The 72089-nt window shown below is 43.5% G+C and overlaps 1 protein-coding gene and 1 long non-coding RNA gene across 2 annotated transcripts; one reads left to right on the forward strand and one right to left on the reverse strand.

The window, feature by feature from the left end:
• Positions 1–3335: 3335 nt before the first annotated feature.
• On the reverse strand, positions 3336–35667 carry LOC138750427 (uncharacterized). Its single transcript, XR_011349333.1, has 3 exons — positions 35234–35667; positions 6931–7071; positions 3336–3843 (listed from the first exon to the last, which is right to left on the reverse strand). It is a non-coding gene; the product is annotated as an uncharacterized lncRNA (long non-coding RNA).
• Positions 35668–39222: 3555 nt separating this feature from the next.
• LOC138750426 (endogenous retrovirus group 3 member 1 Env polyprotein-like) lies at positions 39223–48654 on the forward strand. Its single transcript, XM_069912470.1, has 2 exons — positions 39223–41051; positions 46109–48654. The coding sequence occupies exon 2, from the start codon at positions 46420–46422 to the stop codon at positions 48121–48123; it is 1704 nt and encodes a 567-aa protein (XP_069768571.1). The 5' UTR covers positions 39223–41051; positions 46109–46419; the 3' UTR covers positions 48124–48654.
• Positions 48655–72089: the final 23435 nt, after the last annotated feature.

A 72089-nucleotide genomic window follows, 5' to 3' on the forward strand; every position in this document is an offset into this window, starting at 1 on the left:
GAAACGGAGGCTCTGAAACCACAGGGAGGTTCTGGATGGAAAGAGGCCCAGCTTCTTCTGGACGGAGGAGAGGAGAGGCAGGGGAAATGTGGGGGAAGGGAAGAGGAGGGGAGGGGCGTGGCTAGGGATGCCGTCCACCGTTCACCTCCCCTTTCCTCTACCCCGTTCCCCTCCCCTTTCCACTGCCCGTTCCCCTCCCACATCCCCTCCCCCCTTCCCTTCCCAAGTTCCCGTCCCCCGCTCGCCTCCCCCATTCCCCTCCCCCTTCCCTTCCTCCTACTCCTAACCCTAATCCCTAACAAAATCCTAAACCTAACCTTAACACTACCGATACCCCCTACCACCACTCCACATCCCCTAACTCTACCCCCACCCCGTCCACTTACCCTAACTTTATCCCTACGCCTATGCCGCCCCCTCACCCCAACCCTAATGCTACCCACCATCCCCTAACCCCAAACCTCACTCCTCCTCTACCCCCCTGCTCCTACCCCCTTCCCCCATACCTAACACAAGCCCACTTCCCCGAACTATAAACCTAAACATAAACCAAGATATAGCCCTACCCCATGTCTCCTAACACTAACCCTAACTCTACCCAACTTCCCCAACCCTAAACTAAACCCTACCCCTATCCCTTACAACCTACCCCCTTCCCCTAACCATACCTCCTACCCCTTCCCCATACCCGCACCCCCTACAACTACCCCCTTCTCCTAACCATACCTCCTACCCCTTCCCCATATCCGCACCCCCTACAACTAACCCCTACCCTATCCCTTACAACCTACCCCCTTCCCCTAACCCTACCTACTACCCCTTCCCCATACCCGCACCCCCTACCACTACCCCTACCCTATCCCTTACAACCTACCCACTTCCCCTAACCCTACCTCCTACCCCTTCCCCATCCCCGCACCCCCTACCACTACCCCCTACCCTACCCCTTACCACAACCCCTACCCTTACCCCCTTCCACTACCCCCTTTCTCCTACCCCCTTCCCCTCCCCCTCCTTCCCCTAGGTTAGGGGTAGGAAGGGGAAAGGGAAGGGGGAGGGGAAGGGGAGGAGGAGAAGGGGAGGGGAAGGGGGAGGGTTAGGGCAGGGGATGGGGGAGGGGAAGGGGAGGGGGAAAGGGGAAGGGAAGGGCGGAGGGGAAGGGGGAGGTGAAGAGTGGAGGGCTGGGGTTAGGGCATAGGTGTGAGGGCAGGGGAAGGGGAAGGTGAGCGGGAGGGGGTTGGGATGGAGGAGGGGTAGAGGAGAAGAGGGGAAGTGGGTGAAGGGACATGGAAGAGGCAGGGAATGGGGTTGGCAGGGCCAGAGGGAGAAGGGGAGGGGTTCAGGCCATCATGATGTTGTCCGTCCTCTGTTCAGCTGGGATGCGAGGTTCTTCTGGACTCGTGTCTTGTCTCTAAGATCGCTCCTTCTCCTGGGAAGAGAAATACGAGTGATAGAGATACTATCTCTGAGGCCTGATCACAATGACTTTGGAGGGTCCCAACTCTTGCCCCATCATCCCCCCTACCCCTGAACACTGGAGCCTTTCCCCTTCCTCTGCTTTACCTGAGAAAGTGTGTTTTGGCTAAAACCACGATCTCTCTCTGCAGAGCTCAGAGCAACGTGTGTCCATCAGGCAACACCCTGGTTCTCCACGATATGGCAGCAAGATGCTAGACAATCATGGATGGATTAGTCGAGACCGTTCAGCTGATCCAGCTGAACCTACCCCACAACAATGTTACCGTCCCCTCCCTCACACCAGTACCCTCCATTTTTCTTTAATTCCTGTCCATATTAAAATCCTTTTCATGCCTTTTTTGGACCAGTCTCCGCTAGTACCCCGACAATGCATTCCAGCCACCCACTACATTCTGTGTGAATAAAATGTACCCATCACGTCTTGCATAAATTTCCCTCAGCTAACCTTATTTAGACGTCCTCTGGTATTCTCGACCCAGAAATGCACACAATATTCCATGTGTGGTCTGACGAGAATTTTATACATCTGCAACGATACCTCTCGGTTTTTGAACTCAATCCCCTGACTCCTGAAGGCCAGCACACAATACACCATCTTAAACTCCCTCTCAATTTGCACAGCAACCTTGAGTGATATATGGAGCAGGATCTAAATATTTCTCTGTCCTGCACACTGTTCATAAACCTGCCATTAACCAAGTGCTCTGCCCACACATTCTTGTAATCCGCATTCAATGAAGATATTGGTCTATATGAAGCTACTTTTAATGGGTCTCCAACCTTCTTTGGAATAACTGTTATTCGTGCCCTTGAAAATTACTCTGGAAATAAACCTGGACCAGTTGCTTATTTAAGTACATCTGATTTACAGGATTGAACTCCATCTGTCACTTCTCTGCAAACTGGATGACCTATGACAACCTTCTACACTGTCTACAACATCTCTACCTCTGTGTCATCCCCTGACGTACCCACCCTTCCACTCCCATCATCATTCATAAAAATCACAAAGAGCAGGGGTCCCAGAGCAGATCCCTTTGGAGCGCCACTAGTCATTGTTCCATCTACTACTACCCTCTGTTTACTGCAGACAAGCCAATTCTGAATCCACACAGCCAAGGCTCCGTGGATCCCATGCCTCCTGACGTTCTAAATGAGGCCACTGTGAGGACCTTGTCAAGCACCTTACTAAAATCCACGTGCAGCGCATACAGACCTTGACCTTCATCTATTTCCTTTGACACCTTCTCAAAATACTCAATTTGACTCGTGAAGCAGGACCTGCTCCTCACAAAACTATCCATGAGTTTCCCCAGCATGTTTGTCCATTTCCCTCGGCCCCAGCATCTGCAGACTTCCTGGCCAGTCCCTCCCTTACCCCTTCCCAGAGCTTCCGCATCCATTACAACATTAGGCATTGCTGCCCAGTACTGCCCAGTACAGACCTTTGTAAACGTTTTCCACAACCAACTGACCCTTACCCGTACCACACCCATAACTATGGGTGGATTAAATATCCAATTAACTTCATTCTGAAATAACGCATCAGGAATTTAATGTTGATTCCAATTTTGAATAACTTTTCATAATTCTCGTTGAGCTCCTGTAAAGTTAGATCCATTATCAGAACATAATTCTTTTACTTGACCACGTCTAGGAATAAAATGCCAAAGAACATTAATAAAAGAGTCTGTATCAAGCAATGACGCTACTTCAATATGAATTGCTCTCATAGTCAAACAAGTGAAAATAACTCCATATTGTTTTTCAACACTTCGTCCTCACTTTACTTGCAAAGGACCAAAATAATCAACTTCCACAGATGTAAATGGGAATTCATCAGGTGAAACTTTGTCCTGTGGTAAATCTGCCATTTGTTGTTGTGTAGGTTTTCATTATTTCTATCAGTCACAAAGAGATGAAACCTCATGATTTCATTATTAATATATTTAAGCACTGATGGGTAGACGTGTGGTTCCACCCTTCCCCAGTTAGACTATTAAATGCTTGATTTTAAAAGTTGTAAAAGTGATTAAAAATACTGTTTATAGACTTTGGAATAGTGGAGGATCGAAATGGCTGCAAATGTGAAAAAATCGAAAACTCAGTTACAGAAGAAATTACCTTACAAAAGTGTTGAAGAAATGAGGCCGAGTTCAAGTTGAAGCAACGGAGTTGTCGACTGGAGTCCCCAAGTCTCAGAGGACTCCTGCCCGGCTAAGTATTACATAGGTACCACTTGCGCTATCGCAAGATGGCTTCAGCTCAGTGATGTGTTCAGCGGTTTCGACTCGTGCACTCGTGAACACAGGCGTGAGGGCGGGCCAGCTGAGCGAGGACAGGCCCGTGAGCCTGCAGCATTGCCTGGTGGTCAGGAGAGATACAGTGTAGCATCAGAAGACGCACCTGCGTAGTCGGTGGCCCTACCGGGTGTGCACAGTTCGTCGAGGGTCCACAAACCTTTGGAGAAGGTGTGGGCTGTGGGGGAGCCTGAGCGACGGTGAACTGATGAGGTCGGCACACTGTGTCGGGTATCCAGACACGCAGCAGCACCGGAAGAGGACCTATTGCTATGGAGGAAGAGGATGCTCAACTTCATTAGAATTTGAAGAACTGGGGACTGTGGCAAAAGAAGGTCGGCCTCAAAGGGAGGTGATGGATCCTGGACTGGATTCTGTGTTTCCAATTCTGGAAGGGATTGCTCAACTCATGGAAGATATGTCAAATATGTCAATGCAGATGACTCATCAGATTTTCGGAAATGAAATCTAAAATGAACACTGTGTGTGAAGAAATAACTTTGATGAAGCAAGATATTAATGTAGTTAAGAGTGATGTTACGAAATGGACACGATCAGAGGATACTGTGCAAAATCATTTTAAAAAGATTGAGGAGGCTTTCTTGAATGCAAGAGTCAAGTGGAGCATAATAGAGAAAAAATGGAAAAGTGGAAGATCCTTTTGTAGATTGGGGGTTTCAGAAGAAGGAATTATTGAAGAAGTTTGACTCATTAGAAAACCAAAGTCGTAGAAATAATGTTAAAATAGTAGGTCTTCCGGAAGATATGGAAGGTTCGGATCCGGTGAAGGTTTTGAAGAAATGGATCCCAAAAGTGTAGGGCAGGTAATTCGTTCCGGATGGACTGGAATTAGATCGAGCAAACAGAGCGTTAAGGAAGAAACCGTTTCCAGGCCAATTACCACGAGCAGTTTTGATTCGCTGTTTTAAATATCAAGACAGAGAGGTGATCCTCCGATTGGTGGTGCAGAAAACACGGAAAAATCAGGCTCCACTGATGGTTCAAAATAATAGGGTTTTTTTAAATGCAGATCTGAGTCAAGAAATTATCAGAAGATGCTGAGAATTTAATTCGGCTTAAGAAGTATTGTGGCGAAAGGGATATAAATTTGCTTTTCGTTATGCAGCAGTATTGAAAGATTTTTATGGGAATTTTTAATCTCAGTTTTTTGAAAATGACCATGATCCTTTAATATTTGCTAATTCATTGCCAGATGTACGAGGAAATGGGCGATCTTCACCATTATCACCGAAAGGAAGGGTCAATGGGAATGGAAATGGGAAGATTGGAAAATATGGAAAGAATGGGAAAAAAGTTGAATTGACGCAAAGTCTTCTCGATATTGATGATCCGGAACAATCATTGGGACTGGAATCACTGGGTTGAATGTTTTTGTTTCAGGACTTTGTGAAAGTCTGACTGGGGGTGGGTGACACTGAGTCCTTTAGTCACCTGCCACTTGTGGACTTTACCACACCCAGATTTTTAGGGGGCTGCTACTTTTGAGTAACTTGTTTTGGGATTGATTTTTCTCTTTTTTTTGGAATTTTTTAAATAGGTGGGATTCAATACAGCGAGACTTAGAAGGGGAGTATTATTTTATAGTGGGATTCACATTTGTGAGAAGGTTTAACAGTAATATACTATGAACTGTGTCAGATACTGTGACACCAGGTTGACAGTGGGGAGAAGGTTTAACAGTAATGTACGATAAACTGTGAGATAGAGTGACACCCATTCACAGATGTGTAAAGGTTTAACGATGATGTATGGTAGACTGATAAGAGATACTGAGACAATGGGTTCACAACATTAACAAGGTTTAACAGTAATGTACGATAAACTGTGTGAGATACTGTGACACCAGGTTCACAATTTGAATAAGATTTAAAGGTGATGTAAAATAAACTGTGACAGATACTATGACACCATGTTCACAATGGGAATAAGGTTTAACGCTGATGTAAAATAAAATGTGGCAGGCAAAGTGACACCAGATTCACAGTGGAGAGAGGTTTAATGCTGATGTGTGGACAACTGAGATCGTTACTGTGACATTGGCTTCACAGCAGTGAGAAGGTTTAACAGTCATGTACGATAAACTGTGTCAGATACAGTGACACCAGGTTCACAGTGGGGAGAATGTTTAACAGTAATGTACGATAAACTGTGTCAGATATTGTGACACCTGGTTCACATGGGGAGAAGGTTTAACGGTGATGTACGGTATGTTGAGGTAGATAATGTGACACCAGGTTCACAGTGGGGAGAAGGTTTAACAGTAATGTACGATAAGCTGTGTCAGATACTGTGACACCAGGTTCACATTGGGGAGAATGTTTAACAGTAATGTACGATAAACTGTGTCAGATATTGTGACACCTGGTTCACATGGTGAGAAGGTTTAACGGTGATGTACGGTATGTTGAGGTAGATAATGTGACACCAGGTTCACAGTGGGGAGAAGGTTTAACAGTAATGTACAATAAACTGTGTCAGATACTGTGACACCAGGTTCACAGTGGGGAGAAGGTTTAACAGTAATATACGATAAACTGTGTCAGATAGTGTGACACCAGGTTCACATGGGGAGAAGGTTTAACGGTGATATACGGTAGACTGAGGCAGATACTGTGACAGCAGGTTAACGTTGTGGAGAAGGTTTAACGGTGATATACTGTAAATTGAGATATATACCATGACACCATGTTCACAGTGGGGAGAAGGTATAACGTTGATGGACGGTAGACTGAGGCAGATTCTATTACACCAGGTTCATAGGGGGAGAAAGTATAACGTTGATCTACGATAGACTGAGGCAGAAACTTTGAGACAGGATTCACATTCTTGAGAAGTTTAACATTGATGTACGATTAACAGTGTCAGATATTTTGACATCAGGTTCATATTGGGGAAAAGGTTTAACGGTGATGTATGGTAGAGGGAGGCAGATACTGTGACACCAAGCTCATTGTATTGTTCATTTATCTTAATTACAACATCTAATTTATATGCTCCATTTTTTTGTGACAACTTCCAAACATTCCATAAACTTCTATTCTAATCATATTTTGTTCATTTAAATAGGTCACCACTAAAATCCCAAATCGTTTGGTCTCTTAATTACACAGCACAAAATTAAATTCTTTACCTGGGTTTGGTTCAACGGCACTTCAGTCTCCTTCATTAATTTTTCAGACCCTCATTTTGTGCTTTATGCTTTGCCCAGCCGATTCACCAAATGGGCATCCAACTCTATCTTCTCAGCTTGACCCAACGTCTCCTCTGTAAACTTAAGCAAACCAAGAAGACTAAAGTTAAAATTTTCACATTGGCATTTTCAAACACAAAAATGACGCTACGATTTGCAATTTCACATCAAAATGGGAAAAAAAAGGGATTAAAAGAATAGAAAATTGTTTTTCAGGAAGTAGATTCTTATCCTTTGAACAAATGAGAGATAAGTATAATATAACTGGAGATACAGCGCTGGAATATTACCAACTGAGATCCTACTTGAACGATAAACTAGGAAGCAATTTGAGTTTACCAGAGGGAAGTAACCTTGAATATGTGATTACAGATACAATGTTAATCAAAAGATTTATAACAAATATGTATATTAAACTGCAAGAAAAGGAGAATGAGGAAACAAATGGTAAAACTAAACAAAAATGGGAACAAGATTTAAATATAAAGATAAAAAAGGAAACATGGGAGAAATTATGTTCTGGAACGATGAGAAATACAATAAATACGAGGCTACGTATGATACAATATAATTGGTTACACAGACTATACATTACACCGCAAAAGTTAAATAAATGGGACCCAACAGTATCTGATAGATGTTTTCGATGTAAAAAAGAAATGGGAACAACAATTCATGCAATCTGGACATGTGAGAGAGTAGAAAAGTTTTGGGATGATCTCAATCAGATATTAAATAAAATAACAGAAAACAATATACCAAAGAATCCAGAGATCTTTCTCCTAAGTAACATAAAAAACAAAGAATTTGGAATTGATTTGGAGGATGCACAAAAAAGATTTGTTAAGATAGCCCTAGCCGTAGCAAAAAAATGTATTATGTCAACCTGGATATTGGAAGATAATTTGAAAATACAACAATGGTATATAGAAATGAATAAATATATTCCATTAGAAAAAATAACATATAGCTTAAGAAATAATATTGAAATATTCGAACAAGTATGGGAGCCTTACATTAAATACAATAGCGAAAACCTACCGGGGACAAACATTACCTAAGATGATGGAAGGAGAAGGAAAGAAAAGAATGGACTCAGTAGAATTTCTGGTGTATTTTTGTTGAATGACAACATTGTCTGACGGGTTTAATGCAACCTAGATTGTATACCTAAAATGGATGAGAGGGGGGATGGGGGGGTGGCTTGGGAGGAGGGAGGGTGGGGGGAGAAAAAGTCACTGTATATGTGTGAAAAAGAAAAAGTGTACATCATGGCTAATGTGATTTATGGTGTGAAAAATAAAAAAAAAAAAATAAATAAATAAATTGAAAATCCCACTTGCTAAACTTGCAAGCAACTGAGTCGCATCCTACAGCTGGAAAATTGCAAGAGAACTACTTGGTTAAAGCAAAGATTCCACCCAGTCACCCCATTAAAGGCCTCCAAGTTAACAACAGATAGCAACCTGAAAGTTAAATTCAAAGATTTGTATCAGGAATATTAACGGGCAGTTAAAAAAAAAAAAATTCTGTTATTGAAAGGAAACTCCTCAGGGAACACCAGGCTCTTGTTGAACAATTCCTGTTGTATTCCTCAAAATGGTTTGAATCTTGATTTCAAGCAGAGTCATTTGGTGAGATTGTTGGTCCAGAACAAACCCTGCCTACACACTCCCTTAAATACCTGCAAAGTCGTGGCTCAGCTCTGCTCCATGCTAAATTTATCAAGCTTTTCTGAAGAGATTACGGACTTCAGATGCTGGTTCGTTGAGTCACAAAAACACTAATGCTTCCCTGAACAACACACCTCTATCTGAAAACCAACAAGAACCTTCCCGAGTGGTAAATATCAACAAGACATAATATCATTTCACTGTTGTGTTTGTGTCGTTGGAGAATTCCCTTTCCATTCAATCAGAATTAGAGTTTTGGGTGCCGTATTTGAGAAAAGATGTGCTGGTGTTGGAGAAGGTCAGAGATGATTTCTTGAAATGATATCAGGAATGAAAGGGTTAATGTATGAGGAACAATTGTCGACTCTTTGACTGTACTAGTTGGAGTATGGAAGGGTAAGGGGGACCTCAGAGGCATTTCAAATGCTGGAAGGCTTGGACAGAGTACATATGGCAAAGATGTTTCCGATGGTAGGGGATTCTAGGACAGGAGAGCATAATTTCAGGATAAAAGGGTGTCAATTTAAAACAAATGTGGAACAAATTGATTTTGTCAGTGGGTCGTGAAACCCACGTGAGGTCATTGGGTGTATTTAAGGCAGAGATTGACAAGTATTTGATTCATCAAGGAATCAAGGGTTATGGGGAGAAAGCTGGGGAGTGGGGGTGAGTGGAAGAATGGTGGAACAGACTCGACAGGCCTACTTCTGCTCCTATATCTTGTGATCTATATCCTGCTGGAGACCTAGTCAACCCTCCTCTTGTATTCCATTCTCAGAAAACAGTCTGCATCATGAGTTTGTGTCATGTGAACCCATTTCCGATTGAATCCCATGTTACAAGTAACCCAATGCAAATTCTGCATTGAGAGGACTGCAGCTTCCTCATTTTAAAAATTGTTATGGAGCAGCTCAAATGAGATTTCTTGCTTCTTTTTTTGAAAGGGTTAAAATAGAATCAAATAAAATAGGAGAGGGAAAAGCAGAAGAATTTATGTACAAATGGGAATCAAAATTAATGGTTGGTGATAAAGATACACAATTGTTGAAACATTTGATTAATATATGGAATAAAATAAATGATGTAATTGGTGTAAGTGGATGTACATCTCCCAGAATGTCTTTGATTCAAAATCTTTGTATCTTTTTCAAAGGATCATCAATTTCTGGACAGCGGGTTTCGTAAGGGGATTATAAATGTTGAAGATTGTTATGAAAGGGGTCAATTAATGCCATTTGACTAACTGAGAAATAAATATCGTATAGCAATCGTTTTTGCTATTTCCAACTTAGAACATATTTGAAGGATAAGTTAGGACCAACCATGTTGGACTGAAATAGAAATTCCTTATAAGAGGAATTGTTAAAAAAGTTATTTGATGATGTTCTCTTCATTACAAGTAGAAACTTTTAAATGAGAAGTTCATAAGTTGAGACAAAGGAGGGAAATGGATCTGAATATTGTAAATGATTGGCAAATATGGGCAGATCCATAAAAGGATTTCAATGCAAGATACAAATTAGTTCAGTATAATTGTTTTTACATCAGTCATGTAGCAGATGTCAGCATGGATTTTATTTGAAAGCTGCACCTTGAGTCAGGTGACTCAGGCTGTTGGATTTGAAAACCTTCTCAGGAAGCTGATTTGGCAATAGAGATCACGTGATCCAGGGAAGTTGTATTAATTCACTTCAACGCAGCATTTTGGATCTATTGACCAGAGTTCCACACTGCAGCAGTAAGGAAGGAATTCACAACTAGTTTTTCTTCTTCAGTTACTTATTACACCAGTGAAATTGAATAGAATAAATTCAGAATTATCAGATCAATATTTTAGGTGTGTTGAAGATGTTGCAACTTTCTTGCATTCAACTTATCTTTGTCCTAATGCAAGATCTCTTTGGGGAGAATTACAATATTAATGGAACAAGTTATAGGAGATGTTTTTCCACAGAATCTGACCTTATTTTTATTAGGAAATATTGAAGGAACAAGGCTAAATTAAATCTATTAATATATCAATTGAAATTTGTTAAATTAACGTTAGCGGTGATGAGGACATGTATTGCATTTACTTGGAAATCAGTTATATATATATATACATACATTTTAGGGATGCCAAGATGACATGCAAATATTCAAAGTTGTATTCCTTTGGAGAAAATTACATATAGCTTGAGAAATATATACTCCATGCTTTTGCAAATTTGGCACCTGAATATTCAAATATCAGGCTTCAATTTGTAATAATGCCCTTTCCATCCCTCTAGATATGTGAGATTCTCCTCTTAGTTAAATTTTTTTATTGAGATTTGTTTGATTTCCTTGCCACCGTGAACTCTGGGTAAGCTGACAACTAGTGCAGAGCACCAGAAAACAGAAAGACCACACCCCACCAACATCTCAGAAGCAGAGGATTCAATCCAAAGGTCAGTGTCCAAGGAAGCAGACCAGTGAGGAGTTCTGCAGCTAAAAGACCCACATAGGTGGCAAGCTGTTGGTGACTTGAGGAGAGGAACCCACGCAGGCTGCGGGCTTCTGGACAAAGCAGTCAAGGAACTCACACCAGGCTGTGGAATGCTAGAGAATGGGTCAAAACTGGCTAAAAGGGTGTCAAGTATCAGACCTGGGATACAAGTGAGTGCTAAATGGTTCCTAATTATGTCAGAGGTTCAAAACTGGAGCTCACATTGCCAATGACTTGGATGGTCTGTGAGCATTGAAAGAGAATCCACAGACCCTCAGTGACTTGGCCCAGGGTTTGGGGTGTTGTGGGGGGGGGGGGAGCACTCAGTCTATCTCTGACTGCAAGAGGCATTACAGGCAATTTCTGCCAGAGGTGAGTCTGTCTGTCTGACAGCAGGAAAAAAGCAATTTTGTGTGATATGACACTTTTTAATTACATGACAGTAAATTGTCTCCTGAAATAGAGAGAGGTTCAAGTTTCAAACTATTACAAACTCCACTCACCAGATTATACCTCTTCCCACTTTTTGTTTGCAAGGACATCATTAATTTTATCACAACTCCTCTGCTGCATCTGTCCTGTGACAGATTATATATTTTACATTTTATATAGAGATGTTTTTGAAAGAGATGGATTGGAGGAGTCGTTTAGGTCACAAACAAACACAAACACTTCACAAAACAACCTTTAGTTAAAATGTAAGAGCTTTGCTGAGAGTGAGTCATTCAGGCGCCAAGAGCCTTTGCAAAGACAATACAAGGATACTGTTTTGCTAAAGAATTTCAAAAGCAGGTGTAAATGGATTATTGTTTTTAAACAACAAATGTTTGGACTCAGAAGTTTGGGTCTGGTGTAGTCATCTGGCTGGTTCTAGTTTGCTGTTCTAAGAAGGTCATGTGGTTTTGCAAGCAGAGAGGAGAGACCAATTAGGCTTTTTCTAAAAAGAGAGAGAGAGAGAGAGGGGTGGGGGAGAGAGAGATGGCAAGCTGGCATTTTGTTTTGAAGACAGTTTGTGAGTTTTCAGTTCAGGCTGTTGAAAAACTTTGTTGTCCATACAAGAGGAAATGTCTGGCTAGAAATGATGTTTCACCTGAAATAAGGGAAACAAAAGGAACTCAATGGTGACCTGCAGAAGAGGTTATCATTTGGAAAACCCTAATGGGTCAAGTTTCTTTGGCAAGACACCAAAGTGGCTGATCAGAGGGAATCAGTTAATGTGTGTACAATGAGCAGGAAATCCCTCTCTGAAACCAACAAGAGCCTTCCTGGAGGGTAAACATTTACTTTTAAGCACAAGAGCTTGATGAAAATTCATAAATGTTGAATTCTGTGCACAGTATAAGAATTGATAGACACCGGTGAACTTGGAGTTGTGTCAAAGAACTTTATGCACATTAAATACACCTGCGCTTAAAATTAGAACGTGGTAATGAAAGGCTGTTAATAGTGATAAGTTAAAGTTTGATCCTGTTTGTGTTTCTGTTTAAAGAAAATTAAAAACAATGTTTGTTTAAGTATGAATGGTATTATTGTTCAAAATCTGCCTGTGATTGAAAGTATTCTTGGATTGAATAGACACCTGGGCCAAATGGCGATTGAAGGACAATCTGTACATGATTTTACATCCTAAAGTACAATGACTACTTCTATCCACTAAAGATTGTTAAAAAGCAAGAATAGACAATACAATCACATAAAATTCTCATCCATACAGCACATGTATTAATACACAAAACAATCACATCTCCTTTTTGTTCAGGAAGGGCCTGCACTTCCCAAGGAAACTGAGGAGGTCAAGGCGAACGGCTCTCATCCTGAGATTTTACAGGAGCGCAGTTGAGCCTCCTGTCTGGCTGCACCATTGGATGGTCTAGTTGCTGTAAAGCATCAGACAGGAATGATGCAGAGTTGTGAGGATCACTGGGGTCTCTCTTTTTCTGTAGATGACATTTACTGGGAGTGTAGTTCAAATCGGGTTCAAGGAATAGTACAAAGACCATTTTGATCTAGTGAACAGCATCTTTAACCATGTCCATCATCAAAATGAGGACTTACAGGCTGGGGAATAGCTTCTTCCCACAGGCTGTGAGATGGATGAAAAGTATCCTGTAAGTGCGATAAACCTCCCAAATATTTATATATGTAGCGGATACTTCGATAGAGCTACTAAAGCAACACACACACACACATACCAGGTTAGTCAACACAAGACTGCTTTATTCAGTCTTTACAGGCTTCTTCTATTTACAGCATGTCGTGGGTTCCATGGGCCAAGGTGGGACATCATTATGAGTTTGTTGCAGATCCACGGGACCACAGGTTTAAATTAATCCCTGAGTGTCCCGCACCTTCCGGCAGGAGAATTCACAGATCAACGTGCTGTTCCTCAGCACTCAACACCACGTAGATGCGGTCAATTAAATGTATGAGTTCCCAGCTGTCTGCCTTATGATTTCATGCGCCCACCAAAGAACCATGCCCACTCGGCCCGCTTCACAGCTGCTACACCCCCCCAGAACCATCGCCAGAAAGTAAAACACCAGCTGCATTCACCTTAGGTGGACACCCTCATCATCTGGGATGGGGGCACTGAAAGGTTGAAGCGGGATCCACATGGGCAGGCTTATGTCTTTTCAAACTAAACAGCTGCGAATGTCCCCCAATATCCAAAGTATACTCAAATCCATCCTTCTTCACCACGTGGAAAAGGCTGTCATACGGTCGTTGTAACAGCACTCCTGGGTACTGTCTGCGCACAAAAGCAAAATCAGCGTCCAGGAGTGGTGGGGCACATTCTGTTAAGGGGATCCAAGCCAATGGGTAGGAAAAGCTTTGCTGATCGCGATAACATGTTGAAGCTGCCAAAGGATATTCAGATCAGAGTTGGTTGTGAAATGATTGTCCCATGAAACTGTAAGGACCGTACAATAAACCATCTCTGCGGACAATGCAGACGTATTTATTTTGGAGCTGTGTGCACTCCCAAAAGAACGCATGGCAACTCATTAACCTAATTGGGACCAGTGAGTCGGGCCTTAAAAGTGGACTTTGGGAATGTGAGCGCATTGCCAGTGGGAATGTGAGTGAATTGTGTTCCACGGACTGAATTATTGTGTCGGAAAACCAAATCTAGCCATCCAGTTGACGATGAATGCTCTGGCCCTTGTCTCAGTGTCACTGGATGGCAACGGGATGGCCTCTGGCCAGCACGTGAAATGTTCTACAACTGTGAGAATGTATCTCATGTTTTGAGATTCTGGCAATGGTCCAAGCAGGTCCACATGCACGTGTTCCAACTCCCTGCATACTGGCGGGAAATGTTGAAGAGGTGCTTTAGTGTGGCACTGAATCTTGGCAGCCTGGCAGGAGGTACATGTGCAAACACATTGCACGATGCCTTTTCGCAGTCCATGCTATACATATTTATTTAACATGAGGTTGACAGATGTTCTGATGGATGGATGAGATAAGCTGTGTCTCTGATCAATAAGGTGTTTCCTCCAAGATGCAGGAAACATTGGTCTAATGTAGCCCAAAGACATGTCACAAAGTAAGGTTGGCCACCAATTTGTGCTGCCCCCTGCTGTATGTCAGGTTAGTAATGGCCATACTGTATGCCTGAACATCGGGGCCCATTGCCTGGACACTGGGTAATTCAGGAATATTAATGTCACCCTGAATATTATATATAGTCAGTCTGGACAGCATATTCGTGATGGCATTGTTTTTACAAGATGTTATCCAAGTAGATGTAAGGGAACCCTAAATCTCTGCCCAAAGTACCTATAACCCGCTGGCAGGTGTGAGCACCATTCTTCAACTCAAGTGGCATCCTAAGACATTCAAAAAGCCCAGAAGGGGTAATAATCACCGTTTTAGGAATGTCTTCCTTATGGATGGGATCTGATGGTATCTTATGACAAGATCAACCTTGGAGAAAGCACAGAAATTGTGAAGATGGGAGGAAAAATCTTGCATATGAGGGACGTTAAGACAGTGGGTCTTATCCTGAGATATGGTCTGCTGGCCTTCATAAATCATAGCATAGACTAGAGTATAGCTGGAAAGTGATGCTGCAACTGTTTAAGGCATTGGTGAGGCCAGGTTTGGAGAATTGTTTTCAGTTCTGGTCTCCAAATAGAGGAAGGAAATAGATAAGGTGGAGAGGGTGCAGAAAAGATTTACAAAAATGTTACGTGGCTTACAACATCTAGAGGACAGAGAAAGATTAAGGAGACAGTGACTTTATTCATTGGAATGTAGACGGTTGAAGGGGGTTATGATAGAGGTATTCAAAATTATGAAAGGAATAGATAGACAAGACGTGAGTAGACTCTCTCCCCTGAGGGCAGGGGAGGTTGGAACCAGAGGGCATGAGTTCAAGGTAAGGGTGCAAAACTTTAGGAATGTTAGAGGATGCTTCTTCACTCAGAGCGTGGTGGCAGAATGGAATGATCTTCCAGAAGAGAGAACTGCGGCAGGGTCCTTTCTGTCATTTAAGAGAAGGTTGGATGTGTACATGGATATGACGGTGTTGGAGGGATATGGCCAGAGTGTTGGAGGGGAAAACTAGTGGAATTGTTCATGTGAACTGGCACAGACTCAAAGGATCGATATGGCCTGTTTCCATGCTGCAAACTGTCCTATGATTATATGTGCTGGGCTCCACGGGACAAAGTGGGACATCATTAAGAGTTTTCTGCCGGCAGGTTTGAATTAAACCCCGTGAGTATTCCACGCTTTCCGGCAGACTTCAAAATTCGAAAAGATTACTAAACTATTTCCATGAACCCTCCACATTTACATCTATTTTTCTAAATCCACTCCATAATCTAGACATCTTTACTTAACACAGCCCACATTTCTTCTCCCATTCAAAGCACTCAGTAATACACCAAGGCAGTAAAATAAAAACTCAATGCTGGAAATACTCAGCAGGTCATCTACTGGAAAAATAATCGGAGTTGAAACTTTCAGGTCGATAACCTTTCACTGGGATTCAGAAAGATGATCAAACAAACCGGATTCTCTTTGCTGAGAAAAAGAAGAAGGGAAATAACAAAATGAATACGTGAGGTGAAAAGCCCGAGCAGCAGAAATGGCAGTGGTGCTGGATGAGTGGAGTCGACTCATTGATCAACACATCTGTCTGGATGGAGGAGAAAAGGATAAACAAGACAAACATGATGCCGTCACTGTGAGGTACAATACCACAGCTGCAGAGAATCTGAAATGAAGGAATGGTGAAAATACTTGTTTTTGGATCAATGTGACAAAATTTGAGCTGAAAAAAGAAAACAAAATTGCTTGGCTCTGCCAGAACTCTCTAGATCAAGGGGCACAATAAAATAGTCCAGAAGCCAACATTATGAAATTGAACAGAGAAGTTATACAAATCTGCAGCAAGAGATAAAACACAGTTACATAATTCCATGAAAGTGGTGTCACAGGACGACAGGGTTCTAAAGACAGCTTTTGTCATCTTGGCCTTCATTAATTAACAAAAAGAAAATAGGAGTTGGGAAGTTATGGTGAGGTTTTATAAGATGTTGGTGAGGCCACATTTGGAGTATTGTGTGCAGTTCTGGTCACCTAGCTACAGGAAGGGTATTAGTAAGATTGAAAGAGTGCAGAGAAGATTTACTTGGAAGGTGCCAGGTCTTCAGGAGTTGAGCTACAGGGAAAGGTTGAACAGGTTGGGACTTTATTCCTTGGAGTGTCAAAAAATGAGTAAGAGATTGTTTAAAGTGGCATATGAATGAGAAAAAAGGCTGAGAAAGACTGCAATGGACCTAATTGTGAAGGAAATATTTTGCTTGAGGAAAACTCTCATTGGCCGATTTCCTCTGGAGTTATGAAACCACACACAGAACAAGTCAATGACGTACAATTAAAAGAGTGGTTTTCAAACTTTTTCTTTCCAATCACATTCCACCTTAAGTAATCCCTTACTAACAGAGCACTTCTGGCACAAGGATTAAGTGGAATATTATCCGGGGGGTGGGGCTGGGGGTGTGGAGGAGGAGTTTGAAAATCACTGCTCTAGATGAAAATGTTTCTCCATCTCCGTTTTAAGCAGACATCCTTTTATTCTGAGGTTGTGCCCATTGATCCTAAACTCTCGCAGGACTGGCAAAATCCTCTCTCTCCAGCTCTTTCACTATTCATCAGATTTCAATGAGGTCCTGCCTCATCTTTCTAAACACTGGCGAGTCCAGGCCCAGAACCATCAAATGCTCCTCCAACATTATTCCTCTCATCCCCAGGATCATTCTTGCAAACAACCTCTGGGCCATCACATCCTCTCTTAGAAATGGGGCCTAAAATTGCTCACAACACTTACGACATCAGGACAACCAGAAGGTGGTCACGGGAGGGAAGACAGCTGCAGGGCTGCCTAGAGTCCTTGGATTGGATGGTGTTCAAGGAGTCAGCTGAGGGGAGGGGGGTGCGGGGTCGTGGAAAGATGGCATCGGAAAATGACATGAGAAGACACCTCTCCCTGACTGAACTGTTCAATACTCGAACTGTAGTGACTTTTTTGACTTTATCAGTGTTTTGAAGAGTAATTTTCTACTGTAGGATTCTGGAAATGAAGAAAGGAAAAAAGCAGTGTTGGGCACTGACAGTTGCCCCAATAATCACAGAGACAAAGACTGAGGGGAATGATAGGCTTTATTATACACAAGACTGCAGGCCCGGGTCCAAGTGAGGGAAGTGAAGGGATGGAAGAGGTGGCTCGACCTTTATGGCCTGGATCACAGGGGAGGAGTCCAGGGAGGAGTGTAGGAGAGGATGTCATCAGGAGGGTGGGCCAGCCCATGCCTGTACTAGTCAGTACATTCAATACCATTTCATTACCAGCAACTTAGGAAAAAAACCTAGGTTTTCAACCTTTGAAAAGTGCAGAAGAAGCAAGGCCGACCTTTCAGAAGGAACCTCAGGAGCAGTTAGAGATAGATCCGAATCCTCAACATGGAACTCGGGAGAAGCTGGAAGAAACGTCCGCATCCTCTGCGCATCCAGAGATGCAAGATGTCGCCAAGATCTTTGGCCTGGCGGTGGGCCAGGAGGAGCGCGAGCATGGAATCTGACCCGAGCCTGGCTTGACTAAGGAGAGCGGGGGGGTGGGTGCCCAAATGCAAGCACGAATTAACAGGAAGACGACTGACAGTATGCAGCGCCCCATCTGGAGATGCTCCCCTGCGTGCTACTGAGCTTCTCAGCATGGATGGATGTTATCACATGCAGGAAATTCTGGATCAGATCCACAGTAGGGCTGCCAGGTATGAGGTGGAGGAGGACAACTCAGAAATTCGAGAAGAAGAAGAGCAAGAATGACTACTTGCTGCAGTTGGACTCACTGAAGGAAGGCCTTAGGCTTTAAGAACATCTCCTTCAATTAAAGCTGTTGTTTAACCACAGACACCTTCCCCAATCTTCAAGGCCCCTGCAACAGGGATAGAAGTCAACTTCATGTCTACAGAACTGATCCAACCAAATGAAAAGATGATGTCTTCTATGACCTAAAATTTTGAAACTTTAAATGATCAATTTGCTGGTATAAAGGAAATAATGGCTGGTATGTGTGAAGAAATTACATTTATTCAAGTTGATATTAATAAGAGTTTAACTGCAGTGGACACTGGACAAGGTCAATTTAAGAAGATAGAAGACATTTCTATTGACTGCAAGGACCGTGTGGACCACCATTATGTGGAGAGAATGGATCATATTGAGGATTTGTTTACAGGCTGGGATGTCCAGAAGAGAGATTTGTTAAAAAACATTGATTTGTTGGAAAATCAAAGTTGTTGTAATAATATTAAGATAGTTGGTTTACCGGAAGATATTGAAGGTTCAGATCCTGTAAAATTATTTTTGGAAATGGATTCCAGAGATGTTGGGAGTCGAGTCTTTTTAGATCGGGCTCATAGGGTGTGAAGGAGAAAACCTTTTCTGGGTCAAATGTGAAGAGCAGTTCTTTTAAGATGTTTGTGATATCAGGAAAGAGAAATTATATTGTGGCTTGCGGATCAGAAAGTTGCCTTGATCAGCTTTTATGCTGATTTAAGTCGGGAGATTATTAAGTGATGGAAAGAGTTTAATCTGGTCAAAGCAGTGCTGTGAAAGAAAGGGTACAAGTTTACTTTTTGGTATCTGATGATATTTAAGGTGACTTATGGGCGAGATCAGTCTCAATGTTTTGAGAGTTCTTATGGTGCATTATCTTTTGCAAATTCCTTCCCAGATTTGAAGGAATCGATGGGGAAAATGTCCGAGGATAACATTGAGAATGGGAACGGGAAAAAGAAGTTGGAATCAGAATTGGTGAGTGATGTTGAAGATGAAGCTCAAGCTCAATGTGGGTGTTATCACTGGGATGACTTATGGGTTTTAATGTTCGGTTGGAGGGGTGATGGTTGACTCTACTACTTCTAAAGTCATCTGCCACTTGTGGGATTGACTGCACCTGGTCCACAGAGGCGGATCCGACTCTTGGGCTCTTAGGTTTTTACATTTTTTACAGGGGTTTCTTATTGTTTGAAAGAGGGTTTTGGGTTTTTTAAAAATTTATACCTAATTGTAATTGCTGTGTGAAGTGTCAATCTCGGGAGGAAATTAAGTTATGGCTCATTTAAATTTTGTGACCTTTAATGCTAAATGACTTAATAATCCGATGAAAAGGAAGGGAATATTGGCATATATAAAGAAAATGAAGGTTGATCTTGCTTTTTTGCAACAAACTCATATGGCTGAGAAAGAACATATGAAATTGAAAAGAGATTGGGTCGGACATGTTTTTCATCTCCATTTAATTCGAAAGCTCGAGGTGAGTTGATACTTTGGTTCATAAGAAGATACCGTTTCAGTTGGAATCATTCTCTGCCACATTGGGTAGAGAGCTGTTGGTGAAATGTAAAATTTTTGCTGAAGCATGGACTTTGATGAATGTTTATCCACCCATTGAAAATGATGAAGACGTTAGTTTTGAAACTTTTTTGAATCTGGGTCAAGCTAATGAAAATATTTTGGTTGGTGGGGATTTTAATTGAGTGTTGGATAAATTTCCAAAAACTATACAAGGAACCAAAATAGCTAAATGGATGTTAGACTCAATGAAAGATTTGAATTTGGTAGAAATGTGGAGGAAGTTAATTCCGACAGAAAAAGACTTTTATTTTTATTCACCCAGACATGATTCTTTTTCGAGAATCGACTTTTGCTTAATGTCAGTATAATTACAGGGTAGATTTATACATGCAGAGTATAAGAGTAGGATTTGTCTGATCATTCTTCATTGTTAAGTAGAAGTACACAATCCTTTATCCAGACATCTAAAATCCAGAAAGTTCCAAACACCAGCAAGTGGGGAGAGAGACAGCAGCACAAGTCAGGTGGGAGAGGGATGGGTGAGGGAAATGGCAGCATGACTGGAAGGGAATGGATACAGCAGCACGATTCGGGTGGGCTTAAATCTAGCTTTCCAAAATCCAGAAAAATCTGAAAGCCGAACCACAGTGACCCCTCCAAGGGTTCTGGATAAAGGATTGTGCACCTGCACATGTTCTGGTTTGCATAATGTAGACACCCCTTATCGGTGAAGGTTTAATGGGATGTTATTGAAGCAACCAAAGTTTCTAAGTTATATCAAAGACCATATTCAGTCTTATTTTCAAATTAATACATATTCAGTACAAAGTAAATTTGTTTTGTGGGATGTTTTAAAAGCTTATTTAAGAGGTCTGATAATCAATTATACTGCAAGAATTAAGACACAGCATTTGGCAGAGAGGCAAAATTTGGAGAAGGAAATAACAATTTGAGAGAAGGAATTCCAATGAAATTCGACTGTGGATAAAAAGACTTTTTTGATTCAGTTGAAACTGTTATAATATAATGCAAACATATAAATATGAAAAATTAATACAATTATCCAAATAGCGATACTATGAGTAAGGAGAAAGAGCGCATAAGGTTTTCGCTCGGCAATTAAAGACTGAACAGGCATCAAGGACAATAAATGCGATGAGATAATACAGGAGTCACTTTTAAACCTCAGAAAATGAATGATGAATTTCACTCATTTTACCAGAATTTATATCCTTTTGAAGTAAGTCAGGATGAGGAACGTGTTGAGTCTTTTTTAGGTAGTTTGGAGATAACAGTTTTGGACGATAAAGATAGGACAGAATTGGAAGTTCCTTTCAATTACTTAGAAATTGAAGAAGCTATATTGAATATCACCTGGAGAAGATTGGTTTTTCAGGAGGGTTTTATAAAGAATTTTTGGTGGATGTTCTTAAACAAGCTACAGAAGAGCAAAAGCATTTCCAGAATCCTTTTCTAGACCTAGACTTAGCTATTGCAAAAAAGAACGAGCCCCAATGAAAGTTGCCTCATATCGACCAATATCTTTATTAAATGTAGATTATAAGATAGTAGTTATTTAAAAAGGGTTCAAGGAGGAAGCCTGGCAACTATCGGCCTGTAAGTTTGACGTCTGTGGTAGGTAAATTAATGGAGAAAATTCTTAGAGATAGTACTTATAAACATCTGGATAGACAGGGTCTGATCAGGAGCACTCAACATGGATTTGTGGGAGGAAGGTCATGTTTGACCAATCTGATTGAATTTTTTGAAGAGGTGACTAGGAATGTGGATGAGGGTAGCGCAGTGGATGTTGTCTATATGGACTTCAGTAAGGCCTTCGATAAGGTACCACATGGAAGGTTAGTTAGGAAGGTGCAGTCTTTAGGTATAAATTTTAAGATAGTCAAATGGATTGAACATTGGCTGAAAGGGAGAGGCCAGAGAGTGGTAGTGGATAATTGTCTGTCAGGTTGGAGGCCGGTGACCAGTGGTGTGCCTCAAGGATCTGTATTGGGCCCATTGTTGTTCGTTATATACATTAATGATCTAGATGATGGGGTGGTGAATTGGATTAGTAAATATGCAGACGATACTAAGATAGGTGGAATAGTGGATAATGAAGAAGGTTTTCAAGGATTGCAGAGGGATTTGGGCTGCTTAGAAAAGTGGGCTGAAAAATGGCAGATGGAATTTAATGCTGATAAGTGTGAGGTGCTTCATTTTGGTAAGAAGAATCAGAATAGGACATATGTGGTAAATGGGAGAGCATTGAGGAATACAGAAGAGCAGAAAGATTTAGGAGTAACGGTACATCGTTCCCTGAAGGTAGAAACTCACGTGAATAGGGTGGTGAAGAAGGCTTTTAGTATGCTGGCCTTTATCAATCATTGAATGGAATTTAGGAGTTGGGAGGTGATGTTGAGATTGTATAAGACGTTGGTGCGGCCTAATTTGGAGTTCTGTGTGCAGTTCTGGTCGCCTAATTACAGGAAGGATATAAACAGAGTGGAGAGAGTGCAGCGAAGGTTTACCAGAATGTTACCTGGGTTTAAGCATCTAGAGTATAGGGAGAGATTGGACAGATTAGGTCTTTATTCTTTGGAGCGTAGAAGGTTGAGAGGGGATTTGATAGAAGTATTTAAAATTATGAAGGGGATAGACAGAGTGGATGTGGATAGACTATTTCCGTTAAGAGGAGGAAAGATTAAAACAAGAGGACATGAGTTAAGAATTAAGGGGCAGAGGTTTAGAGGTAACATGAGGGGGAACTTCTTTACTCAGAGAGTGGTAGCCGTGTGGAATGATCTTCCGGGAGAAATAGTGGCGGCGGAGTCAATTGTATTATTTAAGAAAAGGTTGGACAAGTATATGGATGAGAAGATGGAGGGTTATGGGCATTGTGCAGGGAGGTGGGACTAGAAAGGGGTGTTTGGTTCGGTGCGGACTAGAAGGGCCTAATGGCCTGTTTCCGTGCTGTAATTGTTATGTTATATGTTATGTTATCCAAGCTAATAGACTTGCAAAGTATTTATCACGTTTAATACATGTTGATCAAGCAGGTTTCATTAAGAATAGATTTTCTTCTGAAAATATTGTTAGACTGTTGACGTTGATTAATGTGTCAAGACATTGTTTGAATGAATCAATGAGAGTGGCATTAGATGCGGAAAAAGCCTTTGATCGAGTTGAAAGGTACTTTTTATTTAAAGTACTTGAAGATTTAAGTTTGGACCTTTTTTACCTGGTTGGGTTAAAGACTTGTATAAAAATCCCTTGGTGAGGATGGTGACGAATGGACAAATTTCAGATACGTTTAATTTAACACGCTCCACTAGGCAAGGTTGTCCTTTGTCACCATTGGTGATAGAACCGCTAGCCCAAGCTATAAGACAAAATTATAAAATTAGTGGGATTAAAATAAAGGAAGAGAATATAAGGTTTGGTACAATATGGAGAAATGTCTGGATATAAGGTTAATCAGGATAAGAGGAAGATATTACCAATTACAGAGGAAGATTATCCTGCTTGTAAACAGATTACACAGCTTAAATGAAAAATGAAAATTAAATATTTAGAGGTAATGGTTGATGTGGATTATCAACATTTGTGTAAGTTGAACTATGTTTCTCTATTGATAAAATTAAAGCTGATTTAATCAAATGGAAAAACCTTCCTTTGACATGAATGGCACATGTGAATTGTATTAAAAAGAATAATTTTCCTTATATTTAATAGCTTTTTCAATCAATTCCATGTTCGCTTCCAAACATAGTTTTTAAAGAGTTATGCAGCAATCAGAATATTTTTATAGAAAGGTACATTGGCTAGAGTATTTTTGCAAAATTTAACATGGCAATATGCATTAGGGACGACAATGGCTTCATTTTCAGAATTATTTACTAAATTATTAGTTAATTATCAGTTAAAATTTATTAATAGGATGTTCAATGTTAATCAACCTCCACACTGGGCTAAAATGTTATTATCACAGATTTCACATTTTATTATACATCAGTGTATATTTAGATGGACTCCTCGTCTTTTGCATTATTATAATGTGCCAGTATTATGACATGTATGTGATACTTGGTATAAAAGAAATCTGTCAATAGGAACTGGAGGTAAGGTTTCATTACAAATTCCATCATATCAGGATAACTACATCTCCTTCTCGATAAGTAATCTCAGTATTTAAAGATTTGCCAGATGAAAGGTGTTCAAGTGTTAGCAGATTGTTTTGAAGATGGGATATTTTTTTCTTATGTTAGGCTTCAGGAAAAAATTGAGGTACTGTTAAATTCTTTGCTTGCATATTTTCAAGTACATGCTCCAGTAGTGAAGAGTTTTGGGTGGGAATCGAACATGCCTAAGTTAACTAAATTTAAAAATTTAATTGTAAATGGGGCAGAAAGGGATTTATTTCAGAAATGTATTCTTTGTTGCAAGAAAAAATGGCTAAACTGGATTTAGATAAATCAAAGCCTAAATGGGAGAAAGATTTATCCTTAGAATTATCCCAAGAAGGATGGACTACTATGTGTGAAGATAGTGTGACTAAATTTGGTGAACTACAATTTTCAACATCAGTTGTATTAAATCCCGGAAAAGTTAAAAAGATATGGATTTAGTCATTCGGATTTATGTTTTAATTGTGGGACTCAAATTGGTACTTTTTTTTCAATTCTGTCTGGTTGTGTGATAAAGTAAGTCTTTTAGGATAAAAATTAGAGTTTAAGGCGGAATTATTGGAGACTACTTTAATGTTAGATCCACTGCTTTTTTTAAATGGGGTATATTACAACTTTAACAATGGGTTTAAGAATGGATAAATCTCAAATTGAGTTTATTCAGTAAGTATGAGCAGTGGCGAGGGAATGTATTGGGATTACTTGGAAAAATTATGTGGATTTAAATATGAATCATTGGCAAAATGAAAGCTTGTATTTGTTTGGAAAAGATAACAAATTACGTGATTTTTTAAATGTGAAGATTGGTCTAAAATTTACAGTCTTTTGCCTCTCTTCCTTCTTAAAGAGTGGAGTAACATTTACAATTTTCCAGTGCAGACTTGGCAGACAAGGATAGATGGACTTTAAACATGAACATGGTGAGTAATTAGTGAAGCTATTCATTCAGATATACTGCTCACAACTAAGTAATTCCAAAACACCCAAGTTATAGGGTTCCACATGAGAGGCGAGGCCAATAGCCGCAGAGATCAAGACAAAGCTGAATCATACACACCATTACTACCAAGATTTACATTAGTGACATATCAGAGTCAATGCGATACTTTAAGATTAGTTACAGCACAGTAACAGACCCTTTAGGCCCACAAACCTGTGCCTCCCAATTCACCTTCAACACACTCATACTTTTTGAACAGTGGGAAAAATCTGGACCCCCCTCCCCCACCCCGGGGAAAACCTAAGCACACACAGGGAGAACATAGAAACTCCTCACAGAGAGAGCAGGATTTGAACCCCATCCCTATCACTGGCAGCGCAACAGAGTTGCGATTCTGCCATCCACTGTTGAACCATGTTGGACATGAAGAAACTCAAATCAAGGAAGTCAATAAATGGAGAGCATCAATATTTCATGAGTTGGTACGGATTAGTCCAGATTTTGAGAAAAGATGGATGGACAGTACTTTGCAACAACATAATAACAGTCAGTACAAAAGAAGCCACAGCGAGCTTGCATGGGAGCCAGGAAGGGAAAGTAGCCACTTGATTGAAATAGAAGCAAGAGAATAGGCTCAGGAGCCAGAACCCAAGTGAGAGAAATTCTGGTTCATGAGCAAGTCACGAAAACCCAATGATGCCTTCCAAAGTTCATTCCAAAGGCATTCATCTCAATTTATTTCTCCAGTTTGGGTATTTTAGATCATGACCATTCCGCAGTATTCTTCAACATGTGTTGTTATGAGGTGTAACAATGCAGCTCGTATTTGCACAGCAGATACAATAAGGGATCCACCCTTCCCCCTCTCCTTCATAGTGTCTATTTAAGACAAACATTTTTCTCTCAATTTGCCCATAATCTGCAAAGAAATGATGATGAGATCACAAGATGTTGCAATAGAACTTCATTCATCATTTGATTTGATCGTCTAAACAAGTTTTTTTTTATAAAATACAGACCTGTGAGGATCTCGGATGCATTGCTCGGGTGGAGGTGGGGGCTGGTACAATAAGGACATTCAAAACACTCTAAGATACATGGATGGAAAAATAATAGAGGGTAATGAGTGTGAGGTAGGGAAGGGTTAGATTTGTAACTGCACTGATATACCATCGTTTACAAACAATTAAAGAATACCCTCACACGTTTCCTCCAGAAGACAATGCAGTCGACCTTCTTTATCCTCCTCAGACACAACATTGCATTCTTCAACTCCCCAAACATCACCCAGCCAAACCCCTTTGACCTTCTCCTTAGCTCAGTGCCACACGGTGATCCTGACCCTCTCTGTCAACTCCTCCTGCATCCGAGATCCATCACCCATATACTGACGCTTAACGCACCTGCGCACGTGGGCTATTCCTCCAGTGTGACGATCCAATTACATCATCAGCGGCAACTGGCACCGTTCCCAAAGCAGGCAGATACATCACCATGACAGCCCCCTCCCCCCCACCTCCAGCCTCTGCTCCATGCAAGGAGGCGACTGAATGGAACTGTCCCCAGGGTAACGGTCTGGAGGGTTGACAGTTCAGCCTGAACTTGTATGATACTGCAAGACAGGAAATGCAGGGGTACGTCTGGTCCTCTGGCGCACTGGTCCTCTGGCGCACTGGTCCTCTGGCGCACTGGTCCTCTGGCGCACTGGTCCTCTGGCGCACTGGTCCTCTGGCGCACTGGTCCTCTGGCGCACTGGTCCTCTGGCGCACTGGCCCTCTGGCGCACTGGCCCTCTGGCGCACTGGCCCTCTGGCGCACTGGCCCTCTGGCCCTCTGGCCCACTGGCCCTCTGGCCCACTGGCCCTCTGGCCCACTGGCCCTCTGGCCCACTGGCCCTCTGGCGCACTGGCCCTCTGGCGCACTGGCCCTCTGGCGCACTGGCCCTCTGGCGCACTGGCCCTCTGGCGCACTGGCCCTCTGGCGCACTGGCCCTCTGGCGCACTGGCCCTCTGGCGCACTGGCCCTCTGGCGCACTGGCCCTCTGGCGCACTGGCCCTCTGGCGCACTGGCCCTCTGGCGCACTGGCCCTCTGGCGCACTGGCCCTCTGGCGCACTGGCCCTCTGGCGCACTGGCCCTCTGGCGCACTGGCCCTCTGGCGCACTGGCCCTCTGGCGCACTGGCCCTCTGGCGCACTGGCCCTCTGGCCCTGATGCAGAATGTGGACATTCAAAATACACTGGCTTCAACCTGTTGATGGAAACAGTGTTACATTTTCCATTCCTGTCAATCACAAAACACTATGGATGGTGCCATAAGACCTGGAAAGGACCATCGTAAATGGGCTAAAGTGGTTTACGAACAACATCATGTCAAAGAAACACACGAGTACAGTGTTGTAAATCATTTGGCACATCCACTGCAGATGATGCTGCCACATAGGAGAACATCAGAATAATCTCATTTTTCGAAGAAAATCAAGATAACTGACCTGTTCATGAGCACTGTGTCTGGACTCAGATTCACAAACTCACCTGGCAAGGTCAGCATACAGTCATAGACTAGCTCTTCCACTAAACATCCATGATCTGCCCTAAGAGCTGTAGTCACACAAAGGAGAACCATTGGCAAACTTTCGCTCCATGTCGATGATTTGCCACCTGCTGTCAATGGTGCTTTCGATCGTCAAGGAAAATGCTCAAAGATGCTGTTGGCCCTGAAATGCTTAGCCATAATTCAGGTAGTGCCCAGAGGATCAGTGAGAGCTCGGACTAATGCTGACTCGAACTGAGACCCTCGATCTGTTGTAATAGTGCCCAGAACACCAAAAGATGGAATCCAATGATCCACAAAAGTCCCATCAATTGTCTCTACAGAGATGGCGATGATAGGAATTTCATCCTTCCACCTGGTAGTCCTGTCCTCACACGTGAGCAGAAAAGTACATTGCCGAGATGGCAGAAGTGGACCTTTCAAGCCACAAGGTGCATGTGCTGGAAATGGGAATCCAAAACAACAAAATCCCCCAGCTTGAATTTCATGTGCCTGGAGACTTTAGGGCATTGACCCAGCAAGCAAGTCCTTGCCCATAATCCAATATTCTGTTTTAAACGAACCCAGGTAAGATGTTCCTTAACCAGTTTGATTGATGCTCTTCCACCAGGAGGAGATAGATTGTGAAGGGAAAATCTCCTGCCTCATAGCTGCACACACAAATAGCCTAGTCCTCCCTGTTGGGGGAAAAAAATCAGACCAACATTTCAGCCGATTCATCCAGGGTCACATCTTGAAGATGGAGACCAGAGTTGATCTGGTTACACCGGATGAAATCGGGATCAGTGCATCGTACATGAGCCATGGCATTGAAATTGATGTCAGTAGTTGTATGTAATGTCGCACCTGGATTGGGCACCAATTCGCTTTCTCTCAGATGTCACGTGTGTCTGATGAAAATTGAAGGATGAAGTGCAAGTGCTGAATCTCCCTTGGCAAGTAGAGATACAGTATGCATAAGAGGCTGGTGGTCTGTACAAATGGTCAAAGGATGACCTTCCAATAAAAAAGCTGAAATATTGGATTGGAAATTGGGATTCATGAGGGAATTACAAAGAAACATTTCCAAATTGTATCTTCTACTTCAAGAGGAATCTCCAAATCCAGACTTGAATAAATCAAAAGAAAGATGGGAATTGGATTTGGGAACTGAAATTGACCCTTTTTGCTGGTCTGACACTTGTTGGGACAGCAGTTAATGTTTTTGATAGATTAGTTAATAATAACTTATTCATCAATTATATTTCATGGCACATCAATTAATTTATTCCTAATTTTTCAAATTCATGTTTTAGATCTGAATCCAATCTTAAAATTGATTGTGGGGAAATGCAAAATTGTATTTCCTTAGCAAAGGTGATTTATAATATTAGAACTGGGTATGATACCTACTTCAAAATATGGAAACCATATTTAGATATGGGTTTGGATATCTAATGTATTCACTTCTCCACCCCACCACCACTTTTCTTTAATCTTAATGGTTGAACCTTATCATGTTGGTTTAATTCTACTATTTTATTAATATCCTGCCTTTCCTTTTGGAAGGGAATAGTAATCACAGGAGCTTTGCACCTAGATCTGTATTTTTTTCTTTTATACTTTTTTTCTCTTCTCACTTTTATGTACAGTACAACATTTATTTTTTTATTCTATTTTGATCATTGAACGTATCATTTGGATACGATTCTATTATTATATTGAACTGTATACAAAACTATAAATATATATTTTTTAAAACAGAAATGTTTCACTGCGAGATAGATAGCTAAGAGTTCTTGCCCAAATGTACTATACTTTGCCTGAGCCAGTGACCGCTTGGCTGAAAAAAAACACCAAGGTTCCAATTGCCCACAGACTAGTTGTTCGAACACTGCTCCCACAGCACTGACAGATGCATCTGTTGTAAGAGAGCAAGGCCTTAGGCATTTGATGTACAAGCTTCGTGACATTTGCAAGAAAAGTGTTCACATCATGGAAAGCATACACAAAGTTAAGGTCTTTTTGAAGCAGACATCAGATCCTTTGAGTCGTTCAGCAAGAGGTAATAGAAATGCTGTGGCATTCACCAGGGAACAGCGATAAAAATTCCTCATACCTAAAAACCATCACAATTGGCCAACCTTAATGGGGGGAGGAAATTCTCAAAATTCACGCACTTCTCATTCATCAGCCAAAATACCATGTTGCATAACTCTAGGTCCCATAAATACAAGATCAGAAGCACCAGAAACACTTTCCTGGGATTAATCACGATGCCACATTCCTCAAGCCTCGGAAACAATGAGATAAGGTGGCTCTTGTGCTTCTCTTCATCCACACTTACAACCAGAATCTCCTCGATCAACACAAGCACCAAAAAAAACCCAAGGCCAGTGAGTTCGTGGTCCATGAACCACTGGAATGTCTGAGCTGCATTCCACAGACCGAATGGTATTCTCAGAAACTCAAACATGCCGAACGGGACCATCACTGGTGTCTTCGTGACATCCGAAGACTCAAATGGAATCTAATAGTAAGCATGTACTAGATCTATTTTAGCAAATACATATTTGCCGTGGAGGTTGGCTGAGAAGTCTTGTCAATTTGGAATATTGTATCAGTCAGGCACGGTGGAATTGTTCAGGGGACGATCATCTCTGCAAGGCCGCCAATCCCTAGTATTTTTCAGAACCATATGTAACCGTGAAGCCCAGCAGCTGTCAGATCTGTGGACGACACCCAACTCTTGCCAATCCAATCTTGCGATTTTAAGATAATCTGGGGGCATTACGACCTGCGTCTCAGACCCTGCCTTTATATGGTGGCTTATTGCATGTCTGTACACCATTACGATGGGGTCACGAGGCGAGGAAAACACTTGAGCAAGGCTTGGAAAGGGCAGGAATCAGGTTGAAGGCTTGTCAGGCAGCAGATGGCATTGGAAGGACAACAAATGCAGCTCAGTTGCATTCAAGAGCTGCAGTCCACACAACAACGTTTTTTCAAATACATCACGGAAAAATGTGACAAGAAATCCACTCCCAAAATGGAATTTTCCACATTTACAACTGAAAAACCACCCAAAAAGATTGCAAGACAGAAATGAAGCACGAGTAACCTGTGGCCATGTTTGAAAAAGAGAATCATTTGTAACTGAAAGAACACATGACATATTAGAAAGACTATGTTCCTCAGGGATTGGAGGGACCAGCACTGATCCAAAGTGACAGATAATTTTGGAGTTTTACATAGAGATGGCAAACAAATAACCTACTCCAACAATTGCCTCAAATTGTTTCCATTTTTCTCAGTTGCCTTCGATAATCACTCTCAAATGAGAACAAGATCCCAAGACAAAAGAACAGAACCAGGCCACCAGGCCCATCGGATCTGCTCCGTAAATACACACTGAGCTACTCTGCACTCCTTCCAATTTCCAGCCTTTTCCGCATATCCCTTCATGCCCTCACTAACGAGATACTTGTCTATTTCTTGTTTAAATACTCCCAGTGATCTGGCATCCACTGCTGTATGAGGCAATAAGTTCCACAGCTCCATGACACTCTGGCGAAAGAAGTTCAACCCAATCTCTGTTTTGGATGGATAACCTCTAATTTTCTTGTCCTCGACTCACCCACCAAGGGAAACATCTTACCCGCATCCACCCTATCTAAACCTTTCAAAATACAAAATATCTCCATGAGCTTTCTTTTTTAATTTCCGATACCCCAATGAATACAATCCAAGAGCTGTCAAACTCTCCTCGTACATTATATTTTGTATTCTGGAAATCATCCTCATCATTCTCCTCTGCACCCTCTCCAACAACATCACATCCTTTCTCAGATAGGGGGCCCAAAACTGCACCCAGTACTCAAAATGAGGTCTCACCAGTGCCCCATAGAGCCTCATTAACATGACTTTTCCCTTGTACACTATTCATCTTGAAATGAATGCCAACATAGCATTCGCTTTCTTCATGACCAATTTCACCTGGTCATTAACTTTTAGTTTTCCTTGCACAAGGACACCCAGGTCCCTTTGCACATCCAAGGTCTGAATTTTCATCCCATCCAAATAGTATGCTTCCTGTTTATTTCCACTGCCAAAATGTACAACTGTATATTTCTCGGTGTTAAATCTCATCTGCCATCATTTTGCCCAGTTTCCTAATCTGTCAATATCCTTCTGCAACTTTACGGTTTCTACATTTCCTACTCTGTCCCCTATCTTGGTGACCTCCGCAAATTTGGCCACAAAACCATTTAAACCACAATTCAAATCATTAATTTATTTTTCCTTGGAATATATCTATCCTGCATTCCTTTTATTACTGCCACATGCCAATCCAGAATCGATCATTACTGAACCTGAACATGTTTATTGTGATAAACATCTTCTAATAAATGTTCTGGGTTTAATTTTTAAAAATCTCGTTGTGGCTCCTCTTCATCAACTGTTTGGAAGCTGAATTCACAACATTTTCCAAATATTTTTTCAGCAATAATTCTGTGGTACAGAGGATTATTCATCTTTCCTTGATGATAAAAGTTGCATTTTGATTTTCTTGTCTCAACTGAACATTGTACAAGGTGAAGGCTGATTAAAATGGATTCAGTATTGATGGCCTTTTACTTTGCATTATTGCTGTGGCTCCACAGCTTGAATGATAAACTGGTGTTTCTACAGGGAATTAACTCATGGAAATGTTCTAAATACATTCATTGGAGATAGACCTCTGTGAAAAGTTTACTGCCCATTGGCAACAATCCTTGAAAAGAGATGAATCATCACCCAACAGAGCATAATCCCATCTGTCAGCACATGGTCCATACGCATCACCCATTATTCCCTCTTGTTCATGTGACCAACCAAATGCCTCTTAAATCGTGGTGATTTCACCACTATCCTGGCAGCGTGGGCCAGACCCCCACCGCACTGTGCAAAAACCTGCCTCACTTCTCTCCTTTTCCCCTCTCATGTTCAATATAGGCATCATACTATTTTTACATCTCCCACAGGGGAGGGGGAAGAAGAAATCTACCTTCTCCAGGACTACAATAATTGGATAAATTTCAACCAGGTCATCACTCAGCTTCCAATGTTCCAGAGAAAACTATCCAAATTTGTCCAACCTCTCCCCAGAACCAATGCTCTATCCCAAGCAACCCCCTGAAAAACTCTTTTTGTCATGCAGCAACTAGAAATGCAGAAAACACTTGAAATGTGGTCTAACCACGTTTATACTTCATGCCCTGCTCAATGAAGAATACTTTCTTTAACACCCTACACTTTTGTTGCCACTTTCAAGGAGCTCGCGCTTGCACCCCAAGATCCCTCATTGCAACACTACTACAACTCTTCTCAAAGTGCAAGACACTTGTCCAGATTAAACTCCATCTATAATTTCTCTGCCCACATTTATAAGTCATCTGGTTTGGAAGGGAAAATATGAGGGGAACTGAGTGGATCAACAGGACAGAGAGAAAACCTGGGGGGGTGTGGGCTGGTTACATGAACTTGGACAATTCCATATTCATACCATCGATTCACAAATTCAATAAGAGATGGTTCCTTTGTATTTGACCTCACCCAGACAATGGAGGAGGCAGAAGACAAAGGTCAGTGTGGGAATGGAATGGAACTTAAAACATCTTGTGACCATGAGCCAAGATGGCCATTGTGATCCAAGTGGAGGCGCTCAGCCAATCTGTCATTTACTCTGGATTGGGTTTCTTGCCACAGAGGGCACGGACATGGTTGGAGGAGGTGAATTTGAAACTTACCCTTCATGAGAATCCCTGGATGGTGGTAACTGATGTAGATTGCAGGAGAAAATGCCCGAGGACTGGGAGGAATTAGGAATCTATAATTATTTGAAACATCTTACTGCAAGATTCATCACCAACGAGTTGGAAAGCCGCTTCACACTATTCTCCCTTTCAGAAAGATTTAGTTAATAAACAAAACAATCTTTCAGCACAGCCAGGGGCAAAAGGGCTCTTAATTTAGTCTTGCAATCAACAGACTTTGAAGATACCCACCATAAAAGACTCATAATTCAATTCTAGATTCACTTCTGGTGGATGTATGAGAGCCAGTGGCTTGCTAAATCAGATGAGCCTTATTCTGAGTTTCCATTTTGACTTTCACACCATCAAATGCAAGCCCCAGTTTTTTATCCCCAAGTATTTTCTATCCTTACCCACTTTGCAACCACTCCTACCTGAAATTGGAACAAACAACAGCTAATTTTAACATGTATAAATCATATACAAAATAATTTACCCACATTTTCACATCACTGTCGCCACTGAGTGATAACTTGTGCCCGTCAGGAAACTGCACCAGCCACTAAAGGATGCTATTTACCTTGGTGTTACTGACTCTTTTCCAGTGTTACTTTCAGACATAATGACATATTCAACATGCACAATATTTCTTTTCTTACTGACCAGAACTAGAAAGCATTGTGTGAAAAAGAGAAAAGCTCAAGTCAACCAGGAGATACAAACTCCTGACTGCAATGTTGCTGTGCACATTTGCTACATTACTCAAGTCTCACAGAGCTTACAACAGATATTCAAAGTCAAGCAATAGCAGAATATGACAAAACGGTACAAGCCCTTTGGCCCACGATGTTGTGTTGATCTAGATATTTCTAACAAAAAAAAAACCCTGTATCGGCTACTGTGGTAGATGCTGCTAAATAAAGGCAAACACATACAAAGGTAGTCAACTCAAGACTGGTTTATTGCAGACATACACAGACCTTTTATTCCCTGCCTGTCAATGAGAATATTAGTGAACACCTTCCGGTCCACAGGACCAGCAGGTTAAATCTACGAGCCATTAGTGCCCCATGCCTTTAGGCAGGGGCTTCATTTGATCCACTCACTGTACTTTGGTACCCAGCACTGTTAGCCCGCGACGTGTCAGGTAAGTCTGTGAACTGATGGTGGTGGTTTGTAATACTGTGCTGTGCATCCGCTACAACCCTGTTTTTCATTCACCCATATATGCCTGTCTAAGAATCTCTTAAATGCTCCTTACGTGATATTGTAATGGATAAATATATTTGGAGAATTTGGTAATATTTGGTATTTTGGTAAGATTTAGAGTAGGTTACATACATACACACACATACATTTTAAAACATCTTATTTGAAAGACTGAAGAATTATTGAAGATCTCTGGAGAATGTTATTCACATTCAAAAGTAGGTGTTAATCAAACTGATGTCATAAAATGAATGACCATTGTTTGGAAATGGAGCCAGGATGGCTGCAAGTACCTTTCTGCAGGCTGCTTACAGGAAATTCACTCCTAGGTTTTGTTTATCTAACACTAGGTTAAGCAGAAGAAAGAACTCCTGTTGTTTGGAAAAAGAGGAATGGAACTCTGTAGTAGCTTGCAGAAATAAGTTACCATCTAGAAAACCCTAACGGGGCAAAGTTTATCAGTGAGACATTGAGGTGACTAATGGTGGTACCTAAGTTGTGGAAATCCTGGAACAACACACCTCTCTCTAAAAACCCTACAAGAACTATCCTGAGCGGTAAACATTTACCTTTCGAGCACCAAATCCTGGTGAAATTTATACACATTCCATTCTGTGCACAGCGGAATTGCCTGCATCCAGAGAACTTGGAAGAAAGAGAAGTAAGATTGAACTGTGAACCAAATCACTTTTCTTAAATTTAAACACATTACAAATATGTGCACTTAGAATTAAAAAGGGGTTAATTTGGGTTTGTTAAGTATTCTTTTTGGCTTGGCTTCGCGGACGAAGATTTATGGAGGGGGTAAAAAGTCCACGTCAGCTGCAGGCTCGTTTGTGGCTGACGAGTCCGATGCGGGACAAGCAGACACGATTGCAGCGGTTGCAGGGGAAAATTGGTTGGTTGGGGTTGGATGTTGGGTTTTTCCTCCTTTGCCTTTTGTCAGTGAGGTGGGCTCTGCGGTCTTCTTCAAAGGAGGTTGCTGCCCGCCAAACTGTGAGGCGCCAAGATGCACGGTTTGAGGCGTTATCAGCCCACTGGCGGTGGTCAATGTGGCAGGCACCAAGAGATTTCTTTAGGCAGTCCTTGTACCTTTTCTTTGGTGCACCTCTGTCACGGTGGCCAGTGGAGAGCTCGCCATATAACACGATCTTGGGAAGGCGATGGTCCTCCATTCTGGAGACGTGACCCATCCAGCGCAGCTGGATCTTCAGCAGCGTGGACTCGATGCTGTCGACCTCTGCCATCTCGAGTACTTCGACGTTAGGGATGTAAGCGCTCCAATGGATGTTGAGGATGGAGCGGAGACAACACTGGTGGAAGCGTTCTAGGAGCCGTAGGTGGTGCCGGTAGAGGACCCATGATTCGGAGCCGAACAGGAGTGTGGGTATGACAACGGCTCTGTATACGCTTATCTTTGTGAGGTCTTTCAGTTGGTTGTTTTCCCAGACTCTTTTGTGTAGTCTTCCAAAGGCGCTATTTGCCTTGGCGAGTCTATTGTCTATCTCATTGTCGATCCTTGCATCTGATGAAATGGTGCAGCCGAGATAGGTAAACTGGTTGACCGTTTTGAGTTTTGTGTGCCCGATGGAGATGTGGGGGGGCTGGTAATCATGGTGGGGAGCTGGCTGATGGAGGACCTCAGTTTTCTTCAGGCTGACTTCCAGGCCAAACATTTTGGTAGTTTCCGCAAAGCAGGACGTCAAGCGCTGAAGAGCTGGCTCTGAATAGGCAACTAAAGCGGCATCGTCTGCAAAGAGTAGTTCACGGACAAGTTTCTCTTGTGTCTTGGTGTGAGCTTGCAGGCGCCTCAGATTGAAGAGACTGCCATCCGTGCAGTACCGGATATAAACAGCGTCTTCATTGTTGGGGTCTTTCATGGCTTGGTTCAGCATCATGCTGAAGAAGATTGAAAAGAGGGTTGGTGCGAGAACACAGCCTTGCTTCACGCCATTGTTAATGGAGAAGGGTTCAGAGAGCTCATTGCTGTATCTGACCCGACCTTGTTGGTTTTCGTGCAGTTGGATAATCATGTTGAGGAACTTTGGGGGACATCCGATGCGCTCTAGTATTTGCCAAAGCCCTTTCCTGCTCACGGTGTCGAAGGCTTTGGTGAGGTCAACAAAGGTGATTTAGAGTCCTTTGTTTTGTTCTCTGCACTTTTCTTGGAGCTGTCTGAGGGCAAAGACCATGTCAGTAGTTCCTCTGTTTGCGCGAAAGCCGCACTGTTAAGTATAGAGTTAGGTTAGAGTATAGAGTTAGCCGCACTGTTAAGTATTGTTAAGTATAGAGTTAGGTTAAAGTTTAATTCTATTTTCATGATTAAATTTGATTAAAAATAACTTCTGTTTTAAAAACCACTTGTCTTGGTGAATGTCTCTTGCTGCTGGGTTTTGGGATCCTTTGGGCTCTTAACAATATCTGCTTGGATAATGACATTGGGCCTGTTCAAAGTAGGAAATGGCCTCTACCAGCAGGAATTTCTATTTGATAAAAAAATATTGATAGGTGGCTGGCCACATACTTTTCCTAAAAATTAATACCCTCTCCCTCCCTAAACCACATTCAGCCCCGTGACATCTTTCTACGTTGCATTACTGGGACCACCAAGGACCTGACCCATTTCCCATCTCTCCTTGCAATGCCAATAATGGCAGCTGCCATTAAGAACTGACAAATCACATTTTAATTCAGCAAGCAAGATGAAAATCATCCTGACATCCTGCTTAAAAAGATGGGTCAACAAACCTTCCTAATTTTGTCACTTCATTTTTATTTTGCTTCCCATGGGGCATTAGCAAAAACTGTCCTATCCATTGGCTCACCAAATTATGAGTAAAATCATGATCCCTGTTCATGAAAACCCATAATTTTCAATGTTACACAGATATACTAGGAAGAATTCTGTAATAAAAGTGAATAAAACATTGAAAGAATTTCCCCCTTATCAACGCTGAGATTGTAGCGCACTAGGCAACTGGGCAAGCAAAAAAGGCCAAATAACTGCAACACTTGGACAGTCCAAGATGGCACAGAGTCCCCTTTATCACTGAGAAGGAGCCTGGGCCTTGCACCATGTGCGGGCTGAGATGCCCTTCACTTCCGCGTAGCGGCCAGCCAGCTGGAGAGTGATGCTGGAAGTCAGGGGTACGTTACCAGAAGTGGGTGGGCCAGTGAGCACACGTGGGAAATTTAAACCAGAAAAGCTAGTCTTTGTTTTACACTCACCTTGGTTGGATGTCTCTTTATTTGGTAGCGCTGCCGCAGCGGATGCTACAAATGGATAACTTCTTACTTGCTGCAACCAAACAGGTCTGCAAGATACACCAACCTAAATAGAAAACATGACCAGAAATCCCAGAGATCATAAATTCAAAAGGATTGGTGAAATCTTTACTCTGTATTTTTAACACCAAAGTCCCTATATTTTTAAGGCATTCGATCAAGTAACTGAGAAACATTACATTTTAAACACATGGTACGTCAGGATCAGAAGGATTGGAGCATTATTGTTCAGGTGACACAACTTTAAAAAGTAACATCTAACTTTATGAAGAATGTGATACTACAACAGGAAAAACGGATGGAATCAGACACATTCTATGAGCATTGGGAAGCAAAAAATGGATTGGTTTTCCATCCCTTCCTCAGCGACCCAATGACCCCGACAGGTCCTCCCCGACCTGCGACCATAATGGAGCCCAAAGGATCAATCAGACCCCACAATGGTCGCAAGTCGGCGTTTTGCCCCCGTGCGAGGAGCCCTGAAGTCTTGTAGGAGTTTATAAATAGTTATTATTTTAATTAAAGGAGTTTAGTCCAAAGGTCCCACAAAGGTCGAGTCGGGGGGGGAGGGTGGGTCCACGATGGTCGCAAGTCGGGGTTTTTGCCCCCGAGCGAGGAGACCTGAAGTCTTAGAGCCTATTTTTAAAATCAAATGATTTGACAAACGAGAACAGTCACAGGATTGACTTTGTGACTCAGGGTCCATGAGCTGGGGGCAGCCATCTTAATTTCTGTGCGCATGCGCCAGTCGTCAGTTGCCGCGAGCGCAAAGGGTTCGTTTCGTCTCCCTCAATCGGCACATGCGTATCTGCAACATATGCGCGAACTCACCACGCATGCGCAAACAAGACTTGCCAATCACCTGACCCCGCCCCTTCCCGCTGCAAGTAACCCCGCGGCCTCCAGCCTCGCCCTGTCGGCGGCATCAGGCCTCGCACCGACGCCTCGGCTCCACCCAAACACCCAGCCGGTACCGGCCGCTCCCGGGTGGGGCCCGGTGGGGTGCGGGTCGCCCGCTTTCCCTGGACCGCGCGGCTGTGGAAGGTTCCGGCGCCTCCGCCAACTTACTCCCATTCGCGCCCGAGGCGACACGACGGACCCCGAGCAGACGACGCTGCCGCAAATGTCCCGCCTCCTCACAGCAAGAGCCAATTAACCAGCGAACCCGCCCATCAATCCAACCCGACTTCAGCGTCCAATCAAATAGCGGCCTCACCGAATCAACCCGTTGCCTCGCGTAACTGAAGCAACCAATCAGCGAGCGAGCGAGCGAATACACAGGTGAACCCAATCAGCATCAGAAGACAAATCAAGCAGTCGAAGGATCAGAAGACCCTTCGGCCCTTCCACTTTTTACTAATCCAACAACAATCAAATCCTTGGGAAACACAGGAACACTTTGTCTTGGCTCCAGGATTCCTCTGATCTCAAGCAATACATTGTACCCCAACTGCAAGGGAGACTATTTATTCTCAATCTTTCCTTCATATTTATTACCGCTTCCAATTTAATGTCTGCTACTTTTTTCAAAGTATCTACATCTAAGTTCAATGTATATGATCCCTCTACGAGTGGGTACGGCAATAAACTCATCACAAGTCCATGGATCCCAATTTCAAATGCACCTTCAAAAGCGGAGAGAATTCCAAGGATATTACATTTTCATTGAAGACATTTCTTAAAGTCTAAGCAGCTGATTGGTTATTGGGAAATTGTGACACTTGGTGTTCGGCTCCTTTGCATTATCCTCTCTCGATCCGTGCTGCTGTGTCCTCTCATAATGTTGTAAGGTCATCTCCCTTTTTACCAACGACCAAGAGATCCACATTCAAACTTTCCTTCTATCACCTGCTTAAAACACCCCAGAAACAAATCTGACGATCTTTGTGCACTTCTCATGCTTCAGGTAAGGAAACTGTACACGTGACTCCCGATGTAAGATGAGCAAGACCATTCGATGTGAAATTGGAGCGTGCGCGCTACTGTGATGGGTGGAAAGGTGGACACACGCCCAAAAAATCAAAGTCAAAGACTCCTTTATTACACTGGCTGCTCTGCTTCTATTCTCTCCCTGCTGCTGTCGACTGGAGTGATGTCACATCCATGCCGGCCTCCAATTGTTCAGTGTTCCCTTCTTTGTTGATTCCTGCCGTGCGCGTTGTCCCCTGGTATGAAAGTTGTTGGTCCCCGTGGACTCTGAACAGTTGCCACATTCGTCGGCCATCTTGTGTACAGGGTGGCATCCCAGTTAGCATGATGCCCCACCTTCCTAGAACCAGCGCTGTTCGCTGCTTTCGGTCGTCTATATCTGGGTCGTGGGGGCTGAATTTGCTAATGTTCTGATGTGCTGGTTTGAGGTGGTCAATGGTGAAAGTCTCTTCCTTCACACCGATATCCAGCACACTCACCATGATGTGTGGAATGTGTGATATAGAAAATTTAGGTTAAAAAGACTTAATTTAAAATGTGATGATTAATCATAAACAGGGAAGCCAGAACGGACAGAGAGTTTACTAGCAGTCAAGGACAGAAGGAGCTGCTGAATATGTTTTTTTAAACCTATCTTTTCATGGTCATAGTGAGAGACATGCAGGAGACAAAGGATTGATAAGAAGTGTGAGAAACAGAATTCAGTGAATGTAGAGTTCACAGCGTACGTAACGAACGTGATAATTAATAATGCAGTTATACTAGAATGTTTTTGTAATACTAACCAATTAAAACAGTATTAATAAGAAGGGGAAGGGCAAATAATAAAGGTATAAAAATCAATGCACTGTATGTATCGGGGCTTAACTGGTGAGAAACCAGTTGAGTCCAACTCTGCAGACTTGTAAATAAAGCTTGTCGTGTCATCAGTTTTGAAGAGACTCATGTGTGAGAAGTTTTATTTCTGACAAATGGGGGCTCGTCCGGGATCTACACTCCGGCGGTGAGGGGAGGCGAGAAGAGGGACATCGGAGGCGGTGCACCCCGCTGAATTCAGCGGCTCCTAGTCCCTTGCTCGTCGCTTCGGGCGGCTTGAGCGAGTGGTATCCGGACAGGGTGACACGACAAGACGGAGAGGAGAAGGGTGACGGTTCAATCCCCGGGAAGACACCGGTAAGTGACGACTTACGATTGTGGTGTGGGGATTGGGTAACAGGTGTAACGGGATACACCTGTTTGGATAAAAACCTAACGGAATAGATTAAGTATAGATCTTTTGTCGTTGTGTGAGGACCCTGTCGCGGGACTCTAGGATAGACCCCAGGGAAACCTCGGCGGTAACCGAAGGAGGAACAGCACCTCCGACGAAGTGCCGAGAAGAGAGGGGTCAACCCCAGGAAAACCTCAGCGGTAACCGAAAGAGGGACAGCACCTCCGACGAGGCGTCTGAGAGGAAGGGAGTAGGGTCCAGAGCGAGAGGGTCCTCAGCAACGATAAACAGATCTAGGTGGGAAAATGGGAGGATCAAAATCTAAGGGCTCGTCTGAAAATTCAGGACAATTCCTGGGAGTACCCCTTGACAGCCCTTTGGGGAGAATGTTTGAAAATTGGGATAGTAAAAGATATCGGGACAAAAACAAGAAAAAGATGGTCCAATATTGTCTCCTTTGGTCAAAACAACCTATTAAAGGTTCCTCGGTCTGGTGGCCGAAATTTGGATCTGATGAGGATTGGGTTAAACAAGCATTAAACATATATGTAAATTCGAGACCAAAGGTGAATCAAGAAGAGTCAGCATATGCATTTTGTTGGGTTCCCTGGCCAGGATCCTTAACAGAATGTTTTAAATTGAGAGTGGCAGGAGAAAAGAAATGGGAACCTCTGGACAACCTTCCCCCTCCTTATATTCCCCCGGTGCCTACTGCGCCCGAGGAAAGCTTATTACCGGAGGGGAAAGGTGATGAATCTGATTGCCCCGAAGGGGGCCGGGATAAAAAGGATGAATTAAGGGAGTCGGACCCTAAACTTCCACCGGTAAACCGACCCTGGACAAGATCCCAGACTGGTCCAGGACCATCAAACTTTTCAATAAACCTAAATCCCCTGAGAGAAGTTCCTATGGGAGGACCGGGAGGGGGAACAGGATATGTGAATGTTCCCCTAACTAGTACAGAGGTGCGGGGATTTAAGAAAGAAATGAAAAAGTTATTGGAAGATCCTATAGGACTGGCTGAACAGCTTGACCAATTCTTGGGACCAAACACATATACGTGGGAAGAGATGCAGGCAATAATGGGAACATTATTTTCACCCCAGGAGAGGCAGATGATTCGACGGGCTGCCCTCCTCATGTGGGAATATGAACAACCTGGGGACCCTAGACCCCATGAACAAAAATATCCCTTAAATGAACCCAGGTGGGACAAACGAACACCCGAGGGATTGGCAAGTATGAGACAATATAGAGAGTGGACAATTAAAGGGATACGGGAGGCTGTGCCAAAGGGTCACAATTTTACCAAGGCATTTGGGAACCACCAGGGGAAAGACGAGTCCCCTACTGATTTTTTGGAGAGGGTGAGAAAGAATGTCCAACAGTATGCTGGTGTGGACCCTAGTACACCAATGGGTGAACAGCTTATTCGAATTGAATTTGTTTCCAAATCATGGCAAGACATTAGAAAGAAACTAGAAAAGGAGGAGGACTGGAGTGAAAAACCCCTAAGTGAACTGTTAAAAAAGGCACAAAAAGTATATGTGCAGAGAGAAGAAGAAGATCAAAAGAAGGCGACAAAGGTTATGGTACAGACTATCCGACAGATGAATGCTGAATCCAGAGGGGAAAGAAAACAAAACCTTCCTCTAAACAATCCAAAATATCCAAGAGAGGGAAGACCCCGGAGGTTCGTTAAGTGCTATTACTGCAATGAGGAAGGACACTTTAAGAGGGAATGCCCCCGATACAAGAGGGAATTGCGTGCCCTCGAACTTATGGAAGAAGATTAGGGGTGTCAGGGGTTCCAAATGTTAGGGACCAAATATAAGAGGGAACCCCTGGTAAAACTAAAAATTGGTCCCAAGGGAGAAGAGGTGGTGTTTATGGTGGACACAGGAGCGGAACGAAGTAGTGTAATAACTGTGCCAATCGGAACTGAGCCTATAAAAAGTAATTTGACAATTTCTGGGATAGAAGGGGCTCCCAGAATGGTATCAATAATTCCCCAAGTAACAGTGAAACTGGAAGAAAGAGAAGGGGTACAAGACCTCTTGTTATTACCTTCGGCTGGATTTAACCTCCTAGGAAGGGACTTACAGGCTCTCCTAGGTTTGGGTGCTCTCCCTGTGGACGGAGAAGTGCGAGTCCACCTCTGCGCTTTAAAGGAAGAGGATGAACGGCAGATTGACGAGAGAGTCTGGTATAAGGAGGGAAATCGAGGAGGTCTGGACATCCCACCTTTACATGTCACATTAATACCAGGTCATCAGCCGGTAAGGAAACGTCAGTATCCTATTTCTTTGGAAGGGAGAAAAGGGCTACAGCCGGTAATTGAGACTTTAATACGAGACGGACTATTAGAAGAATGCATGTCACCTTATAACACCCCTATACTCCCAGTAAAAAAGTCAGATGGATCCTATCGCCTAGTTCAGGATCTAAGAAGTTTGAATGCTATTGTTCAGACCCGCCACCCAGTGGTGCCTAATCCCTATACTATTATGAGTCGGATTCCCCCAGACCATGAGTGGTTTAGTGTTATCGACTTAAAGGATGCCTTCTGGACTTGTCCGTTAGAAGAGGAAAGTAGAGATATGTTTGCGTTTGAATGGGAAAATCCATGGACAGGTAGACGGAGACAGTTTCGGTGGACTGTATTGCCCCAAGGGTTCACTGAATCTCCAAACCTGTTTGGACAAATGCTAGAACAAATCCTGATGGACTATCCACAATCTGATGATTCCCAACTAATGCAGTATGTGGATGATTTACTATTATCAGGACCCAAGGAACAAGAAATGAGGAGAGAGACCATTAGACTCTTGAATTATCTGGGGAAAAAGGGTCTACGAGTGTCCAGAAACAAGTTACAGTTTGTTGAGAAAACTGTGATATATCTGGGACACCAGATAAGTAAAGGACAGAAACGGATTACCCCTGAACGAATTGCGGGAATCACTAGAATGCCTTTACCCCGTAATAAGAAGGAAATAAGACAATTCCTGGGACTCTTAGGATACTGTAGGTTATGGATAGAGGACTACTCAGCTTTGGTGAAGTTTATGTATGATAAACTGACAAATGAAAATGACTATCCATTGAAATGGACCCAGGAGGAGGAGGGATGGTTCGAGGACTTGAAACATCGCCTAACACGAGCCCCAGTGCTCACTCTGCCCTCTTTAAAACAGCCCTTCCAGCTATTTGTCACTCATAACCAAGGAACAGCTGTGGGAGTTTTAACACAGGAAAAAGGCGGTCAGCGACACCCAGTAGCTTTCCTTTCCAAAATGATGGACCCAGTGTCTCGCGGATGGCCGACGTGTATCCAGGGAGTAGCGGCTGCTGCTCTGTTGGTAGAGGAAGCACGTAAACTTACTTTTGGAGGAAAGATGACTGTGTACACCTCCCATTCTGTGAGTGTTTTATTAACACAAACTGCCCATCGATGGCTGACTGATTCTCGCATATTAAAGTATGAAACCATTTTAATGGTTGGAGAAGATTTACAGTTTGCAAAAATTAATAGCTGCAACCCAGCTCAATTTTTATACGGCAGTGAAACAGAGAAAGAGGTGGAGCATGACTGTGTCGAGTTGACAGATCTTCAGACCAAGACCCGAGAAGACCTTTGCGATACTCCGCTGGGAGAAGGATATGAATTCTACATTGATGGCTCCGCCAGATGTGTTGACGGAATGAGAAGAAATGGGTATGCTATAATAGAAGGAAATACTTGGAAAGTAGTAGAATCCGCGAGACTACCCGGAAGCTGGTCAGCACAATCCTGTGAACTATATGCCTTGCAGAGAGCCCTCAGAATACTGGCAAAGAAAATTGGAACGATTTACACAGATTCCAAATACGCATACGGAGTAGTGCATACCTTTGGTAAGATCTGGAAGGAGCGTGGTCTAATTACATCAAGAAGAAAGGAATTGGCACACGAACAGATGATTACTCTGACTCTAGAAGCCTTAACATTACCCCAAGAAATAGCAGTGGTCTACATACCAAGCCATCAAAGGGGAGATAACCCGACAGCAATTGGAAACAGACTGGCTGATGAAGAAGCCAAAAGAGCAGCCATGCAACAAGAAGTCCGTTTGCTGACTTTAATCCCAATAAGGCAAGGCATAAAGACAGCTCCCATTTTCACTGCTAAGGAAGAAAAGAACATGGATCAGCTGGGCGCAAGCCAGTTACCTGATGGAACATGGAAAAACACCAGATGGAAGAATTGTTCTAAATAAAGAAATAACTCGCAATATTTTAAAACACCTGCATCAACAGAGCCACTGGGGCACCCAAGCCTTATGTGACACAGTGCTTCGAGAATATGTGTGTAAAGGAATCTACACCTTGGCCCAACAAGAGGTGCAAAATTGTTACCTATGCACAAAAATTAATAAGAAGATAATGAGGACAGGGACCATGGGAGGTCAACCATTAGCCATACGCCCTTTTCAACGTATCCAGATCGACTTCACAGAGTTACCTCAAGTTCAAAGATGGAAATATCTGTTGGTGATAATAGATCACTTTACCCGATGGGTAGAAGCCTTCCCAACAATAAATACTACAGCCTCTACAGTAGCTCGCCTCCTCCTAGAGCAGATAATCCCCAGATATGGTATAATGGATTCTATAGACTCAGACAGGGGTCCACATTTTTCTTCAAAAATCCAGCAATTGATTTGTGATGCATTACAGGTCTCTTGGAAATTACATACCCCTTGGCATCCACAAAGCTCAGGGAAGGTCGAACGTATGAATGGAACACTAAAAATCCAATTGACAAAGTTAATGGTGGAAACTAAAATGCCTTGGATAAAGTGTCTGCCCCTAGCCTTATTGAGAATTCGTACTGCCCCACGAAAAGATGTAGGGCTGTCCCCTTATGAAATGATGTTTGGGCTTCCCTTCTGGAGTACAGTTGAGGGGTGTCCCACCTTGGGGGAAGGGGATATATTTGTTAGGAACTATTTACAGGCACTGTCACGCTCTCTTACAGATTTACGAAAGAGAGGACTATTGGCACAAACACCGCCTCTAGACTTTTCTTTACACAAAGTGGAACCAGGAGACTGGATTCTTATCAAGACCTGGAAGACTGAAAAGCTCCAGCCCCAGTGGGAAGGTCCATACCAAGTTCTCTTAACTACAGAAGCTGCAGCACGAACAAGAGAGAAGGGGTGGACACACGCATCCAGATTTAAGGGACCTGTAGAGGCGCCACAGGACCCTGATACGAACTCAGATTGGACTTGTATTCCTGGAGAAAAACCTCTTACCTTACGATTTCGCAAAAAGACTTAATTCACAATGTTATTGTTATGTTCTTTGATTTTTCTTAGTTTGCCTATGTCTTTATCAGGTGTGAAATGTAAGAAATGCAGAGATACAGTGGTCCTGTTTCAGGACCACATTTGGGGAAGAAAGGAAGGTAATTTCATTTCCCATACCTCAGTTCCTGAGAAATGCTGGGCAGAAAATACCACCCAACATCCATATACCCCTTGTGTGGAAAAAGAAGGAAATAATATGGGTCATTATATACAGATTCCTAATACCACTCCTTTCCCTCTTAACGGTTGGAAAGGTGACTCAAGCCCACCATGCCCTGATGGACTCTGGTTTTGCATACACCAACGTACTGTTCCAATGAGAAGTTACACTCCACACTCGAGATTGCCTGTCCCTTTAAGACAGCCGGACTTAGTTCGAGTCCATCCAAATAACCATGTAAGTTTCGGTAATGCAATTGGGGGAGATAACCTTTTTGTAGATCTGGCAACTAAAATTGCAGGAACTTTTAATGTAACCAATTGTTGGGTCTGCGGGGGTCCACGGATGTCAGAACAATGGCCTTGGTGGGGAGAACCTCTCAATTCATTGACCATGATTTCCCGTATTTGGACAACTAACCGAACGAGATCAAGAGAAACCTGGTCTCTCTCTAACGTCCCCTCTGGTTTTTATTGTCTCTCACGAGCCGGCAAATACCCAGTAGGAGAAAGTCCCTGCAAGGCTGTATGGATTCGCATTTCGCCTGGTGTTTTCACTTGGTTTCCTAAACCTCAGACTTGGTTCTTATCCACTGTTTTTAAAACTAATTGCCTACCCCTGTCTAATAGCAGTATTCAGTTTTGGAATTGTACCACTTCCACCATCACAGGACCATACCAATCAAATCCTGTTCTTAAAAGAGTTTGGGAAAGGGAGTATGGAGTATCCCCAAATGGATTATTCTGGGAATGTGGTAATAAAGCTTATACTCGTCTTCCCTCACAGTGGAGTGGAACTTGTTTCCTAGGAATAATCCGCCCAGAATTTTTCCTTCTACCCCACGATCACGGTCATAAATTAGGCGTGAAGGTCTTTGATACATTACATCGTGAACCCCGCTCTACCACGGTACATTTGGGAGAATGGAGAGATGATTGGCCTCCAGAGCGCATAATTCAATATTATGGTCCCGCTACATGGGCTCAAGATGGATCTTGGGGTTATCGTACTCCTATATATATGTTAAATCGCATAATTCGCTTACAAGCAGTCCTTGAAATTGTTACAAATCAAACAGCTATAGCCCTGCAATTACTTGCATCCCAGCAAGGTCAAATGCGCTCTGCTATATATCAGAACCGTCTAGCCCTAGACTATCTCCTAGCCACGGAAGGAGGTGTATGTGGCAAACTTAATTTGACTAACTGCTGCTTACAGATTGATGATAATGGAAAAGCCGTTCGTAAAATCGCTGATAATATTCGTACATTGTCCCATGTACCGGTTCAAACCTGGCATCCTTTCCCACAATTTAATTGGATGGACAAATGGTTTGGAGGAACCTGGTGGCGTACCTTCTTGTGGGTCATCGGAGGTATTTTATTCCTCCTACTTATTTTGCCCTGTATTATTCCCTGTCTACGCAGCCTGGTGATTTCCATGGTCGAACAAGCTATGCAACCAGGGGGGATGGGAGACCCTGTAAGACTTTTATTTCAGCGTGAGATTAATGTATCATAAAACATTTCTCTTCCCTAGCTTAGAATCCCCATTCATATCTATACATATATTGAACACATTTTAAAGAGAGAAAGGGGTGGATTGTGATATAGAAAATTTAGGTTAAAAAGACTTAAGTTAAAATGTGATGATTAATCATAAACAGGGAAGCCAGAACGGACAGAGAGTTTACTAGCAGTCAAGGACAGAAGGAGCTGCTGAATATGTTTTTTTAAACCTATCTTTTCATGGTCATAGTGAGAGACATGCAGGAGACAAAGGATTGATAAGAAGTGTGAGAAACAGAATTCAGTGAATGTAGAGTTCACAGCGTACGTAACGAACGTGATAATTAATAATGCAGTTATACTTAGAATGTTTTTGTAATACTAACCAATTAAAACAGTATTAATAAGAAGGGGAAGGGCAAATAATAAAGGTATAAAAATCAATGCACTGTATGTATCGGGGCTTAACTGGTGAGAAACCAGTTGAGTCCAACTCTGCAGACTTGTAAATAAAGCTTGTCGTGTCATCAGTTTTAAAGAGACTCATGTGTGTGAAGTTTTATTTCTGACAGAATGAATGATACACACCCGTGAAGTCGAAGTCGAAGAATGGTTCGTTGAACTGGCAGCTCTGCTTATATACTCTCCCGCTACTGATGACAGGTCTTTCGAGACGGCAAAGCCAGCCTCGGATTGGTGGGTGTTCTTGCCATTGCTCATTGTTTCCCACTGTGCGGGATGTCACCTGGGACGAAGATGATTGGTTGCCGCAGGATCTGTGTAGTCACCGCGTTCGTCATCCATCTTGTGTACTGGCTTTCGTCCTGGTGAGCAGGCCGCCTCAAACATATATTGTGGAAGAATATGGACCCCATATTTACAAAGGGTGGCTCTAACATTCCCTTTCTCCTTAAGGCCTCAGTTTTTGAAAAGGAACATTAAAATACTTGGTTCTCCTGTTGGGGGTCCCTTGTCCTCATTTTTCTTCTTTTTCTTTTAGCAAGGGGATGGAGGGGAGATGGGGTGGTTTAATGGTGGGGGGGTTTCTTTATTCTTTCTTTTAACTATGACAAGTGTATTTATATTTTATTTGTGTTATTATTAATTGTGTGAATTCTTTGAGGATTTTATTTATAAATAATATTTTTTTAAAAATGATCAGAGGTCAATCCACAGGACGTAAAGTGGCCTAGAGCAACACTGGGGACACCCTCCTGCCCCCCACCACCCCAAATATCAATGTGATCCACTACGATCATTGACAAAATCATCGAGGACCCCTTCACCCGGCCAACAGCATCATCCAGCTATTCCCGTCGGGAAAGAGATCCAGGAATTTCAGAGCCAGTACCTCCAGGCCCAGGAACAGCCTCTTCCTCCAGGCAGGGAGAACGTGGAACGATTGATGAGCTGCTCATACAAATACTCCTCGACTCTGCTATTTACTCAACAATGTTGAGTAATTTTTCTGGACGTGCTGCACATGTATCATTTGTCTGTTGTGTGAGGGCTTGGTTGTGTGTTTGCGTATGTTTATCCCAAGAACTCTGTTTTATCAGGTCGTACTTGTGCTATCCAAGGGTAATAAATTTGATCTTGTACTCTGGAGCGGGTGCAGAATAGATTTTCTGGATCGGAGAATGTATCTCATGAAGCAAAGTTGACTGAGTAGGGCTTTTCTCTTCCCCACCCACCAACCCCACAAAATTGACTTTATTTACAAATTATTTCCAAAGAGGAAGACCGTTCCGTCTTTTCTCCTCCTCCTGTTGTATCCAGATATTCCCTTCACTACACATTGCTGCATATGTCTCTGTTTACCTTCATTGCCACCACTTTGATACCGTGTGGTTACTGCCCCCCTCTGCTGTTGGAGGAGTTCCCCTTGGTCTCAGCCTCTCAGTGCACGGTTATGGAAGGATTATGATCCATCCCTATAGTACCTTCGTGTTGGCTACGCCAACCCACTGTCCATCCCACAGCAAGACTCCTGCAGCCTGGAATGTGCCAGTCAGCAGCGGTCCCTCCCCGACATATCCGCTTGCTGAAAGACTGACAGGACACGTTTAACATAGAACATGAGAGCTCAGTACAAGCACTTCAGCCCACCATGTTGTGCCGATCAAAATAAAAATAAGTAACCCCTTCCTCCCTCATAACCCTCCATTTTTCTTTCATCCACGTGACTCAGAGCCTCTTACATGCCCCTAACGTTTCAGCCTTCACCACCACCCCAGTTCTAGGGCTCGTCCCATGTCCATGACCTGGTACACATACACTGCATTCCCTCCCCTTGTCACCCTCCTGCTCCCCCCACCCTGAGCCAGTAATGAAGGTGGTTTCTGTCCCAACAGGTGTTGCGGACCTCATCCAGGGAGCAGATCCGGGAGATGAACCCAAACTGCAACGAATTCAGCTTCCCGCAGATCAAAGCACGTCCGTGGGCCAAGGTGAGTGACCCGAGGTGAACCAGAGCTCCAGGGGTGGTTTTGTCCTCTGGGTCCTTCCCTAATACTGTCCCCTGTCACCCACCTGGCCCTTCCCCAAAGCCCTCATCTCCCACCAGGCCTGTCCCCAAACCCCTCCCCCTGCTGCGATCATCCCCAAAATACTGTCAGGCCTGTCAACAAAGCCTCTATTCCCTACTGGGCCCATCCCCAATGCTCCACCCATTGCTTGGACCGTCTCCTGAGCTCCTGTCTCCCACCAGGGCTTTCAACAAGCCCCTGTCCCACAACATGCCCAGCCAAAAGTCCCTGTCCCCGTCCCCCAAGCCAATTCGCCTGTATCCAAAGGCCCAACATCAGGTCTGTCCTCCCACCAGACCAGTTCCCTCACTGGGACCCTCTCCAATCGATTACCCATCACAACTACCCCACCAAAGTTCTTTAACCTTCCCCTTCCCCCACCCACAGGCCTTGGTATCTGAGCTGCTCCTAGGACCCCTAGACAGTGGAGATGTGGGGAGGGCAGTGGTCTATCTCCTTCCCGTTGACAGTGTCCCATACCTTCACAAAGCTGGGGAATCCCCTGACCCTTGGCACACAGATATCTATCCCATCTGAGCCAGTCCTCTCTCTCTCTCTCTCTCCCCCCACCATCCTGGAGAATGTGGCCCAGTACAGCTAGCTGCTACAGTACACACTGCCCTTCACCTCTTCCCCAGGACTCCTGCTCCCACTTGTCCTTCAACGAGCTGTGTGCCCACAGCTAGGAGCTTCCCCCTCCTAGTTACCCTTGGCCCTGTGGGTGAGTGGGTGGGACATGACAAGGGTTTGTAGGTGGTGGAATTGGGGTAAGAAAGTTTGGGTGAGACCTGGAAAAGAGAATGGTGATCATCCGGCCGGTGTGAGGCATTGAAGACGGAGTCAATGGGCAGTCCTCTGCCGGGTCCATCCCCCAGCATGTTTATCTCCAAAACTGACCCCGCCAGGTCCATCCTCAATATCATCCCCTGCCGGGTCCATCCGCAATCCCGTCCCCTGCTGGGTCCAACCCCAAAACCGTCCCCCGCTGAATCTGTCCCCAATACCGTCCCCCGCCGGGTCCATCCCCAATTCTGTGCACGCCGGGTCCATTCAAAATCCCGTCTCCCTCCGAGTCCATCCCCAATCCCACCCCCTGCTGGGTCCATCCCCAATCTTGTCCCCCACTGGGTCCATCCCCAATCTTGTCCCCCACTGGGTCCAACCCCAATACCATCCCCCACCTGATCCATCCCAATACCATCCCCCACCAGATCCATTCCCAAACGCATCCCCGCCGGGTCCATCAACATCCCATCTCCTGCTGAGTCCATCCCCAATGCCATTCCCAACTTGGTCTGTCACTAATTCTTTTGCCCGACAGGTCCTCCCACAAACCCACTGGTCTCTCCCCAAAGCCCCTGAGCCCCACCAGGTCCATTTCCAAAGCCATTGTCCCCCACCGGCTGGTCCCCAAAGCTCCTGCCTCCCCACGGGATCTGTCCTGAAGCCCCAGCCCTCATGTCTGTCATGTCTGTCCTCCCACTGGACCGATCCTCTCGATCACCATTCAGAACTACCCCACCCCAATTCCCGAACCTCCCCCTTCCCCCACTGACAGACCTTGGAACCTGAGCTACTCCGGGGACCCCCAGATGGTGGAGATGTGGGGAGGGCAGTGGTCCAGTCTCCTTGCCGGTGGCAGTGTCCCAGTCCTTCACCGAGCTGGGGAATTCCCTGACCCTTGGCACCGGGACATCTGTCCCATCTGAGCCAGTTCTCTCTTTCTCTGCACCCTGGAGGCTGTGACCCTGTGTAGCTGGCTGCTACAGTACACACTGCCCTTCACCTCTTGCCCCAGGACTCCTGCTCTCACTTGTCCTTCGACAAGCTTTGTGACTACAGGCTGGACCTTCCGCCACCTTGCTACCCTTGGCCCTGTGGGCGAGTGGGTGGGCCATGACGAGGGGGTTGTAGGTGGTGCAATTGGGTAAGAAAATTTGGGTGAGAGCCAGGAGAGACTGGTGATCATCTGGCCAGGGAGAGGCATTAGGGACAGAGTCACTGGGCAGGGGTCAGAGTCTCAGGGAAACAAGGGCACTGGAATTGGAAGCAATCACAACTCATGGAAAGTAGGAGGAAGAACCCTGGCAATAATTGAGAGTGGCGAGGTTAGTGCCGCGGTTAGAAAAATTCTGATAAGGGGCCAGCGAGCCGGGTTCAAATTTGACACTATCTCTGGGGAGTTATACATTCTTCCTGTGTCTGCGTGCATTTCCACCAGTTGCTCCTGGTCCTTCCACCATTTAAAACGTACCGGGGTTTGTAGGTCATTGGTGTAATTGAGTGTTTGTGGCTCAGAGGCTGAAAGGGCCTGTTCCCGGGCTGCATGTGTCAATCTAAAATCTCCATCTAAAATGATAGTCCTGCCTGTCATGAATTATTTAAGGATTCAACTCAAAAGTGTGGACAAGATAGACAACTCCGAAACCATCCTTTTGGCCCTTCTTTTCTGATGGCCAAGCTGCTTGCAAAGAGTCCATATCCCTCTCATCCTTTTCATTCCACGGACCCATTCAACTCGCATTGCATTGTCAATCTCACGGCCTGTTGGAAGAAGTTATTTCCCTGTCTGGCAGCCTGATTTTGTTCCTCCATATCTCCTTCCTGATGGTAGTGGGTCAAAGATGCTGTGTGCTGGATGTCTGCGGGTCTATTTACAGGACCCATCCCTGGACAATCAGAGGCCCCTTGTCTTGAAGTCCCATCCATGTGGCCCCTCACTCATCAATACCTCGTCGGAACACAACTACCCCCTCCTTACCAACCTCTACCAGCCCTTAGTATCCTCATGTCAGTTCCAGGCACCTGTTATGTCGACCCTTGATGACCTGCGCCAGCTCTAATTTGGACCCTGGCCTCACCTAAACCATTGGAATAACCTGCGCCTTTTACCCTCGAGAGCCCGAGGGAATCCACACCCTCAGCAGTGTCCTGCTGGTGCACCATCGAATGCCCTCCATCCCCTTCCACGGGTTCCCTGCTGTTATCATGCTCCTGGATGGACCCCACCCTGGCAAAACTACCCATATTTTCACTGATCCCTCTGTGCCTCTACATTCCGTCCAGGGGTCAGGGTTTTGCTGCGGGACTGGTGGAGAATAAAACAACAATATCAGGAGACAGGGAGCAGTGTAGAGATCCCCAGCTCTGCAAGAAGGGGACAGTGCAGAGACCCCCAGCTCAAGGAGACAGGGAGCAGCACAGAGACCCCCCAGTTCTGGGAGACCGGCTGAGTTGTACACAAGTCTGTAAGTGGCTGGACCAGGAAGTATACAAATCTATGTTCCAGGGTAAACTGGAACAAAAGCGAGGAATGCACTTTGGTAAATCAGTCCGCTGTCCTCTTCACAGTCAGATCTGACTACCTGAAGGTGTCGGGGATCTGGCTTGGAGGGGCCAAGGCATGCAACAAAAAAAATGGTCAGACCCGATTGTAAAAGTCCACCAGAAATTGGGTCTGTGGGAATGACATTCCCTCTCAGTGATGGGGAAGAACCTGGTCATCAGGTGCAAGGTGCTCTCGGTACTGCTGCGTGTGATGCAGGCGTGGCCCATCCCACACACCTCTGCCCTGGCTATTACCAGAGCAGTTTCCCTCTTCATGTGGGGGTTCAAAATGGATGGAGTGGGAAGGAGGTCCATGTACGTCACCAGACTGTGGTGTTGTGAGCCCAAAGGATCCCAAAACCCAGCAGCAATAGACATTCACCAGGACGAGTAGTTATATAAAGATAAGTTGTTTTTAATTATCTTTAAACATGAAAACAGAATCAAACTTTAACTTATCTCTATTAACTTAACTAACCTTAATCCCCTTCTAAGTCTAAGTGCATGTGTATGATGTGTGTGTAAATTTAAGAAAAGTTATTTGGTTCACAGTTCAATCTCACTTCTCATTCTTCTAAGTTCAATGGTTGTAGGCAATTCTAATACTGTGCATGGAATTGAACATGTATAAAGTTCATCAGGCTTTGCCACTCAGGAAAGTTCTGTAAGGTTTGCAGAGAGAGATTTGTTGTTCCAGGATTTTCACAACTGAGCTACCACCATTAGTCAGCTCAATGTGTCGCTGATAAAACTTGGCCCATCAGGGTTCTCCAGATGATAACTTCTTTCTTTCAGGCTAGCCCTGTGTTCCTTCCTGTTTCATTTATTCCGAGAGTAACATCAGGCAGCTAGCACTTCCAGCGAGCACCTAGGATTAGGTGGAGGTTAAACATGTGGCTCAAGGGGTGGAGTCAGAGACTGGGTTTCAATTCTTGGACAACTGGGATCTTTTTTGGGGAAGCTGGGACCTATACCATAATGATGGGTGACATCTTAATCCCAGAGGGACCAGTCTCCTGGTGGGAGCATTTGCTTGGGCTGTCAGGAGGGGTTTAAACTAGTATGGTTGGGGACAGGGTTTCAAGTTAGGCAGGATGGTAGGGTGAGGGTTAGTAGGATAAGGAAAGAGACAAGTTTAGATAATTTGAGGGAGGAAAAGCAGGATGTAGTAAACAGATACTGCAGTGAAAATTGTGAGAATGGTAGATAGGAGGATATGCAGAAGGTAGGATGTAGGAGATCCCTGAGTTGTATTTATTTTAATGCGAGAATTAATGTGGATTGACATGTGGCATTATGATGTGTGGCCATTAGCGAGACATGGTTGAAAGAAGGTTGTGACTGGCAGTTGAATGTTCCACCATTTTGCTGCTTCAGATGTGACAGAGTTGGTGGATTAAGAGGGGGAGGTGTGGCATTACATATCAAGGAGGGTATTACAGCAGTGCTGAGACAAGATAGACTGGAGGGCTCGTCAAGAGAGGCAGTGTGGCTAGAGCTGAAAAATAAGAAGGGTGAGGTTATTATTATGCGGATTATTAAAGGCCTCCAAATGGGAAAAGGGAACTAGGAGAGCAAATGTGCAAGGAAATAGGTGGGATATGCAGGTAAAATAGGGTGGTGTTGGTTGGGGATTTCAATTTTCCAAATATTGATTGGGAAATGCAGTCAGTAAAAGGGCAGGATTGCTTAGTATTTATGCATTGTGTTCAGGATTGCTTTTTGCAGCAATATGTTGAGACGCCAACTGGAGTGGGAGCAGTGTTCGATCTGTTGTTTGGGAATGCAATGGGGCAGGTGACGGAGGTGAGCGTTAGAGAGAACTTCGGATCCAGTGATCATTTTGACATACTCTTAAAAACTTGAAGAGGGAAATTAGAAAGACAAAAAGAAGGGATGAGGTGTCCATAGCTAATAAGGCAAAGGTGAATCCTCAGGTTTTTTCAGATATGTAAACAATAAAAGGAGGGTTAAACATAGAATAGGTCGACTGGATGATGGGACCAGTGAACTATTTCAGGAACCGTATGAGATGGGAGAAATATTGAACAAATTTTTCTCGTCTGTATTCACGAGGGAAAGGGTCAAAGGGCAATACAAGATAAGAGAGGCAAAGGGCTTAGTTATGAAAAGGATAGGGATTATTAAAGCAAGAGGTTTGGAGCTTCTTGGGTCAATTCAAGTGGATAAGTCTCCTGGTCCTGATGGGATTTTTCCCAGGACTTTAAGGGAGGTCAGGGAACAAATAGCGGGGGCACTGACAGCGATTTTTCAAAGATCACTGGAGGAGGGTGTGGTGCTGTGGGATTGGAGGGTTGCAAATATAGTTCTGTTGTTCAAAAAAGGCAGTAGGTGGAGTCCAAGTAATTATCGGCCAGTAAGTTTGACTTCCGAGTGGGGAAGATTATGGATGGTATACTTCGAGATAGTATGTACAAATATCTGGATAGGCAGGGATAGATCAGGGGCACCCAGCATGGGTTTGTGAAAGGAAAGTCATGTTTGATGAATCTTGTTGAATTTTTTTGAGGAGTTGACAAGAAAAGTGGATGAAGGTCGGATGGTTGATGAGATCTATTTGAATTTTAGTAAGGCTTTTGATAAGGTTCTGCATGTAAGGTTATTTAGGAAGGATCAGTCATTAGGGATTAATAGATAGTGGGATGGGTTCAGAAGTGGCTGGGAGATAGACAGCAGAGAGTCATGGTGGACAACTATATGTCATGTTGGAAGCCTGTGACAAGTGGAGTGCCTCAGGGATCAATGCTGGGTCCCTTGTTGTTTATCATTAATATTAATGATTTAGAGGAGGGTGTGGTTAACTGGGTAAGCAAATATGCAGACGATACGAAAATAGGGGGAGTGGTGGACAGTGAGGTAGATTTTCTTGGAATAAAGGATTTGGTTTGTTTGGAAAAGATGGCAGATGGAATTTAATGTTGACAAGTGTGAGGTGCTGCATTCCGGAAAAAAAAATACAAATAGAACATATGCAGTTAAGGGGAGGGGTAGAGGAATGAAGAGGAACAGAGGGATCTTTGAGTTATGGTACAGAGTTCACTGAAGGTGGGTTCCCAGGTAGACAGGGTGGTTAAGAAGGCATATGACATGCTGGCCTTCATAAATCATAGCATAGGCTAGAGTGCAGCTGTTTAAGGCATTGGTGAGGCCATGTTTGGAGAATTGTGTTCCGTTCTGGTCTCCAAATTATAGGAAGAATATAGATAAGGTGGAGAAGGTGCAGAGATTAATAAGAATGTTGCCTGGCTTACAGCACCTGGATTACAGGGAGAGATTAAGGAGACTGGGACTTTATTCATTTGGACGTAGACGAATGAGAGGGGACAATATAGCTATTTAAAATTATGAAAGGAATATATAGACGAGACATAGACAGACACTTTCCCGTGAGGGAAAGGAAGGTTGGAACAAGAGGCCATGAGTTAATGGTAAGGAGGCAAAACTTCTGGAGAAATTTTAGAGGATGCTTCTTCACTCAGAGAGTGGAGGCAGAATGGAATGATCTTCCGAATGAGATAGTTGCAGCAGGGTCCCTTCTGTCATTTAAGAGAAGGTTGGATGTGTACATGGAGGTGAGGGGGTTGGAGGGATATTGGCGGAAATCGGGAGGATTGAGCTAGTGGAGTTGTTCTAGTGAACCGGTGCGGTCTCAAAAGGCCGACATGGCCTGTTTCTGCTCTGTAAATGGTTATATGGTTACATGGTGACACAGTTTTCATTTCAATGTCCCATCTCTCGTTACACAACTCTCTGCTCTCCACGTTCATGCTGCACATTTCTTCACTGCTGTTATGGCTGGACTCAGAAAATGTTTTTGATATTTATTCAACTTCAGTTTTGTATCTGCTTCATACCTCTGACCAAGCACAAATATTCTCACATCCTTTTGTATTTTAATCTTCATAATTTGTCCTAATAATAGACTGAAATCCTTCCACTTTTACACAGGTCCAAACCAAATGGAAAGAAAGTCCCGATCACCTGGTTACATTGAAAACATTTCTCGGAATAATTGGAGATAAGTCCATTTCATTTATATGGAGTATAGCAGAATTGATGTGGAGATTTTTATTTTTATATCTGGCATTAATCATATTTGTAACACTCTTGACACAATCCTGACCCTATTTCTTCTTGAATTTGTATATTTCAATCTTCACACCACTCTGAACAGCTTCTTTCTGAAATCGTCACATCCAAGCCCGACTCCCATCTTTCTCCTGACCTCTGCTATCCTGATTTTGGATTTTCTCTCTGGAGAGCATCGTACATTTCATTGATAACTTTGGGTGTATTTCCCATCCAACTCTTTGTTCCATTTCACTAATTTTAGGTGGAGTCAATGTTGGTCCCTATCTTTCTCTTAAGAACGATCTAAGCGGGAGAAAACAGAAGAAGGTCCCACTTGCCTCTCCATATTTGTGTTTAATTGTTTGAAGAATTTCTTCCATGTAGCGTCTTCAAAATATCTTATACTCTGTCATAACATAAATTTAATATTCTATTGCCTCTGTTCATAGGCAATAACACATTTTGACATACTTTGCTTCCCCTCCTCCACTGTTGTCACATTCGTGTGGGTCCCACAGATTAAGAACCAGACCAAAGCGGAGGTACAAAGCACACATTTATTTCGGGGATGGAAACAGGACAACAGGGTTGATATGTTAGGCAAGCCTCTACACTTCTAATTAGGAGGGAGAAACCGACAGAGACGGGGAAATTACATGAACATACACATTCAACATTCAGGATCAAGGTGATAAAAGGTGAGGAGGAATGCAGTGGTCATTGGGGACTCCATGGTCAGAGGTTACAGACAAGAGATTCTGTGAGCCAGATAGGTATACCCGCATGGCGTGCTGCCTCCCTGGTGCAAGGGTACGGGAATATCTCAAATCGGGTCCAGAGTATTCTGAAAGGAGACTGTGAGCAGCCTGATGTCTTGGTACATGCCTCATTGGGTACCAATGACATAGATAAAAAGAGGGAGGAGGTACTAAAAAAGGATTACAGCGAGCTGGGACAGAAGCTAAGAAAAAGGACCGCCAGGGTGGTGATCTCTGGATTGCTACCTGTGCCAAGTGCAACTGAGGACAAAAATGGAAGGTTAAGACAAATGAATGTGTGGCTGAGGGGCTGTTGTAAAAGACAGGGTTTTGGCTTCTTGGATCATTGGGATCTCTTTTGGGGAAGTCATGACCTTTACAAGAAGGATGGGTTACACCTTGACCCAAAAGGGGTCAATATATTGGCAGCTAGGTTTGGTACAGCCGTCGGATGCGGTTTAAACGAATTTGGCAGGGGGATGGGAACCTGTATGATAGGGCAAAGGACAGGAAAGATAAAATAGGAAAAGTTAGGTTGGGCAGCGAAAGTAAAAAAATCAGAAAGAGCAGGGAAGGTAAAAAAAAAGCACATTTGAAGGCTTTATATCTTAATGCAAGAAGCATTCGGAACAAGGTAGATGAATTGGCTGTGGACATTGAGACAAACAAATACGATTTGATTGGGATTACAGAAACATGGCTGCAAGGTGGGCAAGCCTGGAAACTTAACATCCCGGGGTATACGATATTTAGGAGGGATCGGCAAGAAAGAAAAGGGGGTGGGGTAGCATTGATGGTGAGAGAAGGGACCGACACAATTGACAGAAAGGATATTAACTCGGAAGATACCGAATCTATATGGGTAGAACTGAGGAATAGCAAGGGGCGGAAAACGTTAGTGGGGGTGGTATATAGGCCTCTAAATAGTAATGTAGAGGTGAGGGAAGGCATAAAAAGAGAAATTAGATAAGAGAACAGCTGTCGGAGACTTTAATTTACATATTGATTGGACTAGCCAAATTTGTAAAAATACTGAGGAGGAGGAGTTCCTTGAATGTTTACGGGACGGTTATCTAGACCAATATGTCGAGGAACCAGCTCAGGAGCAGGCCATTTTAGACTGGGTATTATGCAATGAATAGGGGCTAATCAGCAATCTTGTTGTACGAGGTCCTTTGGGTAGCAGCGATCACAATATGATCGAATTCTCACTCGACATGGAGAGTGAAGAAATTAAAACCGAGACTAAGGTCCTGAACTTAAATAAAGGGAATTATGATGGTATGTGATGGGAGTTGAGTAAGATTGATTGGGTGGTGTTTATGGGGGGGGGGGGGGGGGTTGACAGTGGATAGACAATGGAAAGCATTCACAGATCTAATGGAAGAATTGCAGAAATCGTTTATACCGGTTTGGCATAAAAATAAACCAAAAAAGGTGACTCAACCGTTTATAACAAGGGAAATTAGAGACAGCATTAGGTCCAAAGAGAGAGCATATCAATTGGCCAAAAAAGTACCAAATCCGAAGACTGGGAAGAGTTCAAGATGCAGCAAAGGAGGACAAAGGGATTAATCAAGAGGGTAAAAATAAATTACGAGAGTAAGCTTGCGGCAAACATAAAAACCAACTGCAAAAGCTTTTATAGATATGTCAAGAGGAAAAGACTGGTGAAATCCAGAGTAGGTCCTGTTAGAAATAGAAGTACCTTTAAAGAAATTGCTCGAGACAAATATTGAGAACAAAGAACATTTATTACAACAACAATGCAAAGTTGGGTGCTTCTCCTTACCCTGGAAATACACACATACACTGGGGATCACCCAACTTTTATACAGTAAATTTCAGTATCAGAATACCCTCCCCCTTCCATTCTTCTTCCCCCTGGATGGGTTTGGCAGAGGCAATCCTTCCTGCCTACATGCAGTTTCAGTATACTTGGAGGACCAGGGGGTATCCTGTCGGTGTCTTCTTATGCCATTATTCCCATTGTACTTATTCACATCATAGCCCTTGTCCCCATTCACACCTTCCCGACTCCCAGGGCTTCAGTCCCTTCATCTGCAGGGTTCGTTAATCTTGTCTAGGGTTCACTAGTTAAATACGCATACTTGAAAAATCTGTTGTATGGCTTACTAATTATAGATGTATAACTTGCTAATACTGTCTAAGGTCTTCTAATTATTTATGCAAGCCTTGCTAATTCTATCTGGGGCTTGGCGACCCTTATCTCGTTCAGACTAACTCTACTTCTATTCTCAATTGTCTGTCCTTCTCTCCTTCATTCAGTGAACTTGCTGGTGTAGGAGATTCTTATCTTACTCAGACAGTGTCAGCTTCCTGCCTTCTAATATCCATGTCTCATGTTGTTTGCACTGACTTCATTCATTTACTTATGTATCAATTTTATTTTCTTCATTTCTTCATGTTCATATTGCAATGTCAGTTTTTCTCATCTCTCACAATCCTCACTTTTCTTTTAGATCAGTAATACTGATCTCACACAATGATCAGTGTTACTGATCTCAGTGTTACTGGTCTCTCACAATCCTCCGTTTTCTTTTAGATCAATATTACTGATGCGGTAAAGTGGAACTTGTCGGTTTTCCCAGCTGGTCAATAAACGGATAGCAGTTTCTATGTCCTCAGAAAGATGTTGGGAATTGTACATCCTTTGGGTGTAAGTGTTCTGACGAAAGGGTTGATGAGTTAAACGATGTGTACCAGTCTGTATGTAGGGAAGCAGTAAGATGGTGAGAGTAATGAGTCCAGCTGTTAAAAGGGTTGCGAGTATCAGATTCCAGTAACCTGTGAAAAGTCCAGTCGATCCTGCAGAGGACCGAGGTGGCAAATTCTGTCCCTGGGCATGGGAAATTTTTTGACGTCCTGAAGAAGTGTTCTTAACCGCCAGCCCGTTGTGAGTAGTGTCTTTAAGGAGTCTTTCACAAGTGCTGCGTTCAGCAGCGAAGCTGTAATCGAGAGGCAGGCGGTGTTGTTGAAGTGTGTCTGGTAAACGTTGTTTATCTTCAGCCCGTAACCTCAGGGTCATTGTGTTGTGTTGGATGATAATGCCCAAGGCTGCATGGAGTCTGATTAGATGTTTCAGGTGGCAAGGAGCGTTAGCGATCTGTAGCCGCTGTTGCCGTTTATAACTGGAACTTCCCTTAACGATGCAGTAGTAAGGATTATAAATGCCGGCGGAACCCAAAGGATGTTTGAGAAAAGACCAGTCTGGGGAGGATTGTGCATTACGATTAGAGATGTGTGTAACAGTCTGAGTAGAATTGAAGTTGTGAGTCGAAGCCTGTCTGTGTACATTAGCAAACGTCTTCTCTCTCTCTCTCTGACAGGTGCATTGGTTACTAACATTCAGTGTGTCTGTGTCATATCGCTCTCTTTGTGCTACAGGTTTAGAACTATTACCTTTAATATCTATGTGGGAAGTTAAGTGATGGTCTCTACAGCTGTTCTGGTCCCCTGGTCCGTATTGGAATCCCTTATTAAAACATATCTTACTATGGCTAAAAACTAAATCTACACCTTGTCTAAACTCTAAAGGAAAAAAATTGTGACCTCTGCTGCCCCTATTCCAGGAGGACTTAATACATTGTGAGTAATTAAGTGATGTCCCAGAAATGGAGAAGCAACAATTAAACAATACAATAAAGAATAAAAACAACATTACAGCACTTTTTCACGGCGTAGTGTAAGTTTCAGGTCAGATGGATGAGGCACTGCACGCCAGGTGGAGGGTTGAGTTTGAGTGTCTTGATCCTGTGGTTTGGTATCTGGTTTAATCCGTTGGATGTGGGTCCAGCCTTTTTCTCTTGTTCGCACGGCAGCGTCAGAAATCAAAAGGACACAGTAGGGACTATCCCAGGCAGGTTTCAGTTGGTTATCTTGCCATGCTTTGACATAAACCCAATCACCAGGTTTAATAGAATGGATAGGAAATTCCAGGGGTGGAGTTTGGGCTAATAATCCCTTCTGTTTCAGGTCATGTATAGAAGTAGAAAGACCCTGTAGAAATTTTGAAATGTATTGATCATTAGCCTCAGGGATAGGGATATCAGTGTGGAATCCCATAAATGGAAGTCCAAACATCATTTCGTATGGTGAGACTGCAAGGTCTTTACGAGGGGCTGTGCGAATTCTAAGCAGGGCTAATGGTAAAGATTTAATCCAGGAGAGGCCAGTCTCTTCATGAAGTCGAGTAAGTTGATTTTTCAAAGTTTGATTCATTCTTTCAACTCGACCTGAACTTTGGGGGTGCCATGGGGTATGTAGTTGCCAGTCTATTCCCAGTTTCTTGCAGACACCCTGGAGAACCTGAGAGGTAAAATGTGTTCCTCGGTCTGAATCAATGGTTTGAATCAGACCATATCTTGGAATCACAGATTCAATAAGTATTCCGATTACAGTGATAGCTCGATCATTCGGGGTGGGGAAAGCTTCAACCCATCGTGTAAAATGATCTACCATGACTAGAAGGTATTTGTAAATACCAATTTTAGGAAGTTCTGTAAAATCAACTTGTATGCGTTGAAACGGGCGAACTGCGATGTCGCGACCGCCAGGCATTACAGGGCGCATAGATTTCTTATTGATTCTCTGACAGATCGGACAGCTGCGAGTAGTAAGTTTAGCAATTGTATATATACCGGAGCAGTATAAAGATCGTTGAAAGGCATCAACAAGCGCCTGAGTTCCCCAATGTGTCTGTTGGTGTAGCTGATCTACCACTTGGCGGGCTAATGCTTTGTTAAGGACTTGACGTCCGTCTGCTGTCCACCACAACCCGTCGGCAGTTTGGCGAAATCCCTGATCTTTCATTGAGACCTCCTCTTCCCGTGAAAAGATGGGGTTTTTTTAAATCTCTAGTGGTGTGGGCAGTAATAGGTGGATGTGAATCTTTTCCGCAAGTGCAGCCTGTTTGGCAGCTGCATCAGCCTGTCTGTTGCCGTTCGCTTCAGGACTGTCACCACTTTGATATCCTTGGACATGTACTACGGCTATTTCAGTCGGGAGCATCAGAGCATCTAGGGATTGGACAATTAAGTGTTCATGGGCTAACTTCTGTCCTTTACCAGTTATCATTCCTCGTTCTTTCCAGATCTTCCCAAAGGTGTGGACTACACCAAAAGCGTACTTAGAGTCAGTGTAGATAGTCTCTATTTTGTTCTCTAAGCCGTGGAGTGCTCTACATAGGGTGTATAATTCACAGGATTGCGCTGACCAATGACCAGGGAGGCGACCGGCTTCAATCACTAGTCCTTGCTTCCCATCCACTACACTGTACCCACTATAGCGAGTTCCTGCAATGCATCGTGAAGAGCCATCAATAAACCATCTTTCACCTTCTTTTAAAGGGACATCAGTAAGATCTTCCCTAATTTTGGTTTGTAGATCTATGACTTCTAAGCACTCATGTTCTAATTCATTTGTGGAATTGTCCAAATTTGGAGCAACGAGGAAGGCTGCTGGGTTAAGGGTTTTAGTCGTGAGCAAGGTCAAATCATCCCTATCCATTAGGATCGTTTCATATTTTAAAATTCTAGGGTCCGTGAGCCATCTCCCAGCACGTTGTAAGAGAATATTGCGGACTGTGTGAGGGGTGTGAACTATCATAGGGGCGCCGAAAGTAATTTTCCGTCCTTCCTCAACTAAAACAGCAGTGGCTGCTATGGCTTGTACACATTCTGGACAGCCACGACAAACGGGGTCTAAAATCTTTGATAGAAAAGCCACTGGTTGTCTATAGCCTGCCCTGTCCTGGGTTAGTACTCCGGTGGCTACACCTCCTTTGGCATTAGTATATAAATCAAAAGGCTTATTTAAGTCGGGTAGTGCCAAGACTGGGGCACGCGTAAGGCTATGTTTAACGAAGTCAAAATCTTTAATCTCATCGTCTGTCCAGACTAGAGCTTCGGTTTCTATAATCGTGAGTTTATCGTAAAGAAATTTGACAAGGCTAGAATAATTTTCCATCCAGATTCTACAGAATCCCACTAAGCCAAGGAATTTCCTAAGTTCCTTGGCATTTTTGGGAGGGGGAATCTGCAGAATACCACGTATCCTCTCTGGACTTATTTTCCTAGTTCCCTGACTTACCAGATGACCTAAGTATTTAACTTCTGATTGAACAAATTGTAATTTGGATTCGCTCACTCTAAGACCTTTTTTTTCTAAAAAATTTAAAAGTGCAACAGTAAATTCTTTAGCCAATTCGTATGTTCTTCCAATAATTAACAAGTCGTCTACGTATTGTATTAGCTGACAATTGTCTCTCCGAGGAGACTCATCTAGTATCTGTTCCAGGACCTGACCGAATAAATTTGGAGATTCTGTAAAGCCCTGAGGAAGGACAGTCCACTGGTATTGATTTTTACGTCCAGTAAAAGGGTTTTCCCATTCAAAGGCAAACATGTCTCTGCTTTCTGTTGCTAACGGGCAGGTCCAGAAAGCAACTTTGAGGTCAATCACACTAAACCATTTACTAAGGGGATCGATTTTACTCATGATCGTATAGGGATTAGGTACAACAGGGTGACGGGTAAGAATGATTTTGTTCAACTCCCTTAAGTCCTGTGCTAATCGATAGGTACCGTCTGGTTTCTGGACAGGTAAAATCGGGGTATTAAAGGGTGACATACAAGGATCGAGTATACCATCCTTAAGCAGCTGGTCAATTACGGGCTGCAGTCCTTTGCGGCCAGCCATAGGAATTGGGTACTGTTTTCTTCTAATTGTTTGTTGCGAGTCTTTTAAAGTAACTTGGAGGGGAGGAATGTCTAAAACCCCTCTATTGCCTTTTTCTGCCCATACTCTTGGATTGATAAGTTCTCGATCTTCCTCGCTTAAAATATAAAATTGAACCCCAATGCCTGATTCTAGTGGTCTGGTACCGATAGCCAATTGGTCCTGTAAGTCTTGTCCTAATAAGCATACTCCAGCCTGGGGAAGTAGTAGAAGATCCTCTACTATTACCTTATTTCCCATTTGGATTCTGACCTCTCTTAATACAGGGACTGTGAAGTCTCTTCCTCCCACCCCCGAAATTATCATTGTCCCTTCTATTTTAACCCCCTTTGGTTGGTGTAAAATACTAGATCGGGCTTCTCCAGAATCAACTAAAAATATCATGTTGTCACTGTGGGGTCCTATGCATAAATTAACTAATGGTTCTCCGTGCAGCCCCACAGTGTGTATTGACTGAGAACCGTGACCCCCCTATTCATAATCTGCTTCCATCAGGGCATAGGATCGTGTGTCCCTGGCTCGCAGTGGGCAATCCTTTTTAAAGTGTCCTTCCTTTTTACAATGGAAACAGACAAATGTTCCCGTTTCCCAATCTCTACCTAGGTTTCTAAGGTCCCCGGAATCCTCCTCTACTCCTCCATCCACTGGGGTCCGCACTTCCCCACCCGTGGCTTCCCTCACCGCATACAGGAGCTGGCACACAGTCCCTATCCTTTTTATGTCGCTCATCTACTACCTCTCTGACTGCTTGGATTAATGTTTTTGCCTTCCCTATTTGCTTATCTTCAGACCTCTGGACAAATGCTTTCTGTGCAATCTGTAGTAGCTGGGTAATTCCTTGCTCATGCCAATTTTCTGTTTTTTGTAATTTTCTTCTAATGTCTGGGGCTGAGTTGGTAACAAAACCAGTTAGTACCAATTGTTGCCCTGCTGGGGATTCTATGTCGAGACCCCCATATTGCTGTATTGCCGTGCGCAATCTATTCAGAAATGCGGAGGGGGTCTCGTCGGGACCTTGGGGAACCTCAAAGGCTTTCTTGAAATTCTGTCCCTTTGGGACAGATACCTTGATTCCTCTTATCAAATTAACCCTGTACTCTTCCATCAATACCCGACCGTCATTGGTATTTTTATCCCAATTAGGTCTTGCCAAGGGAAATTTAGTTTCTCCGGGTACCGCATCTAGTCCCCCTTGGTGATCCCTATCCCAGACTTTAATCCCTGCCTGGCGGATCATTCCACGCTCATCCAAAGTAAACAGGGTCCTAAAGATAGATGTTAACTCATAGATTTGGTCCCAAAAATTGGTCTAACTGTTCGGCACATCCCTGGGGATCTTCTATCAGGGAGGTGAGTTCTTTCTTAAAGTTACACACTTCAGTACTGGTCAGGGGCACATTTATGAAACCGAGACCCTCTCCTACGGGAACTTCCCGCAGAGGTCGCATCCAGTTGGTTTCTGGCTTATTAAGTCTGGGTTCCTGCCCCCTGGGAGATGGATTGGGGGGCTCTGCCCTTTCTTCCTGAAGAGTCTCACACTGTTCTGAATTAAAGTTTCCTCTCTCTCCTGTCAACAGGGGTGGTAATCGAGTGCTTTGTGAGCGAGTCATCATATCACTCCTGCTCTCTTCTCTCTTCTCTAGTGGTGGGGGAGGTGGGGAAGGTGCAGAAGGGTAGGTTATAGGAGGGGGAGGAAAGATAGGAGCTGGCATAGGAGGAACATAAGGTGGAGAGAGGGAATGTAGCACATCCCACCCTTGTGGTTCAGGGACAAAAGGTTCCTCATCTCTCTTGTCCCTGTTCTCTTTTTCTTTCAAAACCAATTGATCACACGATCCCCTAAGCCAGCAGGCTGCATATTCCTTGCTCTCTAGGTTCTCTCTCTGGTTTTGATAGAGCCAGATGTTCAAAGCTTGACACATCCAGTCATCCTCGGATCCGAGTTTTGGCCAGTACACGGAGCTCCCTTTTATCGGGTATTTAACCCAGTCCCTACAACAATACCTGACCATGGTCAGTTTGTCCTTTCCACGGGTCCTTCCCGTGCCCCAGTCAGATAACATCAACCCAAGCGGGCTGTGTGTAGTTATCTGATCCTCACATCCTTTACCAGGACTCTCTTCCTTGCTACCCATATTTCCCATACTGATAGGCAAGTAAAATTCCTCTTACCGGGTTCCAGTAGCAAGGCTCTAGCGCGCTTCCTTAACGTTCTTCCGTTGTTTGTTCTCAATGCTTCTTCTCGGATATCACTCGCTTCTTCCACTGACCAGCCACCCGTCGTCCGTGAGTCCAGCTGAATCAGCTGGGATGCACCTACTCTCGTCGTCGGGCACTCTGTCAGTGGAGGGAGTGTGATCCCGGATGAGCCCCCATTTGTTAGAAATAGAAGTACCTTTAAAGAAATTGCTCGAGACAAATATTGAGAACAAAGAACATTTATTACAACAACAATGCAAAGTTGGGTGCTTCCCCTTACCCTGGGAATACACACATACACTGGGCTCACCCAACTTTTATACAGTAAATTTCAGTATCAGAATACCCTCCCCCTTACATTCTTCTGCCCCCTGGATGGGTTTGGCAGAGGCAATCCTTCCTGCCTACGTGCAGTTTCAGTATACTTGGAGGACCAGGGGGTATCCTGTCGGTGTCTTCTTATGCCATTATTCCCATTGTCCTTATTCACATCCTAGCCCTTGTCCCCATTCACACCTTCCCGACTCTCAGGGCTACAGTCCCTTCATATGGAGGGTTCGTTAATCTTGTCTAGGGTTTACTAGTTAAATATGCATACTTGAAAAATCTGTTGTATGGCTTACTAATTATATATGTATAACTTGCTAATACTGTCTAAGGTCTTCTAATTATTTATGCAAGCCTTGCTAATTCTATCTGGGGCTTGGCGACCCTTAACTCGTTCAGACTAACTCTACTTCTATTCTCAATTGTCTGTCCTTCTCTCCTTCATTCAGTGAACTTGCTGGTGGAGGAGATTCTTATCTTACTCAGACAGTGTCAGCTTCCTGCCTTCTAATATCCATGTCTCATGTTGTTTGCACTGGCTTCATTCATTTACTTATGTATCAATTTTATTTTCTTCATTTCTTCATGTTCATATTGCAATGTCAGTTTTTCTCATCTCTCACAGTCCCTTGCAGTCAGAATCAGGGGAATATATAATGGGGAATAAGGAAATGGCAGACCAATTAAATTCTTACTTTAGTTCTGTTTTCACAAGAGAGGATACAAATAACCTCCCAAGGATGTTGGGAAACATAGAGACTAATGTAAGGGAGGAGGTGAAAGAAATCAGTATCTCTAAGGACATGGTCTTGGGGAAATTGAAGGGATTGAAGGCCGATAAATCCCAAGGGCCTGATAATCTACATCCTAGTGTACTTAAGGAAGTGGACATTCTGAATTATTTTCCAGAACTCAATAGACTCAGGATCAGTGCCCATGGATTGGAGGGTAGCTAATGTTACCCCACTATTTAAAAAGGGGGGTAGAGAAAAAGCAGGGAATTATAGGCCGGTGAGGCTTACATCAGTAGTGGGCAAAATGATGGAATCCATTATTAAGGATGTAATAGCGGTGCCTATGACTAGCAGAGAAGGGATCGGACAGAGTCAACATGGATTTACAAAAGGAAAATCGTGCTTGACAAATGTATTGGAATTCTTTGAGATGGTAACAGGTAATATAGATGGGGGAGAGCCAGTGGATGTGGTGTACCTGGACTTCCGAAAGGCCTTCGATAAGGTCCCACATAAATGTCTGGCATGCAAAATCAAGGCTCATGGGATTAGGGGCAAGGTATTGATGTGGATTGAGAACTGGCTGGCAGATAGAAGACAGAGAGTTGGGATAAATGGCTAATTTTCTGAGTGGCAGGTGGTGACCAGTGGGGTGCCACAGGGATCTGTATTGGGACCCCAACTGTTCACAATTTACTTTAATGATCTAGATGAGGGGATTGGATGTAATATCTCCAAATTTGCAGACGACTCTAAGCTAGTGTGCACTGAAGATCGGGTCAGGAAGCTCCAGTGTGATTTGGATAAATTGGGGGACTGGGCAGATACATGGCAAATGCACTACAATGTGGATAAATGTCAGGTTATCCACTTTGGTAATACAAACCGGAGGGCAGATTACTATTTGAATGGCAATAGATTGGGAGATGGGGAAGTGCAGAGAGACCTAGGGGGTTCTTGAGCACCAGTCACTGAAGGTGAGCATGCAGGTACAGCAGGCGGTTAAAAAGGCAAATGGTATGTTGGCCTTCATATCAAGAGGGTTTGAGTATAGGAATAAGGAAACCTTACTGCAGCTGTACAGAGCCTTGGTGAGACCCCACCTGGAGTATTGTGTGCAGTTTTGGTCACCTTATCTAAGGAAGGATTTTCTTGCAATGGAGGGAGTGCAGAGGCGATTCACCAGGCTGATACCTGGAATGGCAGGAATGACTTATGAGGAAAGATTGCGCAATTTGGGATTGTACTCGCTGGAGTTTAGAAGATTGAGAGGGGATCTCATAGAGACATATAAAATTCTGGCAGGACTGGACAGAATGGATGCGGAAGGGATGTTTCAAATGGTGGGGGAGTCCAGAACCCAGGGCCATGGTTCGAGGATAATAGGCAAACCATTTATGACTGAGATGAGGAGGAATTTATTTACCAAGAGGGTGGTGAATCTGTGGAATTCATTGCCACAGAGGGCAGTAGAGACATGTTCATTAATTATATTTAAGAGGGAATTAGATATATTTCTTCAGTATAAGGGAATTAGGGGTTACGGAGAGAAGGCGGGGACGGGGTACTGCACTTTAAGATCAGCCATGATCTCATTGAATGGCGGAGCATGCTCGAAGGGCCAAATGACCTCCTCCTTCTCCTATCTTCTATGTATCTATGTAAGCTATATGGGGAAAACACCACTGTCAAGTCTTCTGCCTTAAAGGAGTAATTATATTCAAATGGGCAGTAGATCAAGAGATGGAAACAGTGAAATCAGACAGAGGTGAGTGGCTGCTTAAATTAGAAACATTTGTGTTCATGCTATAGAGTTTAAGGCTGCCCAGGAGGAATATAATGTGTTTTCTTTAAGATTGTTTGCCCTCACCTTGGCGAAGGATGGGGCCAACAGACATGTTGCTGGAAGGGTTCGAGAATTGATATGGTAGGTCACAGGAAGCTCAAGTTTAGATCCACAGAGCACAGGTGTTTAGCAAAATGGCCACCCAGTCTGTATTTGGTCTTGCTGATATTGAGGTCAACTGAGTCGACCAAATGTATTAGATTAGGTTGGATTGGATGCATGTGAAACACTGCCTCACCTGGAAGGCCTGATTGTGGCCTTGGATGGAGGTGAGAGGAGATGTAGGGACAAGTTTGGCAATTTCTGCAGTTCCAATGGGGAGTGCGTCAGGTGGAGGTGGGTGGAGAGGGAAGTGCCGTCGAGGGAGTCACAGAAAGACGTGCACCTATAAAAAAAGGATATAAGTGGAGCGGGTTAGATGTAGCAGGTTAGAGGATGGTGCTGAATTTGGAAGTGTCCAAGGATAACGTGTCAGATGTGGCAGCTGATGGGTGGTAAGTGAGAAATCTGCGGGATTCTGTTCGTGTTCTGCCGGAAAGGAGGTGGGGTAAAGGCAAAAAGATAATTGGAGATATGGGTGCAGGGTTTATCAATGGGGGTCGGCAATTATTGAAGAAATAAGACATTTTGGGTACCCTGGTATGAGGACCTAAACTTGGGATTGTTACAGGTCCAGAGGACCCCAAAACCTAGCAGCAATAGAAAATCACCAAGACAAACAGATACTTCAACAAATGTCTTTTTAATTTCCTTGAAACAAAAAAACAGGATGAAACTTTAAACTATCACTATTAATGTAACTGCCTAACATTAACCCTTTCTAATTCTAAGCACAGGTGTATTTAATGTGTATAAAGTTCTTTGACACTCCTACAAGTTCACCGGTATCTATCAATTCTTATACTGTGCACAGCATTCAACATTTATGACTTTTCACCAAGCTCTGGTGCTTAAAAGTAAATGTTTACCCTCCAGGAAGGCTCTTGTTGGTTTCAGAGAGGGATTTCTTGCTCATTGGACACACAAAAACTGATTCCCTCTGATCAGCCACTTTGGTGTCTTGCCAAAGAAACTTTCACCATCAGAGTTTTCCAAATGATAACCTCTTCTGCAGGTCACCATTGAGTTCCTTTTGTTTCCCTTATTTCAGGTGAAACACCATTTCTAGCCAGCCATTTCCTCTTGTATGTAGAACAAGGTTTTTCAACAGGCTGAACTGAGAACTCACAACCCGTCTTCAAAATGGGGTTTCAACAAGATGCCAGCTTGCCATCTCTCTCTCTTTTAGCAAAAAGCCTATTTGGTGTCTCCTCTCTGCTTGCAAATGCACATGACCTTCTTAGAACAGTTAACTTCTGAGTCCAATAATATGTTGTTTTAAAAACAATATTCCATTTTGCACCTGCTTT

Source organism: Narcine bancroftii, unplaced genomic scaffold (assembly GCF_036971445.1).
Source record: "Narcine bancroftii isolate sNarBan1 unplaced genomic scaffold, sNarBan1.hap1 Scaffold_142, whole genome shotgun sequence".
Taxonomy (NCBI): domain Eukaryota; kingdom Metazoa; phylum Chordata; class Chondrichthyes; order Torpediniformes; family Narcinidae; genus Narcine; species Narcine bancroftii.

Bases quoted from the DNA above. Each gene is read 5' to 3' on its own strand.
- LOC138750426 (XM_069912470.1), top strand. From the start codon at position 46,420: ATGTTATTGTTATGTTCTTTGATTTTTCTTAGTTTGCCTATGTCTTTA.